This window comes from Pagrus pagrus (assembly GCF_965226575.1).
Source record: "Pagrus pagrus genome assembly, chromosome: 15".
NCBI lineage: Eukaryota > Metazoa > Chordata > Actinopteri > Spariformes > Sparidae > Pagrus > Pagrus pagrus.
Window position 1 is genome coordinate 28,812,269 of NC_140199.1, and position 72,089 is coordinate 28,884,357.

The 72,089-nt window shown below is 40.4% G+C and overlaps 1 protein-coding gene across 1 annotated transcript; it reads left to right on the forward strand.

The window, feature by feature from the left end:
• Positions 1 to 5,891: 5,891 nt before the first annotated feature.
• kcnk18 (potassium channel, subfamily K, member 18) lies at positions 5,892 to 46,775 on the forward strand. The gene is made up of 3 exons (XM_084375906.1): positions 5,892 to 6,171; positions 6,392 to 6,538; positions 45,590 to 46,775. Exons 1-3 carry the CDS (start codon positions 5,943 to 5,945, stop codon positions 46,423 to 46,425), a joined length of 1,212 nt encoding a protein of 403 aa, XP_084232032.1. The 5' UTR covers positions 5,892 to 5,942; the 3' UTR covers positions 46,426 to 46,775.
• Positions 46,776 to 72,089: the final 25,314 nt, after the last annotated feature.

The following is a 72,089-nucleotide window of genomic DNA, read 5'->3' on the forward strand; positions in this document are numbered from 1 at the left end:
ATAAGCCACTTTTAGCCAAAAGGATCTTAAAATTGTGTAGATGTTGTGTTTGCTACTGCAGCTTGCAAGATGTATGATATTTCATCAAGTAAGAAAAGTCAACAGTGATTAAAAGGTGAAATCAAGGAAAATCATGAACGAAGTTAAAACATCTTGGCTATAGCGGGGTAAAAATAGGTGAGACTCTGAATCTGTAGATGATGCACCACTGCAGCCTTGCTTGACATGCACTTGAGCAGCGCTATTCACGCAGCCAGTATGGCTGCTAACCTGTTAACATGGACACCAAAATGAAAAGCAAGACTGCTCATGCAGGCAGTGTGTTCAGCCCGGAAAAGTGAGTGAGGCGAACAGCAGACACAGACTATCGCTCAGCTGCTAAACATAAGGACAAAGCACACAGTCCCTGAGTGTAAAAGAGCTACGGTGGCAGCAGCAGCAGCCTCCTTCAATGGCTAATGTTAGCATTAAGCACGTATGTACAGCAGTAAGGAGTAACTGTTGCACTGGGTTGTCTTTTCCGACTGACAGCTAATTTGCTCAGCGTTTAAATTATTGTGGCATTTTGGCTTTTTTTTTTTTGTATTTATTAAACTAAAAAAGCTATGAGAGCTCGTTGAACGTAGCAAACTAGATGCTAACATCTAGTTGTGTTGCTCCCAGCTGGCCACAGAGAGCAACAGGGCAGTTGGTGTCTGTGTAGTCAGGCCTTGCATGCATAGATGAGAGTCACAACACATCACTTTCCTGTGGCAGGAATGACCATGACCCCTTTTGGCTGAAAAAAAACCGACATGAACGTGTTGGAGCCAATTTAAGAACTACTAACACCATTGCCATTTTACTGCATTATACACATTGAACACAAAAACAACAGTTAAAATTTTCTTCACTTCCCCAAAGAACAAAGGACAGTAAAAGAAAAGATAAGGAAGGAAGATAAACCTTTATATTGTAAAGCATTCAATTTATTTCTTTAGCTGGTGCATTTTGCTCCACAAGTCCTGATTCTGGCTCTAAGTGTTTACGCATGCGCTTTACAGCAGTAAGCTCAGTCTTATTTAATTGTTCTCATTATGATGTCCTGGAAGCTGCTTGTTGGCAGCTCACAGCCTTTATAGTTCAATTATTATGGAATTTATACGTAACATTAAATGAGTTTAACTCACATCTACATGTAGACCAAATATCACCTACCAGTGACTTTGGAGGAATACCTTCGCAGTAATACTGTATCTCTTTCAAACTATTAATGTACAAATTACTAAAAGTAATGATACAAATTTGTGTTTTGTGACACATCTAAATCAGGGCTATAACCAAGATGTTTACTGGATGGGGCGAAAGCAGACTGTACATAGCCTGTCCAATTTCGAGCTAAATCACGGCTACACAAAGACCATGCCAAAGAAATTATTCCTTATATTTGGTTGGATAAGTAAATGAAAATAAACACAAAAACAAAATCTAAACAATTTCAAGATCCTTTTGGCTAGAAGTGGCTAACAGATAGTTGACTAAATCGAGGCTCTATCTAGCCTGAGACATCAAAATGACGTCCATTGCTTGCTGAGTATAGTTTTTACTGTAATAAAAAGTAAAAATATGGCCCTTCAATGACACTGTGTGTCAGGTTAGTCCACTCTAATGGAAACAGACACTCAACAACCCATATTTCTGTGATTATGTCTACGCAATGACACTGAACATAAATTTACAATTGAACATTTCGCTTCTTAACAACTAATGAGTGATAGGTCATTCTTTTTTTAAGTTATTAAATTGGCAAAGACCACCAGTCAATTGGAGTAGCTGGAGGACCACCAGTCAAATACTCGTCTAGCTCTCCTCTTGCTAATTACAATAGTGATTTGCAGTGCTCTATTGGTTTCACCAGCACAACATATTTTCGTGTCCTGCCGTCTGTAGCTGAGGGGATAGATGGACTGCTACCACTGGAACATTTCAGAACCTTCTTATTTTTCTTAGGACTCAAACTGAGTAACTAGCCAGTGATTTTATCTAGCGCTGACACAATAGACAAACTCTCTATAGACTAAGATTCTGAAATATTCCCAAAGCCCTGGTCCGTCCATCCCCTCAGCTGGTAGGACTTGAAAATATGTTGCGCTGGTTAAACCATGATGGCACTGAAAATCCGTATTGAAATTGGCAAGAGGAGAACTAGTCAGCTGTTTGAAGCCAGTGAGCAGCTGCGATGAGACCTGTGGTGTCTTTGGCTCAGGGCGCTAATTACAAATGGAGCAAATAGCTTACAGCAGAGCTAAACACACAGCTGGACTGAGTTTTCTTTTCAGAGGAACATAAAATGTTAAAACAGTGAGCTGCAGTTTAATGTGAGAACACAACAAGTGAACACAAGTAAATAAATGTATGTGTAAGTATGTAAGTATGTTTACTAAATGTCACCATCAGCCACACAACATGTATTGTGACAACAGAATAAAGTCCTGGTTCTTGCTGGCAAGAATTGACTTTTTTGGAGCACCTCTGTTGTGGTGACTGAATATGCAGCAATTTTCTTTTCGGGGTTTGTGTGTTTTGACTTTGTATTGTGTTTTGGGCTGTTGCAGCATGTTTGCGTATTTGGTTGTGTTGTGTGTATTCGCGGCGCGTTTCCTAAATACTGTGCCTGTGTTGTCAAATTGATGACGATGTTTTCCTAATTCACGTGTTTTTTCAAGATGCAGTGTGCCCTTAATTGTCGGCCACCATAGTCTTTTTGGCAGACCTATCTCTGAAGCACTGTGTCAGTGCTGATGAATACAAATACACTTATTAAAGAAATGCTCTGACCTGCCTGCACACCTATATGACTTTCATGAGTCCACCTGAAACTTCCAAACTGCAAGTATGTCTGTTTCACACTGCCATTGTTTTTTTGTCAGTTTGAAACAAAAAGGGACCCAAAAGCAAGACACATGAAAAAGGGAGCCTTTAGTTTAAAGCTATGGTCTACGATTTGAAAGAGTGATCATTATTATTAACATTATTTAGATGGTGGTTATGGCCCAATAGTACGACCTACACAATGTGAAGAGTAAAAGAAACCAAATAAATAAATCCATTCTCTCTAGCGCCTGCAAAACTGCAAAGAAATTGACCATTAGGAGCCATCCTGTCCGCATGGCTGCTATTGGTCAGTTTTTCCATCCATTCCCCTCACTCACTCCCCTGCTCCTGGTCACGCCTCGTCCCAACCCACTTCCGCATTTGAAACTACAAACGGGCAAGAGGTTTGTTTGGCCCTGAGCAGGTAATCTTTCGTCTTTATTGTGGATGTTGTGACACAGATAACTTTTATGCCGATGCTGGCTTATGACTGTGAAAGCTGCCGTTAGAAATTGTTTCGACGCCGTCTAATAACACAGAAAAAAACTGTCTCTGCAGTATTGTCAACACTTGTTTACTTGTTTGACGGAGGCATCTATGTTAGCATTGTAAGCTAAAATTGCTATCATGTTTACACCAAATCGGCCTATTTATTTGCTCGTGGCAGCTAAATGAAGCAGCAAGTAATGCAAGTAAGATGAATGAATGGATGAATGAAACCCTCTGCTTCCTGTTGGGGTTTCATTCATCCTGTCCGGATTTATTTCTCCATAACAACCTCTCGACCGGTCACTACTCAACTGTTTTTTGCTTTTTTCACATTTTTCTCAGATCATAGACAATAGCTTTAATTAAATAAAGCTGAAAAACAAAGTCCAAAATACAACGTGCAAGCACAAAAACTGGCAACAAAAGTGGAAGGAGCAGGCAGGGCAAAACCACAAAGGACTATAAAAAAACAAAAACTAAATAAAAGTACAAACGAAAGAAGCTCTTGAAATGCAGGCAGGAACACGAAGGACATCGTACGGAGACGCATGACTAAAACAGAACTGATGAACTAACTAAGAGTGTTAGAGTGTGGTGAATAGTGCTGCTCAAGTGCATGTCAAGCAAGGCTGCAGTGGTGCATCATCTACAGATTCAGAGTCTCACCTATTTTTACCCCGCTATAGCCAAGATGTTTTAACTACGTTCATGATTTTCCTTGATTTCACCTTTTAATCACTGTTGACTTTTCTTACTTGATGAAAGTGTTTTTTTATTTTCAAGTGAACTTGGAGAAGCCATTGCTACATGTTAGGTGTTTGGTCAGAGGCTCCAGAGCCGACCGTGAGTCCAGATCTGGTGACGTTTTCTCATTAGTATGCAGATTAGTAAATCACACAAACTCACACTTTCCATGCCAAAAGAGGGATAGAAAGTAGAAGCTGGAAACAGACACTGAAAAAAAACCCATCTGTTAGCAATGAATAATAACTTTCATTGAAAAAAACAGACTCAACTATCAGAAAATCAGAGCATCTTCAATCTTCAATCTAAAGCATTACCAAAGAAGCAATTACATTGCGTAACCTTGTGACACAAAAGACGAAAGATAGCCCAGTAGAGCTTCTCTTCTGGATGCAACCAGTACATGGCAAACCATGAAAAGTATCAATATTCCAGAGCACACCAGGATACAATTGACACTATTTTCTCAACAATTACATTACATCATCAACATTACATGTTGCTTCATCAGATTAGCTCCCTCTGTCGAAATGCTTAGTTCGCCCCTTTAATGTAATTGTTAAGAAAATAGTGTCAATCTTTTTCTGGCACCTGGGTATATTTTACACAATAGAATATTTTTTTATCTAATAAATATTTAAGGGAAGGAATGTAGAACTATCTCTCAGAATGATTGATGAAATGTATTATATTTAATATTCTTATTTTGATTCCTGCAAATCTACCTCTTCAGATACATTTATGAGAGGATCTATTAGCATGTTGTTCTCCTTCAGGGCTAATTTCCTGCTTTCCTTTAGTGTGTTCCTTAATTGATCTTTGATTGATTGCAGTTAGTTATTCATTATACACCAAGCTTTACAGAGTCAATTACAATTTTAAAGTAGTGTCATCCCAAATATATAATGCCTTGGGATGTTTAATTATCTCAAGATATTTATAGAAAGGGGCCTTAGTTGTTCTCTGACTCTGACCCACAATTGGCCATCACATGGTTCACTAAATATAGAAACCATACAGCACCTGTTGCCCCTGGTGCTTGAAAGAGGACAAGGCCATTTGTATTTAAATTAAAGGGGCATAACTACTTTTACACGAAGTGAGACAAGAGTGAAGTGGAGCGAGCCGATCTAATGAACCCCTCCAATGAAAATCAAGTTTCTAACCGTGTTAACCTGTCAAAATGGTGTTTTTTATATTATACAAGACATATCATGAGCAAAATAACCAGTCAATGCCATGTCTGAGCATTTCTGCTTTGGACCTGCAGTGTACTAAGGACAGTCTCAAAAAACTGTCCGGAGAGGAATTTTAAGGCGTTCAACAGTGGTGCGAAGTACATTTACTCAGTTACTGTAGTTAAGTAAGGTTTTCAGGTACTTGTATTTAAATTAAGTATTTCAATTTCATGCTAGTTTATATTTCTACTATTTCAGAGGAAAATATTAGCCTCAATGATTTAACAGCTGTATTCACTTTTCAGATTAAGATGCTACATAAAATAAATACATATTATCAGTTTGTATCACCATGTTGACCTGTAGTTTCATTCTCCTGGCTACAGCTTTATTTCAGTTGAGGATTAAACACCCTCTGCTGTGTAAATGTTTGTGAATCCTGTCAAAGCCGCTGTCGGGCTCCCCCAGACGTCAGAGAGGGAGTAGCCTACAGCTTGAACACCGTATGTCCCCGGAGGTCATCACTGTTTGTTATGCGTGTATGATGATGTGGTTCGTTCAGTGCCTCAGCAGCCTCCGCACGCATTGCTGGAGCATAAAGCCAAGCTGACAGACCCACAGCCGCTCTCCAGAGGGAAGCCACAGGAGGAGCTGCGGCGGAAGAAGGAGCCAAAGATCATGTCAGTGGCAGTGAAGAGAGGGATTAGCGCTAAAGCAGAGTCCAGAAAATGCGCTGCGCGTTTCTGGAGGCTCTTTCCTCACCTTTTGCTGTGTCTGTCTCTGGTGGCGTACGCAGCGCTGGGTGCGCTCATGTTCCAGTACATTGAAGGAGGGAGCACCTCCTCTACCTCGCAGGATTACCATGAGTTCCTGGGTCAGATTGTCGGGACCGTACAGAACTTCACCGGTGAGTTACCACTAACAGGTGGTGCTATCAGATATGCAAACACTGAAAACTTATTTCTATCGACATTTATGGACTGATAAATCTATGGCGAATTTTGTTTTCCTTTAATTCAGTAAGAATTGTCATTTCTTTTAGGCGTACACTAGGCTATTCACATATAAGTGACTTACTGCCAGTGCTAATGCATGCTCTACATTAAACAGTTTCTCTTTATTTTCAGATAACGCCTCCTACACACATAAAGAGATAGTGAGGGAAGTGGAGACAAAGATGCAGTTTGGGTTCAAGTCCATATGGCTCCAGAGACCGGATAGATGGACATTTTTTGGCTCAATGTTCTTCTGCTGCACTGTATTCACAACAGTTGGTGAGTTAAAAGGATGATTAGAGCTATCTATATCATGGTGAGGAGCCCAAAGAGAAATACCCCGTTCAGCTGTTCAGGCTGTTTTAGGCCTAATTGCTCGCGACTTTACAGTTTTGGTTTGTCTCAGAGCTCTCAACAACAAGCAGCAGAGGCAGCTGTTTTCACTGTTCACAAGCTGGTGGACATAGTGGAGCGCTAAGCTTCGACAGAGACAGATGTTGTTCTTGGGAGTTGGGAGAGACCAAGACACTAAAGACAGTCAATACTGGACTCCTAAATGATAATTTGCTCTGTGTCAGCTGCATGTGCAAAGTAGACGACTGCTAAAAAAGCCATATTAACTTTGTAAGTTGATTATATAACACTGTTGTGATACACCCAATCAATGAAACTCTTCTACTTCTTAAGTATAATTTGGCATACACATAAAGATCAGTTCACTCACCAAGAAGCAAAACTAAGCCTGTGAAAACAGTTCTTTAGTACTGTATGCCATTTATAATATATGATAATATCTTTGGTACTTTCTACAGTCTAAGAAAAAAATCCTGATAATAGCTTCAGGGATATCTTGGATTGGGTTTGAGATTTAAGATTATCAACAGAAAACCTGTGTTAAAAACTGGTGTCCTTGAATTTGAAAGATGTGGGCATTTATCAGGCAGAGAGGTACTACGGGAATATTAATAACCTTATGGGAAATGTAGGATCTGTCTTATTCTCGTAAACATGATATCTCAGGAACACCTACAGCAAATTTTTTCAAATGTAAGACAAATTCACGAATAAGAATTTCATAAGCAAACTGGGACATTGACAATGACATTGTGATGATGTAATGACATTTTATATCCAAAATGTCAAAGGTCAACTTGCACAAATTTAGAATTGGAATTTGCATTTGAATATTGTCCACTTTGGAGCAAGAGCCTGAGGACATGAAGATCTAAATACACTGGAGGTGTTTTGCTGATTTTATTTGAATATCGTCCACTGTAGGGCAGGTTAACCCCCAAATTCCACCAGATCTGTGTTCGGTCCATCTCCGATCCACCATGGCAGCAGAGCATGAAGTTTGGTTCAGTAATGAATTTATTATAGGTCTTCTGAAAACGTGACTAAATCTGCTGGCTCAAAAAAATACAAACAGTAATTCTAATATTTGGTTCAATATCTTTTGGCCATTTTTACCTCATTTATGTGCTTTTGGATAGCAACCAACAAGCTTATGGTAGTCCTCTGGCTGAATTTTTAACCACTCCTCTTGACTGAATCGGTGAAGTTCAACTAAATTTATTGGCTTCCTGACACAGACTTGTTTCTTCAACACAGTCCACATGTCTTCAAGGGGTTCAAGTCAGAGGCCATGCTACAAAGAACATTTGATTCACACAACTTTCTATAATCACCAAAATTGATAATTGAAGTTACTGTATGTATATTTTTTGATCCAGCAGATTTGGTCACATTTTCAGATGAACTATAATAAATTAATTATTGAACCAAACTTCATGAATGTGTTTGTGATAAGTAGTATGTGTTCCACTCATTCCATTACAGAAAAATGAGAGCTGGAGAAATCATTGGAACTCAAGACTGCCATGATATTCATGTTCTGACCATGACTGTAAGTGAGAAAGTGTGGGGACCAGTCCACAGGTGGGCATAGATTTTTCAGTTCTGCAAAGGCATGCAAAGGATAAACCAACTAGCCATGGCTATACTCAGAATGTGGAGTTAGGGCACGTAACTGAAGTGAAATGCTCTTAATCTTACAGACTGTGGTGAAGAGAAATACTCAATACCTGGAAGAATGTGAATCTCAAAAGAGGATTCAAAGTTTAGTAAGATAAATGTTAAGGATTGTCAATCTTGGGAATAGGCCCACTGATTTGAATCAGTTAGACTAATTAGTTATGCATGTTGTTTTCTTTACAAAAAATCTGTCTGCACGTTACAAACTTGGCCATCTTGCTAGTCTTGCTTTGCGAAACACCTTGAAGTCAGATTACCAAATTGAATAATCAATCTTTCCTGCTCAAGTTGCCCTATAGTCGAGGGGAAGTAGAGCTGATGATAAATTGAACTCCATGGAGGTAAAATAGTGTCAGCAAGTACTATCTGCTGCACCAGTCAATATTGTTCCTTTTCAAAAGACATGTTTAACTGTAGTAAACTCAGCCAACTTGCTAGTCTCGCTTTGTGAAACACCCTGAGGTCAGATGACCAAACTGCACTGACATATATTGTTGGCCTTTTGAAACAAGCCTCTGCAACACTTAGTGATTACTGACTCATCATTCTTCTCTGTTAGATGTCTTTTTTATTGTGGTCTGTGTTACTTGTGGTTTTGTGCACTTTGGCGCTAATGACTGTGTGCTCCACTTGTAGGGACGTTGCCAGACAGTAAAAGTGCTTGCCACATATTACTTGGCTTCTGGAACAAGAAATGAGCCTTGTGTATACATGTCAGGAGATCTGTTTTTGCTCAAAATAATACTGTAATTTACACATGACAACTGTTGGAACTTTTGTTTTTATTTCAAACCAGTAACCTTTTGATTAGAGGAGGGTGAGGAGGTGAAACATCTTCAAGAAACTGAAACAAGTCCAGTTGCCTTGGATACAGCATTTAGAATTACCATGACCTGGATGACTGAGAACCTTCATCAACACACAGAGAATTATCATTATCTGTGCAGTTCCCCTCAGCTCCATGACCTGCAACTCTACAGTTTGGTTCACTTTCACCACTGTTAACCTCTACTGGTTTAAGTCAAAAATAAGGAGCAATGGGGGAAGTCAGTTGGCAGTATAAGGTGTTAGTGTCAAGAGTGACAAGGTCCACATAGAAAGCAGGTTGTAGTGGATCGATGACTTAGCTTTTACCCAGGAGATTTATGTCCTGTGTGAAACCAAAAATTGACGGTGACTTATTTTAACATACTTACATATCATACATGTTACATATCATTCACTGACAGGGAAGCAGAGCATTGTACTGTCAAACAGCACTGACAGGAAGACATATTTTAGCCACCAAAAAGAAGGCCCACCTAAAATATGTATCTGTCTAAGTGTACATTTTATTTAAGTATCTAACATTTGTGGTGCTTTACATTGCCATCAGACAGACACTCAAAAGCAGACCCAAACACCTGTTCTGCGGCATAATACAGTGTGGGGCAGGCACAGCTAACTTGTGCATAGGAATACGGACGTTGTACACTTGATGGAATGTAGTGCCAAAGGAGAGGGCTGCATAAACTACAGACCGATCACAATCAGGTATGTTTGCAACCAATAGGGATATCAGTCTCTATCTCATTATCCTAAAATTGCTGTTAAACAAGTGTTACTAATATATTTTATGCGAATAGTGCACAAACCGTGATCTTTTCCTAAACCTAAATAAATAGTTTTGGTTCCTAAACCTATCACCGAATCAAATATTGTTATTGTAACCAGGATGAAACCACACCAATTTCAAAATCTTAATCATGTTTTTGTCCAGTATGCCTGTTGCTGGAACCTCCTATGTTCATATACATGTAAATCGTTATTGAGAAGGGTCATATACGTTGTTATGGGATTCATTGATCTTATTTGTTGTAGGTATGAGGACATATTGTTTGAACACAACCAATTATAACAATTTTTTGCAAGGATGTTAAGATAATGTTTTCTGTTTCATCAACTGTCCTATGGATTCTACATAGCTCAGTAAACTGAAACTTAACTGATCTGATGCATTTCAGTATGATCTTGTGAATAATTGGAAATCTTAATGATTAAGTTTGAAGCATCTTCTGTGCAAATTTCCAATTTGGCCTGAGGGTGCTGCTGGAGTAAATGTCACCAAAAACATTACAAAAACATTCATCATAAAGGAGCCATAAACATTTTTGCAGAAATACGCAAGTAGGCAAGCAAAAAGAAATGTTTTCTCTCTAAATTCTAAAGGACGATAGCATTGGGGCACACCTGGCACACAAACATGATTTGGTTGGATGTCCCAGCAACATTAAGGGCTAAAAGCAGTTTCAACAGTTTTTGTGGACACAGGGAATAAACAGGCGGCCTGTTCTAGATGACCTGAGGGGTCTTGCTGGTTTATAACTCACAATCATGTCGGAGAAATTTTGGGGTGACAGACCATTTAGGATCTTAAAGGCCCGCTCTTTAGAATTCAGTGTCACACTCTTTAACTGTAGTAACATAATGGTGCAACATAGTGGACTGCGTTGAAGAGGACCCAAAGTTTTGGGTCTTTGCCTAAGCACAGTTGGGACAGGCAGCCTCGAATAACTTTTGCTTGACAGTACCCGAAAGTGGCGACGACACTGGCTAGGCAGGATGGTGTCAGGCTCGGAGGGTTCACCCACCTTGACAAACTGGGTTTGAAAAGGCATCTGGTGTTCAAAGTAACTCATTTTAAATTTGTTTAATCTGGGCTTTTGGAAAAAGTGACAGAGAGTAGACCCTACCCTTAGGCGGAGACAATCCGGGCACCTGACCTGCTGAACACAGGTTTGAGGTCCAAGTATTTGGCTGGCACTGCGACAGGTCCACACACCCCTCCAGCGGCTCTGCAGCAAGGCTGAAGACACTTAGACAAACAGAAAGTGAGCCGACCCAAAATGGTGTTACTAGCTCAGTGAATTTGGGGGTTATGTTTGACTAGCATGGATACCCCAATATTATGGGAACCTGATGAGTGTTTATTAGGTGCTAGAGAGTAACAGGTTCAGTTACATATTTTACCGTAGCAAGAGGCTTGCCATTGTACTCGAATCTCAATTCATTTACACACATTTCGGGGGCACCACCCCTGAAGAGGAAATGAATCAAATCAATGATTTATCAAATTATCCATCAGATATCCAAAGATGTGACTTCTCGATTAAATTGATCTCCATTCTCCACTCCAAAGGAATACACAGGACTGAAAATATTTATTAATGAACTAAATACTAATCCAAAGACTGAAATGAAATGATTCGTCATTAAACATGAACATTTAATTTGCAAAAACAATCAGTGTGATGATAACTAATTTAAATAATGAATGGGAAATGGTGGAAGAAATAATCTGTTCAATACGGACACAAATAACTAATGTTGAATGAGGATGACACATTTAGACATTGAATTACTCTCAATATTAGTATTATAATTATTATTTTGACATCAACCCAGTCATGAGCAGTTATAGACGATTGGTTCATGCCTACTTTGCTCATGCAGGAGATGAGCTCGGTCTGAATCCACAGCATTGGTTGCATTGGTTGGTTGGTCAAAGACTTGACGTTGGCCGAATGACACAAACTTCAAAGTCTTCAACAAAAAGCTGTGGTGTATAAAACTTGTAATGAAGTTGTAGTAGGATCAGTTTGGGCATTAAACTTGGCTACAAAAATAGAATAGCTCACACGTAAAATCAGGCCAAAAGCAAAATACCCCAAAAAGCACAAAAGGTCACGAAGAACGGGAGAATAAAAGGGCAAAACCCACATTTCCAGTCAGAATGTGCATTGTGTGTATGTTGACGGTCTTTCAACCAATCAGGACTCTGTCCTCTCCTTTCTTTGTTTGAGAGGGTAGAGAGGCCAGTAACTTTCCGAAAATTTAAATTGTCAAAATATGGGTTGAGCAATTTATCAAACTATGCAAATTAACTGTATGCAAATAACTGTTAAACTAAAAGAGTAAATAATTTCTAACCCGACTACTAAATGTATGGAGATTCTGCAACATTTTCTCTACTAATTGTAATAGGATATATTCTTGTTGCTTAGTCTAAATAGTGCTTCTATTGAAACAATCAACCATATATGATCAGTAGAATGCAGTATTCTCACATGTGAGAAATGCTTGAATGAATAACTCATGCTTAGGAAGTGTTAGAACTGTGGATTTTCTTTACATTGGATTAGAATTTTGACTGAATGTAAAGAACACAATGGCAAATGAATAAAACAGTTACTCTATAATGATTTGTATCAGATAGATGCATTAATATCCTAACCAAATCAAAAGATCAAAGACTGACCTTCCCCTTTTGTGTGCCTGCATCAAAAGCCTTGCTGCCTTTCTGCCACTGGCAGACCTCCAATTGTAAGTGCTGTATCCTAGTCAACTGGACTTCAGTTTCTCCAAGAGGCTTCACTTCACTTCTAACTAACTGGAGGGGAGTTGCAGGCTTTAAACCCTGTGTCGGAGTGTCCTTACAAAGTTGTTAGGGCCTCCCAACCGGCCTTCATGTGGGTTGTTAGGGCTAGGTGAGCCCAGATATGAGTGGGTGCTCTGGCTGTGCTCTCACCCCAGCATGCCTGACCAGACACACACCCACATAGGCAGAAAGCCTCTCACAGAGTGGCAGCAGGTTAGACCAGGCTCACTCTCCATTATTTTAAAAATCCTAGCCGATTTTGAAATCAGGTTGCATCATGCTTGAAGGAGGAGAATCTTCAGAGATTTTCTTCTCTCTTATCTCAAACCTGCACACACTACAAGACTTGGAAATAATTGCACATCACACACTACAGGATGTTATCAATATTAGAGTACTAGAGGGAACAATGCACCACCTCATGTGATGTCTCACACATGATCTAATTAGGATGCAGGTGTAAACATAACGGAAACTGTGGTGCAACAACTCACTGTGGTAACTTTAATAATTTGCAGTGAGTGAAAACAAAAGCAGAAGAAACAAGTCTGGATTATAAAATGTTTGGGGAGACATGGTTAACATGGCTGTCTACTCTTCAACAAGTCAACAGTAGCATGCTAGCTAATGTTAGCCACAAGGACTAGAATATTTACTGTTGTTTAGCAACAGTATCTCTCTCATTGGTTGTTGTGAAAGTACTAACGTAATAACAGTCACAGTCGTCCAGATTTTAAATCCTATGTCTGATGTCAAACATGTTTGATATTCTTTTGAGATTGGATCTCTCCACCCCTCTTATTATCATAATCCAGGCTGTGCTAAGGGACGACCAAGATCCTGGTCCAGATATTCCTTTAAATTAGCCCAGCACTTCTGTAGAGTGATCCTGGCCTTTGAGGAACACAGAATCATGACAAGAGTAACTCATAACAGTCGATCATGATTTTTAGTGTCCTCCTCAGATAAAAAAAAAAGTCTCATCTTCACAGTGTTTCTTAAATGATAAAATCTGGTTTTAACGATGCAGTTAAGAGTGAGGCCTGCCTCCAAGATGACACCGAAGTTTCTCACCTGTCAATCGGACTTCAAATTGTCACAACCTGACAATTGTGACAATTTGAAAGATACTTCCTGTCTCTTAGCTTTTGCCCTGATAACAAGGAATTCAGTCTTGTCACTGTTTAACATTAAAAATGACTAGACATCCAGTCATCAATATCCTTGATATATTATGTGTTGGGACCGTCCACATGGTTCTGACATCAGATTGGCCTGCGTGTAGCTCAATGCTTAAATGCGGCCTCCTTGCACTAACGAAGCCTGGTAAACAAAGGAAAGTGCACCGACCCTAATGCCCAGTAGGTGGCGCCTGCTTGTCACAGTCCCCCCAGGTTTGAAACTCCCATCTCCCTTTGTCTGTCAGCAGACCTGAACGCATCAGTTCCGCCGCCACCGGAGGAGATAACTACAGCTGCAGACTCATTTCATTGCTAGTCCCAGAGTTAAGTGTTGCTGGAAGCATCAGCTTTCGCCTACACAACTATTACTCAAAGGGAGCATATAGACGTCTGGATTTTACCCACCTAGGCCACAGTCTTTGATCTCGCTGGACGGGCCAAAACTGCCCTGTGTTCACCAAACACGCTCCAGATCCAGAAAAGACGCTATGCAACCAGCCTCTTTCACTGCCTGCAGAAGGAGGATTTTTCCTCAGAAAATGCCTGCTTCGCTTGTTTTCTTATTGCCCACGTCAACTACGCTTTCTTAACAGCCAACACAGGACACTGCAACCGCCTTTAATCCACGCCGAGGAAGCGAGCTGGATTAAGGAAGACAGGACTACAAGTGAGGCTTAATTAGTGTCTGGGCAGATACTAGAAGTTAGCGTGTATTGTATGCTTGTAAACTACATTGTTTGTTTGTGAATTTGTGGACCGTCGAGTCCTTTTTTATTTGCTGTTAGTTTTACGTTGTAAAACATCATTGTTGCTCGCCATGACCGCCATCTTGGCTCCTCTTTCTTTGTCTCTCCGACACACACACACACACACACACACACACACACACACACACACACACACACACACACAAATCCATATCTCATGCTTGTTTGTTATTTGTGTTTGAGTTTGTCTTAGTTTTAGTTTCATAGTTTAGCTGCTTTAGTTGAGTGATCGATTTTTGTTTACTGAAAGTATTATTGATTTGATCAATTTGCTAACAATAATAAAGTCTATTATATTGTACATAGCCGTTTTCTGTGATTATTTTGTGCATATGTTTTGTGGTATTTACTGGTTGTGATGGTCAGTGCTCAGATTCATTTCCTTCACTGTTCCTTTAATTGTAAATATTTTACAAATACTTACATTTAAAGTGGACCCTTCTTTTGAGACTATTTCTGGTCTGGTTATTGGTCCCCGATTCCAGGGTGGTGCCCCGTTTTAACAATTTGAAAATTATTTTTTATTATTATCAATAATTATTAATTTCTAATAACCACACCTGCCCTACCATCAATTCCCAACATCTGATAGTGTGTCAAGTATTCCCAAGACAAAGACTAAAATATTGTCTAAGGGTGGTCCAGTGCTGACCCAGATAGGTCAACTAAATATGCTCAATAATGTCAAAGGCAGCACTTAGATCCAATTGTACTAAAATAGAAACCATACAACTTTACAAACTTGTTACTTTTTAAATCTTCTTTTGACCAGGGCTGTTTCTATACTGTGGTTGGGGCACAAGGCTGATTTGTAGAGATCCTGAACTTTGTTGGAAGATGTTTGATTAACTGCTTGTGGACAGCTTTATTAGTACTTTTGCTTAGAACAGGGGTGAAGTATTGGTCTGTAGGTACTAATAATAGATGGATCTAGAATAGGCTTCTTTAAAATGGGTTTAAAACTTAAGATTTTATTGAGCTAGAAAATAGAAGATTGTGAAGAGGTGTTTAAAGTCAAGGAAAGCTAATGTCCAGCCGAGGCAGTAGCTGATCCAGTGGGTTGCCAGGTTAAACACACGAGTCAACACCTTAGTCGGTTGAATAGTCTGCTTCTCCTTTCCCACAACCGACCTCTCAGTCACCAGCACCGGCTTATCATTGGCCAAATCAGTAGCTGGCATGGGCAAGGATATAGCCTCTTCCAGCTTCTCAGTAGTATTATTTTGTCCGTTATTCTGTTCCATAGTGATGAAGGTTAGCCTCCCCACAGACATACAAGTTCGCCGACAGTGAAAGCATGAAGAGTGACCTGTCAGCTTTAAAGATATGAGCTTGGAAATTTTAAATTATGTTTTTATTATTATTATTAATTAACATTAGAGGCATACTATGAAGGAACTGCAAGTTGTTGTTGCCGACTCCCCACCTCAGCAAGTGAGACAGAGCAGCAATGGTCAAGTGAGCTATAGAATGAAGAGAGAGAGAGAGAGCAGAGAAACCCTGAGCAAAGCAGTGAATCAGAAAAATGAAATACAGGAATAAAATCTTATACGGAAAGGCTTTGGCTTTTTTTTGGATTTAATTTTTGGATTTGACTACATAAGGAACACTACTGAGTTAACCCAGGTTTACATCTCGTAAGTGGCAATTATCTACAGACAGCCCTGCTCACACAGCATGGGTCTCAGGTACTTTTGCATTCCATTCCATTTTGTCTTATTGCAATTGCAAGCTATGTCAATTAATCACTTAAGGCCAGAGGCCTTATGGTCAAGGTGGTTGCGTAAAGTCCACTTAGTTCTTTTTGGAGGGAGGGAAATTCCACTTATTCAGGCAAGACCCCACTAATTTCTAGGAAGAAACGTCCACACCAATGACTCGGATAAATCGCTGTCTTGCACTTGTGCACTTCACCTGATTGAGTACATGTGAATATTTCTGCTCTGCTCTGATGGAGGTCTGCTAAGTAAATATGTGTGAATGTGTGAGTTTTTAATACATGTCTTGTTACATTTCTTTTTTGGACTGCTGATGGCTGCTATTATGTGCGTATATTTTGGGCTGTTCATAATGCTCAAAAGCCTTACAACAAGTAAAGTTTACTATTGGCTGGATCTGAAAGTTAGACCTTCCTGAGAAACCATAACTTCTCTCTTAAAACCAAACTACTGAATTTGTATTTGGTGGGTTTGCAGTTCTTTAAGGCAGGACCGGGCATATTTCACTGCAGGGTGACGATTCATTGGTTGATTGAAGTAAAATCATAACCTCACCTAGAAGGGGACATTTACATAGGGATTTCTTTAATGATGTTGTCCAACAAGTACAGGGCATATCGCCATGAAATGTAATTTACAGTTTGTGATTTAGTTCGAGTTAGTTCGACGATAGCATGTTCAAATGTCAAATTGCACAAAACAAATCAATAAAAAATTGCTAAGCACATCACATATCTCAACTATTTCTTTTTAAGTTTTAATGTTTCTTTTCTCATGTAGTCAACTGTTCAATTATATATTTTTTAACTGTTTCCCATTATGAGGGTCTAAATACAAAACTCCATATTTATTTATTTGTGTTTGCGTAAAAGAAGTTGAATTTAAATATCCTTCATTAGCTCTAACACAAAGAATACTTCAGCCTATATTAGTCTACAAAGTGCCAACCACGTGCAAATTGGTCGTACAATGTAACTCCCTCTCATCTGTAAAACCTGTAAAGTTCAAACAAACTAACCAAGGACAAGTCCTTAATTTTAACGAGATGGGACAACCCTTTGAATTTTCTATGTCCTGATGGTGTTCTCTCCGGCCAAGTTCTGGAAGCTTTGGTTGATTGGTCAGGCTGTCACGTTTAATACTGAAATCTCTTCAGTATTTGATGGTTTGTCATCAAACTTTGTACAGACAGAAATGTCACCCTTGAATGAATTGTAATGCTTACTTCAGCATATTAGCAACACACTTGCTAAAAATATGTAATAAGATGTCCAGTTGTTTGACTTTTCACTTATTAGTGTTTTTTCCCCTAATGTTTTATATCATTTGTTAATTAAAGTATTCTAATTCTAGTATCTTGAGCTTGCTCTTTTTCATGACATGATTTGATGTGTAAGAACCTTGTGAAGATCCATTAGTAAGTCTGTTACTTTCAGATACACACAGATAAGTGGTTAAAGGAAGCCAGCTAATGGCTAATTGCTCAGCAGCAACAGGAAGCCCACCACTCACTCAGGAGACGGCACTCCCAGAGGAGAATGCTTTTTGCTTAACCACATAAAGTGTATTAGAGATTGTTAGAGGTTAGAGGCACAGTCTGTGTTGTCTTGTTGTGAAGTTGTGAACCACTGTTGTCTGCCATTGTATCACTGTGTGACTGCACATGACTTGAAAAAGCAGCATTTACTTTAGGACCTGCAATACATGCATTGCCTTTGTGCATGCTTGTATTTAATTTAATTTATTTTATTGACAGTTATCAATACACAGTGAAATGTGGCCAAAGTTGGATGAGCAATAGAAGCCCAGTATTCATGTTAAGTGTTGTTCAATCTATGGTCCTGCAGTGGGTATCAGGCTGAACCCTACAAACTACTGCAACACCACTAGGTATTGCTTGTCAAGACAAATCAGTCTTGACAAGCAACAGTTTATGGTAAGTTACTTCTAAAATGCAGTGTTTTACTGTCTGTGCAGAGTAATGCGTTACACTACTTTTGTGTTACTTTCAACAAAATAACTGCAGAAGAATGGCTGGGCATTATAAAATGGAAGAGGGCAATATTGTTGGGCTTCTATAACCTTGTATATATCTTTCCCTTTTTCATAAAAGCATGAAATTTGGTACACTTGTATAGTTTTGTACTTTATAGTGTAGCACTAGTAAATTTTCAGAGATGAAGTGATCATACAGATCTCATGCTTTAATTGAGCCCCCCCCCTCTCTGCATTTGCCCGTCTTACAGCATTTCTCTGATCTTCCCTGCTCGAGAAAACTCTTACACCGCCGTGCCACTTGATCTTCCCTGCTCGGCAAAACTCTGTCCAGCGGCGCGCTTAGATCTCAGAGGCCGGGAAAAACCGAGCTGGCTTATGTCCATGTTTGACCTTGGCTTCTCTGTGTAGCGACTATGGGCACAATTACATGTTCTCCTGCCCTACTGACTGCATCTCTTTTAACAACAATAATAAAAGTGTGGTATATTTAGTCACATAATTTCACTCTTTCATTTGTGGTTATATTTCACTCTAACTTAAGTTTAATCATCAATTCAATCAATAGGTGCATGTTCAATCAACTAGTGCAGAGCAATACATGTTTTAACCATTCATTTATGATTCATTCACATTTTGATTAGATTCTTTAATATCTCAGTACTTGTTACCAGTTGTCATTAACCACTAACTACTTATTTATGGTTATATAGTTATATTACACTGCAGGAGCCATTGCAAAAATGCCATGTGCCAGCCATTTTACTTTACCCCATAACTAAACTATGTACTTTGCATCATATCTCCTGAACCAAACATGATCACACAGAAAAGGGGATGTCTACCCCTATGTCTTGATGGTCATGGATTACAATGATAACATCTACTACATCATGAATTGTTCAGGTAAAGAGGAAATGGTGAATTCTGGTCTAGAGACCATCTTGCAATGGGAACACACCTGCCATGATGTCTGTTAACATGTTGAACCATGAGTGCTCAGTATTACATTATTACATGAGTTCTTAGTAACCATGGTTCAGACCACACCCATCTTCAAAGTCACCCTTCATTTTGATCTCAACTACACACCTGTAAAGTTTCATGACTGTATCTTGCACAGAATCCCACTGGTTGCATGTGTGTTGCGGAATGGATCCGCTGCGGTTTTGCTCTGTGCTGCCTCGCCCTTCAACTGGCTGCATTTTGAGTGCAGCGAAGTGCAGCACTGCTGGACAGCTGGAGTGGCAAAACCGAGGAGATCACGCGGTAATTACAGAATTTGTGCTGGCGTCAGCACGGAGTGTTTAATTCTGAAAATTAACTAGAGGTTTTAATGTTGTGTCGGCGTCTGACTTCCTGTGTGCTCTGTGCTGAATTCAGCTGAATTGATGTGCCGTGTTCCAGCATCCGGCAAAAATAGAAGCCTTGTGTATCTGCTGTGGAGCTGCAACGGAGTAGATTTACTTTAATTGATATTGTTAATACTGTTTTCAGTTTTTAAACACAGCTGTTTGCAGAATGCATTGCAATGAGGTAATATATCTATTTGTGGCTATGAAAGACTAATGTATGCAAAATATGATATGGGTTATCGAAACCGGTTTAGGTACTACAGTTGAGCCATCTATGAGCCTCTGGCATCACTCTCTCCTTTTCCTCCCTTCAGGTACCTCCCTCTAAACTAGGGGTGGCTCGATATGATACTCAGGATTGGTATCGGTCCGATATTGGTCAAAATTTCAGGATCGACCATCGAAAAAAACAACTATAGCCCGTCCGATCCAATACCTAAGCCCAAATGCTCAACTTCATTTTCCGTGACATGCCGTAAGACACTATCGCCTCAGCAACAGCAGTTGCGCGACGTGCGATGTGCTGTTGCGCTGCGTGCCGTAAACAGAGATGCATCCGCTGCAGCATGTGTAAACAGAACGTCGTGAGTGACAGCCTAGCGATTTTATCATGTCAGCTGTGTGGAATTACTTTGCGCACGAGCAGGGTTTCCCCCAGTGTATTATAAGCCTGGCGGGCCGCCTGGTCTCACTTACCCCCCGCCAGGCTAAGCATTGTTTATTTTTTTTTTTTAAATCAGTTTTTGCACTCCATCAACACGTGATCAGGTGTCTTTTTCGTCACCTGACAACGTCACAACTTCGTCGCGCATAACAGGACATGTCACGGACATCATGCTCATCAGACCGCTGCTTCACCAGCTGACCGAGAGGAACGCACCAGGTCGACGTCGACCTTGTAGCGGTTAACGTGAGCCGAGCCACGGCTCTAGAGGCTCAGCCAGCTGCTGCAGCGGCTAGTAGCTGTTAGCTGTTAGCACGTCGTCCCCTGCAGCGTCAGAGCTCCGGACTTCTGTGAGCAGAGGTGCTTTCACCAGATGTGAAAATGACCCAGTGTTTCATTTTTCAGCTCGTACGGTTCGTGTTTACACACGTTTGTTTTCTCTGGTCCAAACAGTAGATTACAGAGTATCTTTGGTAGATCCGTGATTGTCACGTTTCCATGACGACTGACCCGAAAAAGACGCGTGGTCATGTTGACGTGACTCCAGATTGTAAAAATCTCTGAGGAAAAAAATAAAAATCTCTGGAGACACCAGGCTGTTGTAGGAGATACACTAGTAATAATTGTAATTTATTAATCACTGGTCGATTAGTAAAACACTCGTTAATGGGGCACCACCTCCGATGTTTTGTCTATTTGAATAATCCGGAGGTAATTAATCAAATCCGACTAAACAAGGTTAACTTGTATCAATTCTAATCAATTTCAGATCAATTTTTTTCAATCTCATAAATGAAGTAGTGAATTCTACACAGTTTCAATCGGTACTCCACATTAAAACAAACCTGCACAGACAACGACATACTGTTAAATAGGTTTATTGACTAAATAATTGAGATTAAATAAATGAAATGGCAATTTAAATGAATAAAAACAGGTAACAGGACATGTGAATAACTAAGTAATGGGTTATTAGTGGAATATGGGCTGATGGTGAGATCACGAGTTAGGTTGAAGCATTTAAATATTACGAGAGTAATACTAGTAATTTTAATTTAAAATCCTAACTGAATTTCTCTTAAACTAAAAGATCAGAACCATAAGACACCACTCATTAATCATGTGTGAATCCAGCTGTTATGGGTGATGGAGAGCCTACTTTCTTAGCAGAGTGGCGGAGTCAGCGGCGGAGGGTTTCTCTCCGGTGGTTTGCGACTCTAGCCGGAAGTCCCGGTCCAATGGCCGAGTGTCAGCTCGTCCGGTATCATCTGGTTGGGGATCACGGTCCGATGTCTTAGGAAGAGTGTGGCTGGTCCAGTACCGAGCCGGTGACGATCCTGGTTCAATGCCCACCGGGGTGGTACCGCTTGAGAGCGTGGTGGGTCAGAGCCGTTCTGGCTTGTCAAAGTCTGTCTTTCGTTGGAAACCACTTGCACGGTTTCGGACACAGCAAGTTGCCATAATGTCGTGATGATGATTTTAATAAAGATGTTCTTCTTCGTTGCTTCGAGTGGTGGTTCTCAGGCTCTGACTTTGTAAACTAAATTTAACTTCTTGGATAAAATAACGGAGGATGATACGTTGATCAGGCGGATCTTCCGTTGTTACTTAATACAAGATAATCTAAATTAAGTTCACTTCCTCTAAATCAGGTTACGATACTTAACTGTATAACAAAATTAAAACAGAACTTCGTTCTGGTACAAACTTAATAAAAAGAAGCTAATCAATACTGCGAAAAATATAAAAATGAGAAAAATCAATGCGTGAGCACTTCTGCTGATATCGCTGTCTTGAAGCGTGTTTCAAAATAAAAGTAAAGAGCGGAAAAATTGAAGACGAGAGTTTCAAAGATAAGAGTGAGACTAAGAATAACTAACACAAAACAAAAACTTAAAGACTGTAAAACTTAAAACAACTGAGGAGAGAAGTGATGTCTCTCTGTTTTGTTGTCTCCAAAAGGCGGGCGTGTCTGGGGGCAGGACTGCCAGCTTTTTGTCTCCAAGTAGATAGTGGAAAGTGTGAAGATTCACAGGAACTCACTAAAACTAAACTATAGTTTTAAACATTTCAAAACCGTGCTTCACCTTTCACAGAATCTCACCATGGCTCAATAGATGGACTTTGTCTATCATGAAAAAGGATTATGTTATGATTAAAAATCACTGATCAATTAAAGGAAATTAAAACTGGATCAAAATAAAAACACACTTGAATATACCGTAGAACTAGTAGAATTGATCACTTATACTTATTTCTCCTAGTTCTAGCTTAATACTTGTTAAAACAAAACATATCAGAAACATTTACTGGTAATCAAGAAAAACTTATTAAACAAAAGATCTCCGGAAGGTCCGTCCCAATTGTACCAGGGCTTATCATCAGGAGGTGCTGTGGTTTCACCGAACACAGGACACATTAAACATTAAAACTTGATTTCAGTCAAATTTCATCACAGAGAAACGGGGAAAAGTTCAGTTTTATGAACTTCTTTTGCTGTTTTTCTAATCTGTTAAAATTAAGAGGATGAGTTCCTGGTTTAATGGTAATTAAAATTTGCTTGAAATCTGGATGAGGGCAGAAACCATTATAGGTTGGAATGTCTGATAAGAGAAGCATAGTCGTAAACCATTTGGGCAGGAGGGCTAGGAAAACAGAGAAGAGGCCCAGAGTGCTTTTACCCTGGAGAGTGTATTTCATAATTCTTATCACAAGAAGACAAGAAGACACAGAACATCAGAGTCGTTACCTAATTTACAATTGCAAAGACAAGTTATAACACATTCTGATCACCAAAATAGTTCCTGTCCCTTCTGATGTGTGGAGAGCAGATGTCTCCATGCTGGACTCAGAGTGACCTGTAGGAGAAGAATTATCTGTTTGGAGGGGAAAGAAAGTTCAAAATGGGAGTTTGAGTCCATAAATTAATCAGAGATGTTCTCAACTGAGGGCTTTATGGCAAAAGAAAACACTGCCCTTTTCTGCCAGGAGATAAGGTGGCAGACAATAAGGCGCCTTGTTCCCATGAAAGTCTTCTTGCATATGGAAAGAGTTAACAAGGATAAACAGGCCTCAACACCAAGAGTCAGAGGCGATAGGCATGTGTTCCTACACAGTTGTTATTTATATATTTTTGTGGTTGGTTGAACAGCATTTCAAGAGTGCAATCTGTAAGACCTGGTGTTACATAAATGTCTTATAATAACACATGATAATGATAATATTTTCAAATTTCCAGTCAACTTTTAACATTGATCTTAAAGCCTTATGGAATCACTCCTTCTAAATTCTACTACTCCATTAATGAATCTGTTACCTATAGGGCCCTGCCATCAGTCAAACATCAGGGTCAGGCCTCTGACAAAAAAACACGCTTGGGCACCGATGGGCCGCTGGTGGGCCACCCTACCACCAGGCTTAACAAGTTTTCTGGGGGAAACCCTGGAATTTATTTCTTCCTTTAGGGGAGCAGAATATTTGTTGCACAGTTTGAACATGGTGTTTTTAGATGTCCATATTAAGCAAAGTACGTCTATACAAATTTTATGTATTATTAACATGAACAGGAGAAAAGACGGTATTGGATTGATATCGGTATCGGCAGATACTCTAAGTTGCAATATCGGTATCGGTATCGGACATGAAAAAGTTGTATCCAGCCATCCCTACTCTAAACTGGGGCTGTGTTGGATGGCTTCAGCAGGTTTTTAAATAAGGACCTCCTCTCTCAGTGTCTCATTGATTTAGGACCATGACATCTTCGGGGGGCTCAACAGTAGAACCAGCGCCCTGGTACTACCCCCACTGTCCTCCACTCAATGGTGTTTTAATATGACTATAGTAAAACATATTTTAACTTACTGTTCATATTTGTGACATATAAGCCTACAGCTACAGTAACAGATTGGGTTGCACAGTAATAGTTATTTTGTTGAGAAAGCTGAAGTAATCAACATTCCTGATCACATACTTATCCAGGAGGAAGAGGGCCGGTTCAGGAGAGGTTTAGAATCCTTTCAAATCCTGCAACTCTTTGACAAAAAAAATAGAGACCATCTTGTGACGGTGTCACAGCAGAACAAGGAATGTACAACATTACACATGGTATAGTTCACCTGTTTCACCAAACTCACTTCCCTGATGTCATCTGTTCCACTGCACTATTCACGTCACAGCAGGTGTGATCCCATTGAAAGATGGTCTCCAGTTTTACTTAACCTCGTTTTTATCTCAACCACACACCCACGAACCGGCAGCACTTGCCCCTCCCTCATTACCACCACTGAGCTGCCCTTGAGCAAGGCCCTTAACCCTGACTGCTCCAGTGTCCGGCAGACAGACTGTGGTTGTACTGAGCAGCTTCTAGGTGTGAAAGGGTAACTGTGTGAATGTGAATGTGATCAGGGCGTTCCTGAAAAAGAGAGCATTGCTCTCAGTGAAACTCCGCTAAATAAATTAAAGTTAAAAAATATACAGCATATATTAAATATTGTTCTACTCCTTACAGTCACTGTGTTAACAGGGGTAATGAATCAAAGTATTAAGCTTTTAAAACTCTTCACAACATGCATGCAACTGACAAGAGTAATTATTAAGTCTCAGCTAGCTTCTCATAATGTCACTGAATTCAGCATTAACTGTTCACCTGTTGACCGATAGACTTTTCTGTGTGATCATGTTTGGTTCAGGAGATATGATGCAAAATACATACTTCAGGTATGGTGGAAAGTAAAATGGCTGCCATTGCCACCACCTGGCAATTTTGCGATGGCTCCATCTCTTGAACTGTTCAGGGCCCCAAACTGTAAAAGTGTACCAAGTTTCATGCTTTTATGAAAAAGCAACAGTTCGCCTCAAATTTGTCGAATATCATCAATATCATATTGTACATCATCATTTTTCCTGTGCTCTGCGTCCAGCTGCATTTAGAAAATAACTGAAAAAGTCATCTTTCTCTGCAGAAACTGCTCTGTCTGATTGGCCTTCCAAACTGGTTGAGCTACGAACCTTCCGATTACTAGAAGATCTGCTCTAGCTCCGGAGCTTTTTTTCTGAATATTGTAGTGCGTTACCCCCAACACTGGTCATTAAATCCTACACTCAAGCAAAGGTTTCTTATGAACACCATCTGTCTGTGATGAAACCATAGTATAATCAATAAGTAATACTCCCTCATTGCACAGGAAAGGTGTGTCCTCACAAGTACAGTGGGCACAAGGGGTCCTCTTCCACATTCTTCATGTTTCTACAGTAGCTTATGTCTGGTCAACGTAGCCTGCTTTAGTGGTATACGTGTGGTGGAACATTTTGCTTTTCAGATCAGCACCCATGTAAACAGCAGCATGTCTCATGCGAGGCTGCATCGGTACATCATCTTAAGATTCTCACTACAGTTTCACTGTCTATATCTGTAGAATATCTCACAGAAATAAACACAACAGGTGAAGTGCAGATTTTACGGCTCTCTTTCGCTCTTTCAAATAGGGGATATGAAAATCACTCTATTATCTTCATCACATTGATGATTATCAAAGGCAAACTCCATGTAAAAAGATAGGAGTGGCAGTTGAACTGCAGCAGCAAGATTGTAACTGTGGACACCACTGCATGAAAAGTGGGATTTTCGGCCCCGTAAACGCCCGGAAATCTCCCTAATTTTCGGCAGTTAACGACAATTTACAGGCTGTGAACATGCTGCTGTTTACATGGGTGCTGTTCGTCTGTGCCGAAAATTGTCGGAAACAAACCATGACGTATGTGGAGCTTGCGGAGGTGCTAACGGCTCTAATTAGCATATGAATAGCAGCGAAACCACGCCTGGCCAGAGAATGTGTGGCCTGGCTTGAATTTCCTCACTCAGGATTGGATGAAACCATTACTTTTAAACACGAAAAATCACTCGTGATTGGTTGGCAGATCTGTCACTATTGGTCACTCTGGGTCATTATAAATGTAAACCCCACCCCTATATATATTTATTTTTTTATTTTTTTATTTATTCATTCATTCATTCATTCATTCAATCATATGATATGCTATAGACTACACTATTATTACCATCAAGGACATGAATGAATTTATTGAGGAAAGGAACATTTCAAAGACAGAGCTTTATTAGCAGAAACACAAACACACAACTATGTACAATTCTGCCCACACAACAAACGGGAAGCTCAGGAGAAGGCCTGTCCTACAGCACCGTGAAGTGTCTAGATAGATAGAAAGATAGGTACTTTACAAGTGTCCAGTAGCATACAAAATACAAGACACACATTACAAATTAACAGTAGCTAGAGCAAACAGTAAACAGTGCATACGGAGTGGAGTGGAAGTGAAACAGTGCAGTCTGCCGCCTCGGAGCTGTAGGTAACTGGCGGCATTCTGTCTGAATTTGGTCCATTTTGCAGACGTCTGTGGTGCGTTCACGTTGCCCTGTACTTGGGAATTGCCTCTTATCTTGACTGCAGCGAGGCACAGAGTCGGTCTTACTGTCTTACAGGCAGCTGGAAAACAATTAAAGGAGAGTGGTATTAACAAAAAAACGTTAGTCACAGTAAAATTAAACAAGGAAGGAACAGGAACAAAACAGTAAAAGTTACTTACACACAATGGCGTCACTATCAGCGTCATGTAAATCTGAACTTGCGGACATAGCTCCGAGCAAATAGGAGCTATCCGGCCCCATCAGGGTCTTTGTGTTTGCCGTCGGTCTCGCAGCTCCACAGGCTTTACTCATCAGGTTAGCTTATCGCTAGCTTGTTAGCAAAGTCCATGCAAAAGCACTGCTAGCCGCTAGGTCAGAAGCTAACTTCTCTCTGTTGTATTGTGCTGAGTAGTCCACTCAAACAGACAGAACCCATCACCAATAACGTTTTTCTAAGAGTCCTGGTTGAACACTTTCACTCAAACTGGCGTAGATATTAATTAAAAAGTTTGTGTTTCCACTTTACAGTAGACAACCTGCATCTGTCGTCTTCATCCACTCTTCACACTCACGCATCTCCACCCACTTCCCCTTCACCTCAGTTCCTCCACCCCGTCCTTTGACCTCGAAGGTGATTGGTCCAGGAATCAGAAAGGTCCCCCCCTTTTGTAACAAAGTCACAAAAGGTCCAAGGATAACAAAACCACAAAACATTTGTGCAACTCTCTTTCCTATCCTTACAGGCATTTAACAAATATTATTACACAACCAATAATTAACATTTTAAATGCTGCATTCAGTAAACCTTTGTGGCAAAGCCTGATTAAAACTAATTGTTGAAACAAATTGTTTGTGTATCTTTTTTACAGAACATTGGCCATTGCTAATGACATACACAGTAATTAATCTACAATACTTTCATTAAATAAATCAATTCTGGTATTCATACCAGAGATTTTCTAATGAAGTTAACACCTTTTAGAAAAATGTCACCTGGAGTAAAACTCCCCCTGCTACCCTGATTTGCATGTGTATAGCTCACAGCATTTTCATTTACATGTTAAAGCCTCCCCTAGAATTAGGGGGAGGGGGGTCATGGGGGGACAACTGCCAAGCAAGGCCCGCGTCAATTTCTGACAATTCACGGCAGTTTTCGTTGTTGCCTGTTAATTGCCGTGTGCAGCTGTAAACCTGAAATTCCACGTCAATTTACTGACGAAAATCCCACTTTTCATGCAGTGCACAGGCATGTTTGAGCCGCCGGCAGTTCAGAGACGGAGCTGTTACACGTTGCTCATGCAAGCAAGAGGATTTGGAGAATCGTGACACCCCTAGTCTGCACCATGTGTTCACTTACCCTTTGATTCCACTTGGCTCATCTCTGTTACCTGGCATGTGCTATGCAGTTTTGTTCCATCCTCCACGCAACTTCATATCCTGCTCTGAGCTTTCAGAAGCAGAACGTCATGCCTGTCTGATGTCGTTGAATTGCTCAGTTTATTTCATAATTTCTTGTTGGATTTTGTGGTTCTACTGTGGCTGAGTAGGCTACACAGTTCAATTGTTTCATTATTTGTCTGTTTTAAGTGTGTTTATTGTTAATATTTCCAACTTTGTGGTGCTGTAGAGTCGGCACCAGGTGTTTTATTTTTGAAAATTGACCGGATGCACTATATCATTGAGCTATCTGACATCCTGTCTGGCTTGATCTGTTCTGTGTAGATTGACGTGGCTCGATTCACCTCCATCAAATTCTTCACACACAAATCTGAACTGCAGGAGAGATAGGTAAAAGGGTAGTGGGTCAGTTTAAATGGTGTCTCATCAACAATCCACATTTCAGCAACATATTTCTATCTGCTTATTCTCCCACCCTAAACTCTATTGAGAAGTGTTTTTTCTGCATCTCAGTGGAAGGTCTTTGAGCAAGACCCCTACATCCGTGTTCACCTTCTCCAGGCCATGGAAAAGGCTTGTTTAGATATCAAGTGAGTGTCAGGGGTGGATAAGGCATGCAAGGGTTTTTTCCCCGCTGCCTGGCTTAGTCTAATATTGCTGTGATGTAGATGAGAATCTCAGGTGTGACCCAGACCAGAGACTGGGTGCTGATGAGGAATAGATGGGATTTCTTTCTTTATGAAAGAACTGGCAAACTGTGTTTTCCATTGGGTTACATTGTAGCCCAGGGGTCTCAAACCGCCAGCCTCTGGGCCACTTCTGGCCCCCTTCATCCAGTCCACGACCCGATGTGATAAATATAATATAATCTGGCCCACAATTTTTTTTCTTATTTAATTCCTTTTTTTCAGTTTGTCACACAAATTTAAATTAACCTTTATATGCAATTGAAATAAAAACACAATTCCATTTAAAACAATGCGTGTTGGCTTTTATTTTGAAGTAGACTAGTCACTGGAAATGCAATGTCTTCAGTTCATCAAAAATGCATCTACAGAGCACTGCCCCCGCTTACAAATAATGTAATCAGTGTGAGCCTGGCCACCGTGTTACACTGGGATCACCGACTAATGCTGCAAGCCCAGTGCAAGGTTTAAATAAGTAACGTATAGCCTATGTAAGGCAAAAAGATTTGCAATGGTAAAAACTAATTTGCATGCAGATCTTTACTTCTGTTTGCATTTTTAAATGTGAGCAGAAGTGCTGCCAAGTATATATTTATATCATTTTTATTTCAGTGCAAGGTTTCAATAAGTAATTTAACAGAAAGGACAAAAAGATTTGCACTAACTGTTAAAAACAAATTACATAAAAATGTAATCAAGCTGGTGTTTGCATTTTTGTATTACAGTTTTTGCCGAATGCTTACACACATGTTGCAGGCTTTGGCTCACTGTGTCATAACTTAACACACAGGCCAAGTAAGACACAGCACATGAAGATAAACTCCTAACTTATACGGCAAAATGAAACTCTTGAAACAAAACCCAACAATCCCATTTCAAAACTGTTTTTAGCATCAAAATGTTAAACACATGCACCTTTGAATTACTCTTTCCTAGCAACAACACACAGATGTGCTTTATGCAGAACACAGCTGTATTGTATGTATATATGGTTTTTGACTTTAAAAGCCTTTTTTTTGTGAAAACATTGATCCACTACAGTTGATCTAGACACATGAAAACAAAATGGAAACGCTTCAGAATGTTTTTTTATTTTTCAGGTTTTTGCAAAAGTTAAAAAAAAACAAAACACAAAGACATGGTAGAATGTTCTACAAAACAAAGTGTTGTAAGGGAATGATTATGGATCCTGTCTCCTGTTGGCATTTGGCCACATCACCTCATCCACATCACAGGCAATGTCCTCCCTTGCCAAGCAACGGGGGAAATATCGCCTTGCATGCCGTATCCAACCCTGTATGGACCTCACCTCAATGTCACCGCATGCCTCTTCCATGACTTGTAGAAGAGGAATGCGGGCATGTGTCTGACGGTCATAAACTTTCCAGCGCCATGCTGAAAAGAACTCCTCAATTGGATTCAGAAATGGGCTGTATGGTGGCAAGTTGAGTGAAATAAATCTATTGTGGTTGGTGAACCAGTCCCGGACCAGAGCTGCCCAATGGAAACTGACATTATCCCAGATGACAACAAACTGGGGCTGCTCTGGCCCGTCCTGGACTACTGTGTGATAAAGTGTGACGAGAAAGCGAATAATGAGGGCTGTGTTGTAGAGACCAAGGATGGAGTGGTGATGCAGGACTCCCTGTACACTGATGGCGGCACACAAGGTGATATTTCCCCCGCGCTGACCAGGGACATGTACTATGGCCCTTTGCCCAATAATGTTTCGGCCCCGACTTCTGGTTTTTGCCAGGTTGAACCCAGCCTCATCCATGAAAATGAACTCGTGTTGCTGTGGAGCAGCATCAAGTTCCAGGAATCTCTAAAACAGAAAAATGGAGATAATGTACAGTGAATATAGTGTAATTACAGTTTTTGCCTAATGCTTACAGTTTTTCTCAATTGTTTACACACAATTACTGGTACTTGAGACACAATGACCTCAACATGAAACTTGTGCACCAACCCCCTGAACCAATTCTGCTAAACTACAAGCACAATTCCTGCTTTACACTCAAATTGCAGTTCTAAAACACACTTTTTCAGAACACTACGCACAATTCTCTGCATTTGGCACAATTTCCATGGGGAAAATCTCTTGTTTTCACAAGGAACACACTGTTATTCAAAATTCTAAAGTTAATTGCCCCACTATTCACACTGACTCATCACATGGGCAAACACCTGTCACACAGTTTTACAATTAGCAATCAGAGCTTTAGCATAAAAGGGCAACATGATGATGCAATGTGGATGAGGTGCTGTGTCCCGACCGAAACAGAAGAGAGGATGCAGCATAGTTTTTTTTTTTTTTTTACTGTAACTGCAAATTCTTCTGTTGTTTTGTATGTCGACCACTGTATGTGCAACTTTGTGTTGGTTGGGATGTACACCGTGTACATTGTTTTTGTGGGAAAAATAAAATATATTTGTGACTGTGTATTTGTGTGTTCTGAGTATAAAAACAATATTCTAAAATATTTTACAACACACTTATGTATGCACTGTCTGTAGTAAGTGTAACACTGAACAAAAAAGGTGAATGATGAATGGAGAAGAAGTGTTTTCCATTCATCATAGTGTTTTACATTGAGCGCATCAGAGTTCAACTGGTTCTTAGTAATGTCTATTCAGATGATGGTTTGTGTGTGTCATTTGAAAACAAAATATCATTTTGAGAAGAAATAACATTGTTTTGAATGTAAAGTTTCATTTTGCAGGAGAAGTGAGGGGTTTTGCCCATTGTGTGTGTTTTTTGATTTGTGTGTAGAGTTCTGAGAGTATGAGGCATGCTTTCAGAAAATGTGTGTAAACAATCAAGAAAAACTGTAAACACTAAAAGTGGTTGCTATGCCCAAAGCATCACAACCTCTAACTTTGGTGACCATGCCCTAAACAAAAGCACCAACCCTGCAAACACAATATATGCTTTGCACTGTGTTTGAAATTCTCCAACACACTTCTTGCAAAACACTACACACTGTTTTTTACATAAGACACATTGTTCAAAAAGGAAATCTCATGCAATCATTGGGAAAACACATCTATTTAAAATACAAAACACAACTTAAATTTGAAAAGCACACAGATTCCCACACATGAAAACATTTAAAATCTCATTGTAGACCAATCAGTCTAAGCCATAGCACTACAAATACACCTGATGTGAGCTCAGCTCCTTTGTGCCAACTTTGGAAACATGGAGGCAGAAAGAGGAAGAGGGAGAGTGAGAGCAGTAGCAGGACAAGGAAGAGGACGAAGAAGGGGAGCCGGCAACAGAAGGAGACAAATATCTGATCATGACATGAGGGCCACTTTGGTAGACCATGTAATAAATCATGGCCTTACAATGAGGGAGGCTGGGCAGAGAGTCCAGGCAAACCTAAGTCGCTACTCAGTTGCCCCAATTATTAGAGGGTTAGGGTTATTTCAGACTGGAAAACAGGTATGTTTTGAAGTTTCCACACTAAACTGTACCAAAGAAATGACAGTATTGCACATTGTTCAAACGCACAGTACAATACATTGCGTTATTACTGTAGGTCTATGGGTCTAAAGTACAAAATGTATGATGTTTAATTTTCTACAGAACTGCCAGACAACCTGCACAGGGTGGAAGGCAGATTATGTTCAGTGATGAACAGGAGGTGGCCATAGTTACAGTTTTTTTCAATTGCTAAGACGCATTGGTCAAAACTGAAGCGACATGTTCAAAACTCTTAACACAGTCTGCAAAACAGAAATGCATGTGGGCTAAACTGTGTCTCACTTTTCATTGCTTTCAGACAAAGTGATTCAGTGACCACAGTCACCGAAATGGATGAAGTCTTTTCTCATTCACTAGTTCACACCTGCAAAACACTATGCTTTAACAGCACATTTTTCAAATGCTAACACACTTTGTTCAAAACAGTTAAAAACACATTCAAAACAGAATGGTAGGGGAAAAAAACATGGGGAATTTCTGCTGCAGCCACATTGTAACCTATTGAAAATTATATCAAAATATTGACAATAAAAATAAATAAATTCCAAACAGCTGATGGTAGTTTTCAGCTGAAAACTGATTCAGGTGATCTGCGTTTGGCCTCAATAGAAAGCATATACAAAAGGAGGCTTCTGATTCTTTTTCCTGTGCAAGTATGGATCAAAGAGCAGCGGGTGAAGTTGGTAGAGAGAGAAGAGCAGCCAGGAGAGGAAGGAGTTTAGTTTTATCTCTTACTGTAATTTGTATTCTACCCCTGGAATTCTGAGATTCTGCATTATTCTGTTTACGTAATCTTTATTTTCTGTATGGTCCTGAAGTACTTATGCAAAAGCACAAATGTTCTTGAATAAATCTCTGCATTCCTGATTCAGTGTTGGTGCAATATATTACATCATATGCAATAATTTGGAACCATTAAAGTGCAAAAGATCCTATATAAAATACTGTTTTACCTGACAAAAATCATTTAAACTTGAAATATAAGATGTATTTGATGTAATGTTCTTTGTTGTTAGTATTTTGTCGTTCCGTTTGTTAAGAGTGATTGTGTGTGTTTCCAAAGTGAGACAATGTGCTCGTGTTTTGTTGAATGAGCTTCTTTTGAGACAAGTATGAAGTGTTTTGTTGGTGAGACACACTTTTGGGCATGAGATTAACTGTTGAGCTGAGCTGCATGATGGAAATGCAGACTGTGTTAAGAGTTTTGAACATGTCGCTTCAGTTTCGACCAATGCGTCTGTAAAGTCAAAAACCATCCAAAGTACTGAATACAGCTGTGTTCTGCATAAAGCACATCTGTGTGTTGTTGCTGCTAGGAAAGAGTAATTCAAAGGTGCATGTGTTTAACGTTTTGATGCTAAAAACAGTTTTGAAATGGGATTGTTAGGTTTTGTTTCAAGAGTTTCATTTTGCCGTATAAGTTAGGAGTTTATCTTCATGTGCTGTGTCTTACTTGGCCTGTGTGTTAAGTTATGACACAGTGAGCCAAAGCCTGCAACATGTGTGTAAGCATTCGGCAAAAACTGTAAAAACACAGGACTATCACATATACATTTACCAACAATACTGTAATGAGTATGTGTGTGTGTGTGTGTGTGTGTGTGGGGGGGGGGGGGGGCTTACTTGCACATAGTCATGATGGAGGTCTTTGACTCTAGCACTGTTCCTCTCGAATGGAACTCTGTGCAGCTGCTTCAGTGAAATGTTGTGCTTTTTGAGGATGCGGGAGAGTGTAGATATGCTGACAGTGTTGATGTCAGCAAAGGTTATTTGATCTGCGATGATCTGCTCTCTCAATTCCCGAAGCCAGATTTCGTTATTTGCTAAAACAATGTTAATTATGGCCACCTCCTGTTCATCACTGAACATAATCTGCCTTCCACCTCGTGCAGGTCGTCTGGCAGTTCTGTAGAAAATGAAACATCATACATTTTGTACTTTACACCCATAGACCTACAGTAATACAGCAATGTATTGTACTGTGAGTTTGAACAATGTGCAATACTGTAATTTCTTTGGTACAGTTTAGTGTGGAAACTTCAAAACATACCTGTTTTCCAGTCTGAAAGTTCTTATAATTGAGGCAGCTGAGTAGCGACTTAGGTTTGCCTGGACTCTCTGCCCAGCCTCCCTCATTGTAAGGCCATGATTTATGACATGGTCCACCAAAGTGGCCCTGATGTTATCAGATATGTGTCTCCTTCTGTTGCCTGCTCCCCTTCTTCGTCCTCGTCCTCGTCCTCTTCCTCGTCCTGCTACTGCTCTTCCTCTTTCTTCCTCCATGTTTCCAAAGTTGGCACAAAGGAGCTGAGCTCACATCAGGTGTATTTGTAGTGCTACGGCTTAGACTGATTGGTCTACAATTAGATGTTAAATGTTTTCATGTGTGTGAGTCTGTGTGCTTTTTCAATTTTAGTTGTGTTTTGTATTTTAAATAGATGTGTTTTCCCAATGATTGCATGAGATTTCCATTTTGAACAATGTGTCTTATGTAAAAAACAGTGTGTAGTGTTTTGCAAGAAGTGTGTTGGAGAATTTCAAACACAGTGCAAAGCATATATTGTGTTTGCAGGGTTGGTGCTTTTGTTTAGGGCATGGTCACCAAAGTTAGAGGTTGTGATGCTTTGGGCATAGCAACCACTTTTAGTGTTTAAGCATTAAGCAAAAACGGTATTATGTTAATTATCAAAATCTTCAGAAATATTGCGCTTTCTTGTAGTACTTGAATGCTGAAGTGGCCCTTTGAGATGACAACACCAACAGTGGCCTCAAGCTAATTTGAGTTGGAGATCCCTGTTGTGGCCAGTACATTGAAATGATTTTTCTTTATCAGCATCAGATCATCATTTTTACAGTACGTTTAGCTTTTCACTCAATGTCAGTTTATTTTACTACAGTACATTGAAAAAAAATGAAAATATGTGTCTTCATGTGTGTTCATCATGTAGCCTAAAGAGGTTGTTCTGGGTGAAAACTACAAGTGCCATCATTAATTGCAGTAACAGGTTGTTACGGTAGTGTTTTGAGTTGATCTCAACACTGTGTTGTGGTTAATTTGTAGTTTTTGTCTATTTGATGGCTTTTGTGTGATGTTTGAAGGCAACATTTGTTTTATGTAAGATTACATGGTTTTGAGTGGAGAATGAAGTTTTGTCATGTAAGTTTGAAGTTTGTGAAGATGACTGCATTATGCAATTGTGTTTAGAGTTTGGGAAATGAATTCATCAAATGTGTCTTAACAATTGAGAAAAAATTCGAACCTGCAGGGGCAAAAATCTAATACCAACTTTGGAGGGGACAAATACATGAAATCTTTTCAAAAGCATTTTCTGAGGGGGGCACCAAAAGCAGTGCTTTGACTCTGCTTAGGGACCTTGCCAGCTCAGGCAAACTAGGCCTGCGTTGCTGCTGGAAACACTGCTAGTTGTGTTTAAAATGATACATTTGGAAGGAAAATCATCATTTTTCCCAGGATTGGGGGTCATGCTCTGTCAGCTGTCTTTGATTGTGCCCTTGCGCACAGTAAGGCCTCCAGGATGAAGAAGTCTATTGATGTGGATCACTTGTTTTTGTATTAACCCATTTAGGCCTATGGCCGCCTGGAAAAAAAAAACCCTAAAACCTATGGCATTTATATAAATGACTCCCTAAAACCTGAAGGTTTTCAGAAAAAATTTGAAAAAGTGCCAACGTTTACAAAAAATGTAATTTCTCAGGCTCTGTAACAGATAGAAAGATGAAATAAAAAACATTTGAAAGCTTACACCACTGGCTATCATCTATAAATACATCCATTGGCCCTTATGGTAATAAAAAAATAAAATTTACTATTAAACTCTGAAATAAATAAAATAATTTGCAACGCCTAATAAAAAATGCATTTCTCAGTCTGTGTAACAGATAGAAACCTGAAATAAAAACAATGTGATAGCTTAAACTTCATTTTATTTAGTATTACATTCAACTTACAAATTTCATGCGATTTTAACTTAAAAATGTAATGTCAATGTAGTGTATGAAAAAAGCAAAAATAATTCAAAGAGTTTTCTTTATTTTCATGACTATGAAAATTGTAGATTCACACTGAAGGCATCAAAACTATGAATTAACACATGTGGAATTATATACTTAACAAAAAAGTGTGAAACAACTGAAAATATGTCTTATATTCTAGGTTCTTCAAAGTAGCCACCTTTTGCTTTGATTACTGCTTCGCACACTCTTGGCATTCTCTTGATGAGCTTCAAGAGGTAGTCACCTGAAATGGTCTTCCAACAGGCTTGAAGGAGTTCCCAGAGATGCTTAGCACTTGTTGGCCCTTTTGCCTTCACTCTGCGGTCCAGCTCACCCCAAACCATCTCGATTGGGTTCAGGTCCAGTGACTGTGGAGGCCAGGTCATCTGGCGCAGCACCCCATCACTCTCCTTCTTGGTCAAATAGCCCTTACACAGCCTGGAGGTGTGTTTGGGGTCATTGTCCTGTTGAAAAATAAATGATGGTCCAACTAAACGCAAACCGGATGGAATAGCATGCCGCTGCAAGATGCTGTGGTAGCCATGCTGGTTCAGTATGCCTTCAATTTTGAATAAATCCCCAACAGTGTCACCAGCAAAGCACCCCCACACCATCACACCTCCTCCTCCATGCTTCACGGTGGGAACCAGGCATGTAGAGTCCATCCGTTCACCTTTTCTGCGTCGCACAAAGACACGGTGGTTGGAACCAAAGATCTCAAATTTGGACTCATCAGACCAAAGCACAGATTTCCACTGGTCTAATGTCCATTCCTTGTGTTCTTTAGCCCAAACAAGTCTCTTCTGCTTGTTGCCTGTCCTTAGTAGTGGTTTCCTAGCAGCTATTCTACCGTGAAGGCCTGATTCACACAGTCTCCTCTTAACAGTTGTTCTAGAGATGTGTCTGCTGCTAGAACTCTGTGTGGCATTGACCTGGTCTCTAATCTGAGCTGCTGTTAACCTGCGATTTCTGAGGCTGGTGACTCGGATGAACTTATCCTCCGCAGCAGAGGTGACTCTTGGTCTTCCTTTCCTGGGGCGGTCCTCATGTGAGCCAGTTTCTTTGTAGCGCTTGATGGTTTTTGCGACTGCACTTGGGGACACTTTCAAAGTTTTCCCAATTTTTCGGACTGACTGACCTTCATTTCTTAAAGTAATGATGGCCACTCGTTTTTCTTTACTTAGCTGCTTTTTTCTTGCCATAATACAAATTCTAACAGTCTATTCAGTAGGACTAGGGATGCACCGATATGAAAATTTTGGCCGATACCGATATCCGATATGAATTTTTCTGCTATGGCCGATAACCGATATTTACCGATATCGATATGTGTTTGTTTTTTTTAAGTTTCTGAGATGATAAAATTTTGTAAATTTTGTAAATCATGCAAACTGAATTTTTGAATGTCTTCCTTTATTTTCAGAATGTATTTTACTTCCAAATAACAAGGTTACAGGCTACCATAAAACATAAGTAACCAACTTTTACCACTTATCAAACATGCCAGTATTCATGGCAACGTGTTTTCAGCTCTGTGCACTAGACAGGCTAAATCAAAAATATCAAAAACATGTCCTGACTGTGAGTGCACATTTTTTCAACTTGCACTGAAAATTTCAAGTAAATGTCCAAACATTGAAACAATGTTTCTACCAAGCAAACATAAAAAAAACAAGTCAATTTCAAGACCCATCTATAAAAATGTTCAATCAAAATATGAGAACTGTGACATAACTGTAATTCAACAGACATGGTGGTCTTTGTACATTTTCCAACTTAAAGCAGCCACAATGTACTCAAAGTAAATGTCCCAAACACTGAAACAGTGTTCCGCCTAACACTGTACAGTAAGTTATAGTCCAGGTCTACTTCTTCAGCAAAGGCAGGTTTTTTTTGCTAAATCAAAATATCCAAAACATGTCCTGAGTGTTAGTGCACATTTTTTCAACTTGCACTGTAATTTTCAAGTAAATGTCCAAACACTGAAACAATGTTTCTACCAAGCAAACATAAAAAAACAAGTCAATTTCAAGACCCATCTCTAAAAATGTTCAATCAAAATATGAGAACTGTGACATAACTGTAATTCAACAGACATGGTGGTCTTTGTACATTTTCCAACCTAAAGCAGCCACAATGTACTCAAAGTAAATGTCCCAAACACTGTAACTGTTTCCACCTAACACTGTACAGTAAGGTATAGTCCAGGCCTACTACATCAGCAAAGGCAGGTTTTTTTTGACAAAGAGAAGCATTTCTGCTTTCTCACACTGGATTCTGTTTCTCTTTTCATCAACAATATGTGATGCAGCAGAGAAGAGACGCTCGCTGTCCACACTTGTACATGGAGCCGAAAGGTACTTGCATGCTGCTTTGGCCAGGGCAGGAAAGCGAGACATATTGCTTTTCCAATACTGCAGTGGGCTCTCATTACTGGGGATGAGGGGCTCACTCAAATAGCCATGCACCTACAGGAATGTAGACAAGTGTATAACTATGCATGTCTGATAAATTACCAGCAGTACTCTAGACATTACAACATTGTCCTCCTCCCCTTAAGAGCTTTGATGAACTTTGCTCTGAGGAGATGACCAGTGCTTAAGGTCAACCTCAAGGGGGCAGAGAAGCATTACTAAATATTTTTTATAACAATTAGCATTTTCATTTAAGTAAATCTATTATTTTAGTAACTCTATAGAATTCACAGCACATTAATTTTAAAAAAATTCACTACACAAAGGACTTCGTTATTTTTTATAAAAGACTGGGTCTGATAATATTATACCTGCACACTTGTGTGGCTTGTCAGGCCTGCCTGCTGTTCCATGGTCAAGTTTTCCTCCAGAATTTCGTCATGCATGTCAAGCAGCGACTTTCCACCCTCGTCACTTATTCTTATCTTCTTCTCTTGCGGTTCCTCTGTGTCCGGTGTCTCCGTAGCGCTGTCGCCGTGCGTCATTTTGTCCACTTGCTTCTGGAGCATATTTACCGCCGCTTGCTTGGTGACTGTGTCAAAATAACGGTCTTTGTACCGGGGGTCAAGGATCGTTGCCAAGTAGTACAGCGGCTCAGAGAAAGCGCTTCCAAATCGCGCGTTCACAGCTTCCAGTAGAGTGTGCTTTGCTGTGCGGACCCCACTGTCTGTGTCAGCTGCCTTGCTCAGCAAACGTTTCAGTGCCACAACAGACGGAATCACGTCCGCAGTAGTAGCCAGATGTGAGCTGATATCCCTCGTTAATTGTTCAAATGGAGTGAGAAGCGTTGTCATGTTTTCAACGAGGCCCCACTGATGTGCACTTAAAGACGCAGGCAGCTCATGATCGGCCCCATACACACCAAGTGCGCGCTTCTGATCCAGTAGACTTTTCATCATATAAAAAGTACTGTTCCATCTGGTGGCAACATCTTGTTGTAGCATCATGGTTTTCATGCCTAACTCTTGCTGTACGTCTCTCAGCCGAGAGGTAGCGAGTTGAGAATGGCGAAAATGTCCGACTATTTTCCTCCCGATCGCCACACAGTCAGAAATGCTCCGCTGGCTTAACACTCCATCATGCACTGCTAGCTGCAGCGTGTGAGCCATGCAGCCCAGGCTTTTGACGCCACACTCCTCCATTGCCTTCTGCATATTCCGCGCATTGTCGCGGAGCACAACATGCACATTGTCTTTTTTAATTTTCCACTTAGCAAACATGCAGTCAAATGCGCCGGCGATGGCGACTCCCGTGTGCGATCCTGCAAACTCTTGCGCATGTAAAACAGCTCTCTTCATTTCAAATTTGTCATTAATCCGCTGAGCAGTAAGGCTCAACATACTCATCTGACTTACGTCCGAGCTCCATATATCCGTAGTGAAGCTAATGTCAGTCACATTGTCCAACAATTTGTGGATATGCGTGGCCACGACTTCATACAAACCAGGGAGGGAGACGTCGGAAAAGTAGCGCCGACTTGGTAGGGTGTAGCGGGGTTCAATATGCTCTATCAACCGCCGAAATCCTCGGTCCTCCACAATGGAAAATGGTTGGTCGTCAAGAGCAATCATTTCCATTACCTTGTCGGTTATTGTCCTGGCTTTTGCGCTGTCCTTGCCAAATTTCTTCGTCTGGTCAAGTACCTGCTGTATTGGACTCCGAGCTTCAGCTGCTTTCGTTTTAGCCTGCTGGCTAATGTTAGCAGCATTTTTTTCCTGCAGTTGTTTGTGTAGCTCTGGGTGGCGGTTTTTCAAATGGCATATTAAATTTGTGGTGTTGAATGACTTGACGAGTTTTCCTCCTCGCATTACCTCGACTTTGCAGGTGTTGCATACTGCTTTTCGAGTGTCTTCGTTTGACACAGTGAAAAACGCCCACACCGCTGACATTTTTTCTCCTCTTCCGTTTAACATCCCACAATCCCGCGCTGCCTTTGCGTCACTGACGTGCCCAAACAAATACACATGGCCAAATCCCCCTCCCCCTCCTTCTCCCGACACAGCAACGGATATACATCGGTTGTGCATATCGGCCCAATTTTACTCATCGGACCGATGCCGATAAGTTAAAAAATGACGAACATCGACCGATACCGATATTAATGCCGATATATCGTGCATCCCTAAGTAGGACTATCAGCTGTGTATCCACCTGACTTCTGCACAACACAACTGATGGTCCCAACCCCATTTATAAGGCAAGAAATCCCACTTATTAAACCTGACAGGGCACACCTGTGAAGTGAAAACCATTTCAGGTGACTACCTCTTGAAGCTCATCAAGAGAATGCAGAGTGTGTGCAAAGCAGTAATCAGAGCAAAAGGTGGCTACTTTGAAGAAACTAGAATATAAGGCGTATTTTCAGTTGTTTTACACTTTTTTGTTAAGTACATATTTCCACATGTGTTAATTCATAGTTTTGATGCCTTCAGTGTGAATCTACAATGTCAATAGTCATGAAAAGAAAGGAAACTCATTGAATGAGAAGGTGTGTCCAAACTTTTGGTCTGTACTGTACATAGTCAACAATAATTTCAATAAAAGAACTAAAATGTCAGTGAAACTGTTTAGTCACTTGTGTGACAGTGTGTGTGTGTGTGTGTGAGTGTGAGAGAGAGAGGTCCTCATATTTTATGTTGACCGAAGTGCTTGCCGAAGAACTCAATGTGGATGGCCTCCTTGCACTGCGTACAGCCATCAGCCTCAGGCTTGTTGTATAGTAATACAGTAATACAGAAGTAATACAGAGCTACAGGACACTGGTAAAATACGTGTCACTGTACTGCAAACAAAGTGCTGTCTTCAACAGTAGCACTGGAAGAACAGTGAACAAGTGCAATACATACAAAGTCAACAATAATTTCAATAAAAGAACTAAAATGTCAGTGAAACTGTTTAGTCACTGTGTGACGGTGTGTGTGTGTGTGTTTGTGTGAGTGTGAGAGAGAGATCCTCATATTTTGTCGACGGACGTGCTTGCCGAAGCACTCAATGTGGATGGCCTCCTTGCACTGCGTACAGCCGTACACAATAGCGCCAACAGGACCCTCAGTGCCACACTTTTCCACTGCACATTCCCTGCAAGATTTTCTCTTCTGGAAGATTTTATCAAAGTCATGCACCGCATTAGCACCCTCAGGTGCTGAAGAGCAGTGAGGTGCACTCCTTGATGTCACTGGCGTGATCAGTTCTCCAGCTAGGTCCTCCAGCCACTCTTTGTAATGGTTTTTGTATATGGCTTTGAATGCATTTCCTCCTGCACACCGAGCAGCAATGTATGCATTTTAGCATGCTACAGACAAAGAAAAAGAAAATTCTCCTCCACCACTTCTTGGAGCGATGCTGGAACTGGTAGTATCCAGCCATCTGATCTAGCAGATCAACGCCCTTCATGTGTTTCTGATAATCTGCAAGGCATGATGGTACCGAAACCTCACTTTGACATGATGGCTCCACCCTTCTTCTCACAGACCCTCTCTCTGTTGGGTCATGGTAGTTTGACAGTACCATTACTGCCTTTGTATCCTGCCACAGACAGAATGTCAGATCGTCCTTTTGAGCCACTCTGAACTCGTGTTTCCCTAATGAAGCTTTCCTGGTGAGCATTTCATTTTTTGGAAGAGCCTTTCGGTTGGCACGGATGGTACCACAAGCATCAAGACCATGACTTTTCATGTCAAGGAAGAGGTCAACTCCTGAATAAAAATTGTCCATGAAAATGGAGAGGTGAGTGCCGAAGTAGGGTGCTGCTAGGTCCATAACAACACGGTGTGCCAGACCTTTTTCCTGTGTTTCCTCACGCCCTGTGTATACTTGAAAGTATGTGACATAGCCTGTCGTGCTCTCAGACATCACCCAAACCTTCACGCCCCATTTTGTGGGTTTGAGAGGAAGATATTGTCTGAAGGCAAGTCTTCCTTTGAACTTTACCATGCTCTCGTCTATGGTGACAAAGCCGTTAACCTCGTAGAGTGCCTGGAACTGATTGGTGAGGTAATTCAGAAACCTCCTCGTCTTCCACAACCTGTCGGAACGATCCACATCACCACATTCGTTGTCCTGGAGATGGAGGTATCTGAGAATGAGAATGCATAGTCAGTTATTTTGGATATAAACAAATATATGTGTAATATATGTAAATATAATGTGTATATATGTATCATGTGTGTATATATATCATGTGTATATTATGTGTATATATGTGTATATAATATGTATATGTGTGGGTGTGTGTATATATATGTATATATTTATTTATATTTACATTTATGCACTGTACATGTAGCTTATGTTGATATATTGATAGATTATGATACTAAACTATCATCATTAGCATCATCATCAACAACAATTATTATGATCATTGCAATTACAGTATTTTAACAATACAGTAAATAGCAGACGGTAACAACAAGAACGACTCTAACTGTAATTACTATAAGAAGAAGAAGAAGAAGAAGTTACCTCCAAATCATGTCAAATCTATCCCTTGACATTGCTCGGGGAAGATTGGTCTGGAACAGCCATCTCTTCTGTCGCCAGTAATCCCTTCTCACCGGCAGCTTCATGATCCCCATTGCAATACACATCCCAATAAATGTTTTCATTTCGGTGAGTGTCACAGGTGTCTGATGATTTTGTCCGACCCCCGGGTGGCTCGTCACCGCGGCACTGTTGCGCATATCTGTTCGTCTCAGTCACAAGATGCATGAAAAGCTCCTCAGTAAATAGTTTTGAAAACACCTGAAACGGTGTTGCATCCTCAGGCAAGTCGATTTTCACTCCTGCCTCGCGTGTAAAATCTTTTTTTCTGCCACTTCAGTGGTACCGCGAGGATTTCCACGTTTCCTGAAATCCAGGGAAATCTCCCCCCGCCAAGTCGTCGTCATCGTCGTCGTCATCTTGGAACATAAAATACATCCATTGTGCCTTGAGTAGTGGCTCTGGTGGCGGCTCATAGTTCGGGTCAGTCAGGTCATTTTCCTCTTCAAAGCTGTAATCAGCATCGTCAATGTCACTACCGTCACTGAAATCTCCCATCTCGTCTCTTTCGTCTTTTCTTCTCTCTCGTCTCTTGTCACTCCTCTCTCTCGCATGGAAAAGTTGTTTAAAGTTTGTGCGCACACCAGACTACAACACCCACAATGCATTTCGACATGCCCATGTGTCTATTCTAGCGAATTGCGATGAAGGAATTGGGTCACATGTCCCTGAAAAAAAGCCCCAAACCCAGGAAACACCAGAGTGACGTCTACGTCACTCCCGGCGTCAAAGGGAGAAACACACACGCGCCCCTGCCGGCGGAAAGGGGGTATTTACTCCCACGTCCCTCCCGTTGCAAATGGGTTAACATGGATCTTCCAAATGTTGTTTACCTCACAGATATGTGTTTCCTCGTGTGTTTCTATAAAATGATTGCGTTTGCGGTAGGGCTGGCAACGAATATTCTAAATTCGGATATATAGTCGAATATTAAAAAAAAACGGAGATTCGATTGTGAAAATTAATATTCCACTGTGGAAAAAAAACACATCAGCGGCTGCTTTGCGAGTGGGCGCACTGCATGACGGGTCAGGGACAGGTCCACTTGCACAGCATCACTCGCTGCTGAAAGTGAGACGCGACAAAAACCGTGGCAGATGCAGATGGCAGAGAGAAAAACTAATCGGCAGAAAGTTCAGAGCCCAACTCGGCAGCAGAGAGAGTGGTTTGGACTCCAAGCAACCTAAAAAGAGCCGTTTGGAAATACTTCGGATTTTGGTCAGTAGACAGCAAAAATGCGGAGCCTTGAGATAAAGTTGTGTGCTAGCTGTGTAAGCTACAGTTAGCTTACCATTCCACCACTAGCAACATGAGGGGAGTTTGCGCATAGAGAGAGAGGGGGGCGAGCGAGAGAGAGGTCTACGGTCCTAAAAGTTTTACGGTATAGGCCATTAGTTCATTTACTTATTTTGTAATGTGTAGGTATGTTTTCAAAGACATGTTAAAACTAAAAAAAAAATACCTATACAAGTAGTTATGTCTCGTTGTATTAGTTTGTCCTCCTGTTATTGACATAATGCACAAATCTAGATATTACGAATGGTTCGAACCTATGTGTTTTTTTTAGATCGAATATTCGAACGTCATTTTGGAGCAATTTTGACAGCCCTAGTTTGCTGTAACATTTCTGTGCAATGCTCATGTACAGTTTGTACAGTTTTTTCCCCCCTACTGTTAGAATGATAATCATGAATCTGTGATCAGCCTTGCTTGCTTCAGTGTGGACATATACCTGCTTGCTGTTATAATCATTGTGCTGACTTAATCAGGTAAGCGCAAAGTACCTCGTTCATGCTTAATGTTTTACGGGTGTGTGAATAAGCCACATAAGATTCACTCCACACTCCTCCTCTCCTCCCCTCTCCTCCTCTTCTGTCTTCTCTCCTCTTCTCATGGAAAAAGATATAATAAATAAATAACAAAATATCAGCAGTGTTAGTCATTTTTCAGCAGCGTAGGTGGCTGCTATGCGTACAGGGGAACCAATGTATTTCCAGGTCCATTAAACTTTATCTCTAGTGCGATTGCTGTGGTTAGAAGTCAAGTAAGTGTTTGTGTCCTTGATTGTCTTTGCACTACAAGTAATGAGCTAAGCCACAGATGTCTTTATATCCTACTGTAGCTCCTGCTTCTCAGTACTAAAGTGTCCATTTTCTCCATTGTCGTTGCAGGGTATGGGGAGATCTACCCAGTTACCCTGCCTGGTAAGGTGGCATGTGTCTTGTATGCCATGGTTGGCATCCCTCTTATGCTTCTGGTCATCCTCGATGTGGGAGACTTCCTTGCTATGCTGATGTCCAGAGCCTATGTACGAATTCACACCTTCTGCAAAAGTTTCCACTCCCACACTTGGTCACCATGGAAGACTAGGAAGAGGGCAGAGGACTCCAGCCATCGGGCCTTGGAGGATGGTTCCTTTGTTTTCAGCCATGATGTTGTGGTCCGTGAACCCCTCGACATTCGGCAGGTGATGCACAGCCAGGAGGATGTACGGCACAAGTCTGTGCAGCTCCAAAACAACAAAGAGATCTTCGAGAAGATTCTCGCCAAGGAGAACTTACTGAGAAAGGGCCCGCTGCTCAGGACCCTCTCCTGCCCAGAGCTAGATCAGCTGCCACCACCACCCAAAGGATATGCTATATGGGACTTCACAGGAATAGGGGATGGAATGGAAATGCTGGATGTACCGTTCGTACTGATTCTTTTGATCGTGTTTGCCTACATTTTCTTTGGCGGTTTGATTCTCCCATTGTGGGAAACTGAATTTAAGGGTTTTGACCCCTACTACTTCTGTTTTATTACACTCACTACCATCGGTTTTGGCGACATTGTACCCAATCACCCAAAGTATTTCATGCTAACCTCACTCTTCATCATTGTTGGCATGGCCATCATGTCCATGGCTTTCAAGCTGGGCCAAGCACGAATTGTAACCTTCTACCGCCAGTTCATTAAGTTCATCAACAAAGGAAATGTGAAGAATTTTAAAAATGAAGAGAATGACTAAATCACCAGGAGAATTTCTGCCTCATGTCCAAGAGTTTTACAAGTTCACAGCCCTGGTTTTGGCCCAAAACATGAGCCTGTTAGGACTTGTCCAGTGCGTTCTTTGTGCTGGCTGTTCTAAGCATGAGCAAAATTAAGAAGTGTGCATGTGCCAAAAGCTTTTGCCCAGTGAAGGAGGGTGGTATTACAAATGGTTCTTGTCAAGAAGAACGTCAAATTCTGCATATCTAGATACTTTATATTGCCAAGGAATGACTATTAGTTGTACTGTAGTACTATGTGGTACTTTCGCAATTGTACTGCCTGACAGCACTATAGAGGGTCAACACAATAGTGTTGCATTTGATTATAAGTCAGAACTCTCAATGTCTTACTCCCTTCTAGGAAAATTAAATAAAATGCTTTTTAAATTAAGTTTTGCTTATTATTTTAAACTTCACTTAATGACATGATGTCAAATAAACATGGTTACCCTAACACTCAGCAAAAACAAATACTACATTTTCCAGACTTTAGTATTAAAGGTATAGTCATTGATTCTGTGAAAAGACTGTTCATATTTGACTTTGCGGCCAAACAAACATCCCATCAGTGCTCATTCAGAAACTCCATTCAGAAACTCATGGACATGCATTCTCATGACAACGACACCAGAACAAAAAAATACAACATGCAGAAAGGACGGGATTATTTCCCATTACCTTTACTCACAACACCAATGCTAGTACAGCCAACATCGCAACAGACAAAACAATACTGGTCTATAGGTTCTGTGAAACATAGCAACACTAAAATTACCCAGCAATCAAACACAGCAACCCCAACCCTTGGAGGTCTCTCCACCTTTGAAAAGCCCCACTGATGTTGACACAGGTCTTCGCCCTCTCTCATCCTAAGTTCTGTTTTCCATTTACAGAGCCAGGGGTGACTATGAAGCAAAGCAAGCTTGTTAATTATGTTGCAGATCCAAACAAATGTGCACGGAACAACAAACAGGAGCGCTTACAAGTTTATGCTCTAATGGACAAACTAGACAATTTGGAATCGAGGTTGAGATGGAATAACTTACGGATTTATGGTATACAAGAGGAGGCAGAGTCAAAGAGTGACTCGGTTGCATCGTTTATGGATAAATGGCTCTGTGAAGAATTTTCTATAAATGCTGACCTCCAGATTCAACGCGCGCATCGAGCCGTAGTCTCAAAGCCAAAAACTGGCCAGCCTCCGAGATTGATTGTCCTCAACTTCCAGCAGTTTACTGTGAAGGCGATATTGAAGAAAGCGTGGGAGAAGAAAACAATCAATATTTCGACCACGACTACTCAGAGAGGACGCTACAACAACGCAAAGCATACTCTAACATCAAGAAGATCTGAAAGAGAGAAGGCATCTGCTTTCAGACACCTCTCAATAAGATGCACATCCATTGGGCCAGCGGAGTGAAAATCTGTGTAGAAGAGGTGACCAGCAACCTGCAGGAGAGACGATACGATGTGGATAACGCAGGGATCAACACTGGAGGAACCACACTTACTGAAAGGCTCCAGTCGACCGGGACTGTGACGTGGAAACAGACCGGGAGTGGTCGCACTGGGGAGGTCAGTGGATGCTTTATATGAGGCTTTCCCCCTCAAAACAAAAAGAGAGTCAGCGTAAGAGGAGGAATCTCTTTATGGAGGTCACTTTCTTTGTTTACAGTTAAAATAAGCAATAAACTGGTTCTGAAAATATTATTTGTTCCTGAACGTTCAACTGAAAGCCTGTGGGGGAATCATCACAAAGTTAACAGAACTAATATTGTTTATGGATACCAAACAAGAAGAAATTAAATTCCTTTCTTTGAATGTCAATGGCTTAGGAAACCCAGTCAAAAGAGCTTAAATAATGACCAAACTTAAAAAGGAAAATACACAGATAAACTTCCTACAAGAAACTCATTTATTGATAGCAGAACTAAGAAATCAAAGAGATTTGGTTTCAAAAACACCTTCTATAACTCACAACTCACAAAGAGAAGTAGCAATACTGATGTCTAATGTAATCAAATTTGAGTGCCAAAAAGAAATAAAAGACAAAGAGGGAACATATATTATTGTAAAAGGGATGATTGGCCAGACAATGATAATGGTGGTGAACATATATGCCACACCTGAGAGTAATAAGGAATTCTTTAAATCTCTATTTGATACTATCACAATGGAAGCAGAGGGCATATGTATTTGTAGGGGAGACCTTAAAGCTGGAGTTTGTAGAATATGTGAAAAACACATGAGACTGGGATGGAAACAACTGCGGTCCCCCCTCCCCTCCCTGTTTTGACTCCGTAGCTCCACCCCGTCTTTTGCCTGAATTCTCATGGACGTGCGCGACTGTGGCGCTTGAAATATTCTCGTCGGAACTTTTCTGTCATACACTAGCCATGGCCAAATTACAGGTAAGAAAGTACTTTACCTGTCTCTCATGATAGAGACAGACAACAATTATTTCTTGCTAACGTCTCAGCATGACATAGCCTACATGTCTGGCACGAATAAAGCCACGATATTTGTCATACTGACGTGATCCACATACAGCATAATCTAATGACAACAGTACGGTGGCCGACAAGGGCAAACGCGCAGCAACGGCCAAACGCTGCAAATACATAAATGATGCAGAACCAAAGACACACAAAACACATGCTACAACAAAATGCTGCAACGGAAAAATGCTGCAAACAAAGAAACGATGCAGAACCAAAGACACACAAATGCAACAACAAAATGCTGCAAATACAGAAAAGATGCAAAACCAAAACGACACAAACCCCCAAAACACATGCAATAGAGAAATGTGTGTCCACACAACGGAAGTGTCCACACAACGGAAAAGCGCCAGGCCACTAGGGGGTCCCGACTTCCCGGATCATTAACTCATAAGCGAAACATTGTTAAAACACAAACCACAACTCTTAACTACCGTAGTAAGGTAGACAACGAGCTACAACCGTATTTTCATCAAAACGAGCGGTCCTCCGGGCTGGACAAATAACATTCGTCTCTATGGCCAGCCGTCTGTGAGACAAGGGCACAGGGACTGTCTACAAAGTGCAACACGTAGTGTTACAAGAGTAAGAGATAGGCTACTACAAAAAATATTGAATAACTTGACTCTTATTCAGTGTAGTGTCACCAAAATCACTCCATACATCAATGGTCTCCTGTTGGTTATACTACAACTGTTAGTTTGGACAAATGTGGTAAATTCAGATGCAATTTTGAATGGTCCTCTACGCACAATCTCTACACGGTCAGAGTCTGAAATATGTGATGGCCAAAGAGCAGGATCAGTTGCAGAGGGCACACTAGTCTCTACATCATCATCTGCTGATAGACTCTCAATGATGGGACTTGTTGCTGTGCTTGCAGAGGTGGTGGTTGCATGTTGTGTACCTGAATTGCTGGGTGATGGTAGTTGATCAGAGCTGGAGTCTACAGACCTGCTGGTCAGCTGGGGTTCATGATGGGTTAGCTGGGGCTGTTGATGGGCTGGCTGGGGCTGTTGATCGATCAGCTGGGGTTGATTGTTGAATGAAGTACTAGTGGTTGGTTGTTCGTCATCTGGTTCTTCCTCTTGGCCATGTGCTCCTCCTTGCACATATTTCAGCATTGACCCTGCATATTTTTATTAGAAATACAAAGGAAAGGGATTAGCATAGGAGGAGACAAAATACTCAAACATTAAGAATTTTTAATATTAAATACATTAAAACTGGAGTCATGTAGCACTCCAACCCTTTTTACACCACAGCACTTCTGATCTTTCTACATGAACTTCTTCTGAAAGCACTACATGCTACTGTTTAAATGGAAAGCTGCATTTTGTTGTAGTGGAAGGTTTGAGCAGGAATACAGTTGAGTCTTATCTATTTAGATTTTACTTAATCTAATGTAAATCATAATATAATTAGCACAATTACTGCTTTGGGATACATACTGTATTCCATCATAACACCATTCTAAATCTATTCTGAAATGATATGAGTCAGCCTAAGCAAAGATTACATATCTGAGTCTTAAAAAATATTTACCAATGAATGTTTAATAGAAACCTAATGCTAACAAGTTGCCCTCAGCAGAACCTTGCCACAGCATCCGCAGAGCGATAGTGAACATTACATCTCTCAGTTCGTCATATCACGTTTATTAACATGCAAGGGAGTAGGTTTGATTGTGAGATTGGTGGGGACACAAAAGTGCTCCAAGGCAGCACTCCTGAAAGTTGACGTTTTTTTGCATTAGCAATCATAATTTCACATCATGCAGATGTTATAGGTTAAATAAGGAACATATGAGGAATAAACCACAATATACATTTGACAACTGTATAGCAACTACTGTAAACACATACACACTAGTAATACATGATGAGGCCTCTTAGAACACCAGACTTGATATAAAGCTCTGATTTTAAAGCCACATGGGTGAAGCATTGCTATTCAGATCATCATCACACTAACATTTGTCACAGTGCTGAATCTCATGACTAACATATCCATCATTATTTAACCTCACCTGTGAATTTCCAGCCTCTCTTTCAGCTTCTCCTCCTCCATCTCCTCCAGCTTCTCCTCCTCCATCTCCTCCAGCCTCTCCTTCTCTACCTCCTCCTGCCTCTCTTCCTCTACCTTCTCTGGCCTCTCCTCCTCCATGTCCTCCAGCCTCTCTGCTGTCTGTCACCTTACAAAAATATGTTGATGCATGACATGAACAGATACATTAGGGATACAATGATCATAGAGCTTGATGGTACAGTTATTGCCTGAGCAAAAAAGGCTTTTACTAAATATTAAGATTACTTAATATTAATTAATCATATTTTATCATTATAAAATCACATGATCATCTAGAATCTGAGGTTTTATTGTATTTCCACCACAAATTTTCTTTATTTGTATTTTAAAACCATTGCTCTCTTCTACACAAATACATGAGAATAAGAATTAAAAATAACTTTAACAAAGTGCATCTCTTTGGCATTAAATATTCTCTTTTATTCAATAGCTGTATTGTTGAGCCTCTACCTATACACCCTTGAAGTAACTTACACTTTGACTCCTAAAGAAGTTTCTTATATCCAGTTTTCTTTTCTTTGACATCATTCAAATCCTATACAGCACACACACGCACACACGTACACGCATGCAAACAGACACAAACACAAATGTAAATGACACCACTGATATTAAAATCCATCTTGCTGACGTGACCCAGGAAGAACAAATGCCGAACATGCTGACAACTTACACTCGCAGATAACATGCACTGCCTCTCGTCCGGTCCAACTAGCACTTTGCCGATAGTTTTGACAAGCAGAAAGAGTGACAGTGGGGACAGCCAATCACATGTAAGTTAGCGAGAAACCGGCAGCCGATCAGGGAGCGGTATTTAGGTTAGAGGCAGGACTTCTAGCAGACACTGACATTTAACCCTTTGTGTGCCATAATCATTGACTAAACACTACAGACAGCGGTTGTATTGATAGTGACTACACAGCAGTGGCCAAATATTGGTGGGGACGTGTCCCTAGCGTCCCTAACCAATTCTACGCAACTGTTAACATGTAGCCTTCACACTGCGTTGTCGAAAGTTCACAAAATATGCTCTCAAATAACAACCACTGTGCAAGGTAAACTTTGCTCAATTAATGCCTGGTGAAACACTAATGGCTTTGTCCTTGCAAGGAGCCTATGTTCGGTCTGAAGCAGCAGAGGGAACAGCTATCTTTGTGAACGGACTGTTAACTACTGACAACGTGTTGTCCAGTAGTAGGTTATGTGAGATAAACCATAACATATATTGCCCCAAATCTATAATAACAACTAGCTAGCGTCCGTTACTTTAAAGATAGACAATGCTTTATAATGTCTCGACGAAGCTTGCAACTGAGCTACAAAGTCTTTATGTGAACATTAGCTAGCACCACTGTCAACTGGTTAGCTAGCTGCTAGATATCACTGGTCTTTGTATGTCAATTATAGCACATTTCCCTGTAATTTTTAAGTTATACATGACCTACCTGCAAGCGACACACGGGCGTCATAGCGAAGTTTCTTCTTTTCTCCGACTCTTGCTTTTTCGTTGCCATTTCGGAAAAAAACACAGCTTGCTGTCAAGACTGCAGTCAAACGTGAGTTGTGAGGCGCAATCGACCAGACCAGACCACTGCCATGGAGAAGGGGGCACCACGGAGGCGAGGTGGGGTAGCCTATAATAATTCATTATTCGAGCAAATAGTCCTGATTGTAGAGTGAAATTGTGTCTATAACATACACAATACTTAATTTCACATTAAAATCTCGATTATAATTACCATGGTTTTGATTATTTTTTTCATCTATGTATTTTGGTGCCGCAAACCCCCCTGCGTCTGATGCCATATACATGTTGCGTATTGTGCGTAATGGTAGCGGCAGCGCTGGTGATATTAAGACTTCTTTTTTAGAAAACCCAGTGAATTCATTTAAGCAGCTTACACATATTCTTGGAAAATTTGGTTTGTACTCAGGCTATAAAGTAAATATACTCAAAACTCAAATTCTCATGTTTAAGCTCGCCAAATCAGGAACTTAAGGAATGGAAAATAAACTGGGAAGCAAAATCAATGAAATATTTGGGCATAAACATAACTAAAGACCTTTCCAAATTATATAGAAGTAACTATGTACATATTGACAAAAACATAAGGGAAGATATTGACAGATGGTTCACTTATCCACTGAGATTAAATGACAGGATAAATGTGGTAAAAATTAATATCTTGCCAAGTCTGTTATATGTGTTACATCTCTGCCTGTAGATATATCAAAAGACGATTTTTTTTAATGGGATAAGTGCATATCAAGATTTGTGTGGGGAGGTTAACGACCTAGAATACGTTTTACCACTTTAGATACTACAACTATCTAAAGACAAAGGGGGAATGGCACTTCCAAATCTAAAAGAATATTTTCATGCAGCGCAACTGCACCAATTAATTTACTGGTGTAATGAAGGTTATGTAGCTCGATGGAAAGATATTGAAGTTTCCACATTAAAATACCCAATTCAAACAAGTATTGGGTAAACAGAGACCCCCACTTACAGAAGTGGGGGTATGATGATGACAGAGTATGATGATACATATTGATGAAGATGATGATGATGAACCCAGTGATATCCTATACTTTAGATATATGGTATTCCACAGTGAAACAGCTAAAATTAGGAAAGGAATTAGGACTACTAAAATGGATTGTTTTTGATGACAAATTCATACCAAGAAAATTCGATAATAGATTTAAACACTGGGCAGAAAAAGGAATTACAGCCATATGCACAACTATTAAAAAGGGTGAAATGAAAAGCTTTCAAGAACTAAAAAACACATATGATCTAACTTATCAGGACTTACTTAGATATCTACAAATGAGGGACTATTTCATCAAAAATATTAAAACGAACGAGGATAAAATACATCCTATCATAAAGGTACTTGTACAAGCTTACAGCAGTGCTATCCTGAAAGCTGTGTCAGTTTTATATTGTTGTTAACTCTAGAATAGATTCAACATTATATGGTAAAGCTAAATGGGAAAGGGAGCTGGGTGAGGAGATTCCAGAGGAAAAACAAACAAACCGAACTACAACACAATCACTGAGATGGAGAGAATTTAATTGGAAAAATCTAATTAATTATTTCATCACACCTAAAATTAAAAGTAAACAGATGAATGCTCAACAGCCATGCTGGAGACTTTGTAACAACATAGATCCAGATCACACACATATTTTTGGGAAATGCACAAATATACAGCCCTTCTGGAGGGATGTTCATTCAGCTCTCTGTGGTGTATTGGGATATGTAATTCCTAAATCTTGTCTTGTTCTATACCTCGGACATTTGGAAGGAACTGTACATGTAGGAGACCAATATTTGGTCAAGATCCTCCTGGCAGCTGGAAAGAAAGCCATTACTAAGAACTGACTTAAGACCGACGCTCCAAGTTACAAACAATGGTTGTTTATTATTGATGAGATACTTGTGATGGAGCATCTTACATACAAGCTGAAAATGAAAGAAGATCTCTTTATAAAAGGCTGGGGGAAATAGTTTACATATATAGAAAGACATGGTCAATAAGGTGGCCTGAACACATACTGACACAACTACACACACTCTGTTCTTTTTGTTTGTTTGTTTTTTGTTGTTATTGTTTTTCTTTTCCACTCCTTATCTCTGAGGAAATAGTTTTGTTCTGTATTGTCGTTATTGATAACTAAATAAAAATGTTCAAATGGGTCACAAAATATACCTAGGCAGACTGCCCAAGTAAAGTCTGTGTGTGTGTACTCTCCACTCAAAACCATGTAATCTTACATATAAACTAAACTTTGCCTTCAGACATCATACAAAAGCCATCAAAGACACATTACAAAATGGCCATAACACAGTGGTGAGATCAATTCAAATCACGACCATAAAAACCTGTTAGTGCAATAAAAAATGACACGTACATATTTTCAAAATCTTTCTAATTCTGTTACGTACTCTGATTGAAAATGAGCAATCAAGCAATAGCAACCGATAAAAGATTAGGAATGCAGTCATCATTTACATGCATTTACTCTAATATAAAGCAATGAAAAAAAACAATTACACAACAGACAAATCATATTATTCTCCCTTAGCATCCTGTCTCAGGTGTGCGTCAGGGCAGAGATTCTCGTCAACATTGCTGGCAATATTAGTGCTAGCCAGGTAGTGGGGGAAAAAACCTTTTGTACAAGACACTGCTAAATCTGGGAACCAGTCATGAACGAGAGCAGCCCTGTGGAGACTGACATTGTCCAAAATAACAACACAGCATAACTGCTGTGGTTGTGCTGGCTCCCTCTGGTATGATATGGCAGACCAGGGGTCTCAAACTCAAATGAGCTTGGGGCCACTGCTGTTATTGTCATCTTGTAGGATGGCCAACTCAGTGTTCAAGCATTTCCATTATTAACATAATAGTACAAAGCTGCAAACAGCAGTTTTTATATATTTGTATTAGTAGTTTTTAATAGTTAGTGCAAATCTTTTATCCTACTCGTAAATAACTGACACCTCGCAGCACTTCTTCTGCTTATTATTTCTTCTGATGTAACAAAAAAATGCAAGCATCTGTGTGCAAATTAGTTATTAACAGTGCATATCCCACCACCATATTACTTTTTAAAAAATAGTGTCAATAGTAGTCATACATAATAGTGTCAACGACAGATGCTATGTTTTGATGGTCCAGGATTACAATGATGCCACATACTACATCATGAATTGTTCAGATTAACAGTTAATGGTGAATTCTGGTACGTTGTGAGATGAAACTAGATAAGGTGATATGTCAAAAATATTTAACTTTTTCATAGAAGCGTGAAATTTGGTACAGTTGTATGTTTTTGGACCCTGAACATTTTCATATGGAGCTATTGCAAAAATGTCATATGGTGGCGATGGCGGCCATTTTACTTTCTGCCATAACTCAATTATGGGTCATTCCTTGCCAAAATCCAGAACTTTTCCCAGATCATGTCATGGATTTTCTTGAAAAAATGTTGAAACTCTATTAAGTTCATGGCACCGTGCAAAGTCCTATAGCTGTACTCCAAATATTTTTTAAGTTATGAATTTTTAAAGTTTGGCCCTCCGAGCTGAATTTCAGCATTTTTGTGATTCATTGTATGTGTATTCTGAACTTCAGCATTCACGCTTATTTTTCACTTGATTGAGTTGAAATTTGTCCTGAAAATCCAACAGACCCTGAAGAAACTTGCCAACATGTATTAATTAAATAGTTGTAGCTAAATGGTTACAGTAATAAAATTAATAACAGGAAATCATCTTCATCAGAATGAAGAATCTGTCATTTTCAAAAATTCATATCTCCACTAGTTTTCACTTTCTTGTGTTGTGCTCACATCACACGAGGCACCATTATGTAGTGCTTCATGCAACAGTAATAGGGAGTTTTGGGTTAAATTTGGCTATCCATAATAATTAATGACTATCAGGGATAATTATTAATTATGATTAATAATAAGATCCAATTTACATTAGATCACCTCAGGGCACCACCCTTGAAGAAAGGAAAAGATAACCAATTCACCAAATCAGAAAAGTACAGAAAAAGTACTAAACTGTTTGTAACTCTGATTAATAATTAACTTAATAACTACAACCAATATTACCATAACAGCTAGTAATGGTTGAAGGATTTTGGAGTTCTTGACAGAGTAGAGGTTGGCAACATTCACTCTTGTACAATATTAAATAGGCAGCTTGAAGGTTCAAAAGTCTTTTATTTACACAAAGATGAAAATACACTAATTAACATGTACTATATACAGATGTGTGTGTATGTTTGTGTGTGTGTGTGTGTGTGTGTGTGTGTGTGTGTGTGTGTGTGTGCGTCTGGCAGAACAAAGAAACAATGGTGGTCACTGATATCACATGTGGGTGTGATATGCTCCGGGCTCAAGGAATGTGTGTGTGTGTGTGTGTGTGTGTGACGTGATGCCAGGTTATAGAAGATGGTTAGTTGCATGCAAAGACCCTGAGTCTGTGTGAAGCATCATTCGACTAACGTCGAATTAGCCGTCTAGGAAAGCAAACTACCAATAACCTGACCTGAGATCACAATAACACTCAAACGGTGGACACATAAATTGAACACATGTGCATTACATCAACCAGAGTTTAAAGTCCTGTGCTTAGCCGTGCTATGTTATGCTATCTAAGCCCAGTTCAACGTTACCAGTCTTTGAAGAAAAGGTGCTGGTGGTTGCAGGAGAACGTTGGGATTCCAATGTTGAATGCTGTTCTTGCTGTGCAAGGACTGCTTGGTGTTCCTCAGATTGTGAAGTTAGCTGGCAGGCTTTGTGTTGCAGCTGCTGGTGCTAACTGATCAGGAATACTGGCAGGACCTCGTGTCGCTGCAGTGAGGAGAAGTGGGCCTGCTGCAAATGCAGCTTGCAGCTCTCCGCAGCTGTTAGGCCCAGAAGAAGTTCAAGTTCAAGAGTCTTTATTATCCCCTAGAGGCAATTTGTTTCACAGCAAGTTGCAAACATGCAACAAACACATCCAAAAAAACATTCAACATAGGCCATTTAAAAGCCTGATCACTGCAGGGACAAATGAATCTCTCCATCTATTGGTCTTACATCTCGGAAGCAGGTATCTGCATCTGGAAGGAAGCAACCTGAACTCTCTGTGCAAGGGGTGATCTGGGTCTGCCAGGATCAGTCTGGCTTTGGTCACTGACCTCTCTTTGTGCAGCTCGGAGAGGTCATTTAGGGCTGTGCCCGCAATTTTTCTGCACACCCTGACGATTCCCAAAATGTTATTCTTATTTTTACATGTTAAAAGACCAAACCAACAGATGAAGATAAAAGTTAATAAAGATTCGATAAAACAAGCATGAAACATTCTCATAAAAGTAGTATCCACATTAAAACCACGGAGCTTTCGATAAAAATATATCCGCTGATGACCCTTCTTACAGAGTGAATCAACGTGGGCTTCAAAGGTCAGCCTATCATCAAGTATGGTTCCCAAATATTTGTACTGGCTCACAACCTCCACATTTTCCCCAAAGATCACTGCAGGTGTGGTAACCGTACTGTTTTTTTCTAAAATCGATGAACATTTCCTTCGTCTTCGAGACATTTATACTTAAAAAGGAGGACTCACACCAGTCAGTGAAGTCCCTGACCACTGGCCCATGATCAGGGCAAGGCCTGAAGTCGTTCAATGACTGAGCGGCCTTGTTTTTGGGGAACAATGACAGAGTTTTTCCAAAGCTGAGGGACCCTGTGAGTCTGGAGAGACATATTAAAAAGAAAACAAAAATGTGCACTGCTACATCTGAGGACAAATTTTTATAACCAGAGAGCTCCTCCGTAAAATCATGGGTATTAAAACGATTAAAAAAATGGTTAAGATCTTCAGACAGTTCATAATCAGACATGGAATTAAAAGCAGTTTGAGTCTTTTTGGTCGGCATCCTCATCATGGACCTAACCCCCTCCCAAGCCGGCTGAGAGTTATTGGACCTGAACATGTTCTCCACCGGGAGCATAAAAGGGGCGCAGAGACACAGACAGGAGTTCAATGTCGGGAGTACACAATGTTTCTCTGATAATGATTGTGTTACACCACTTTTTATTCACATAAAGACATAAGCCTCCACCAAGTGATTTGCTTGTCACCGTGGAGTACCTGTCAAAACTAATGGGCTCTCCAAAGCCCTCGATCTCCAAGTTAGACTGCAGATCATGGTCCTTCAGCCATGTCTCAGTCAGTGCAAGGACACAAGCGCTTTTATACTCCGCCAGATGCGTGACATTAGCTTGAAGCTCATCGATTTTGCTGCGGAGTGACTGGACATTTCCCAACATGACAGTGGGAAGCAGCATCCGACGGTGGCCCTGCCGCTTCAGCCTCTGGCATACACCACCGCGTCTCCCCCGCTTCCTCGAACCCGGCTGCTTGTGGCCCCAGCACCGATTCTCCATGGAGGTCCCTGTCTGGAGGAGGAGGAATTCCCGACCATACTGCAGAAGCGCACGGTACTCACAGAGTCTGCCCAAAAAGGGCCAGAAAAGTGTCAAAAAGACCAAAAAGTATGCCACAAGAGAGCGAGGCATAGTTGTTGCTTCCTACCATACACACACAGGTCGGTAAGGTGGTTGATAGTGACAGTAAAACAGTTTTAAGGACAGAAGCACAGAGCACACACACACACACCACTACTGCTGCCTGTCGCCATTACAGCGCCAAGAAGAGATCTTGAGGGCAGGCAGCCCGTGGGGGGGAGATGGAGAGGAGCCCTTGAGGATAAGAAGTCGAAGGAGTGGAGGGCGTTAGAGTAAAAGAGGCTTGAAGAGAAGAGAAGAGAAGACAAGACAAGACAAGACAAGACAAGAGAGAGAACAAAGGAAGGCGCCGGAGTTTTGACTTTCTGATCAGAGGGGCGTCTGTCACCCTGACCAATAGTAGCTCAAAGCTGGTTTAAAGTGTTGATTTTTTTTAAATTAGCAATTTTTTTGTACTTTTCACTGGCTGTTATGTTACATTCAGTGGTTTTATTTCATCAGTAGATCTCTGTACTGTGTTGATTGATTGAAGATTTTCTATCTGCTCTAGTTAAGGAGTTACCTGAAGGGAGGAAAAGGAGAGAGTGATGCCACAGGATGGCTCAGCTTGAGTACCTGTAAAGGTTAACCGGTTTCGATAACCCATATCATATTTTGCATACATATATATTAGTCTTTCATTGCCACAAATAGATACATTACCTCATTGCTATGCATTCTGCAAACAGCTGTGTTTAAAAACTAAAAGCAGTATTAACAATATCAATTAAAGATCTGAACGACATGAGGAGGAGGTGCTCAAACAATCCACAGGGGGCAGAATAAACAAAAATAAAAGTTGTTTGTAGTTGCTTTCAGCAAAGTTGCCAAGTTCATATTAAATATTTAATGTATGGTCACTGTATTGTAATGTTCTACACTACATGCATGCAGACATGATAGTATCTGAGAACCTTGGGCAGACTTTATAATACTGTGATTACATGACAACATGGCTGCTTATGTTTTCACTTAGGGTGTGTGTGTGTGTGTGTGTGTGTCATCATGGTAATATGTGGTCCTGGACACCTACTGTAGAGGGAACCAGCCACAGAAACTGTTTTGAGTACTTTGCCAGGTGATATGTCTGTCTGTGAACACATTTTGTCAATGTGATAGCACCATAATTGTGCAAGATGCAGTCATGAAACTTTACAGGTGTGTAGTTGAGATCAAAATGAAGGGTGAGTTTGAAGATGGGTGTGGTCTGACCCTCGGTTACTGAGAACTCATGTAATAATGTAGTAGTAATGACTAATGAGTACTCATGGGTCAACATGTTAATGGATATCGTGACTGGTGTGTTCCTGCTGCAAGATGGTCTCCAGTTTACTTCTCACAGTGTAACAGAATTCACCATTACCTCTTTACCAGAGCAATTCATGATGTAGTAGATGGTATCATTGTAATCCTTGACCATCAAAACATAGGGGTAGACATCACCTTTTCTGCGTGATCATGTTTGGTTCAGGAGATATGATGCAAAATACATAATTCAGTTGTGGCGGAAAGTAAAATGGCATTTTTGTGATGGCTCTATCTCTGAAAATGTTCAGGGCCCAAAACTGTACAACTGTACCAAGTTTCATGCTTTTATGAAAAAGTGAACGATTTTTTTCGCAATCCTAAAAAGGATTGCCTGATGGAGAAGTTGGAGGTGTGCAGCCTGTCGCCTGCATCTCTTCATCTAACAGCTCCTCCTTTTTCATTACTCCCACAGACTGAATAAAACTGCTCCCAGACAGATTCAAAATCTATCTGTTGTCTACAAACGTTTTGCTCTGGAGACGCATTTTTAATGACAAAATAACAGTGGTGGTAACTGAACACAGTGCATTTCCTGAGACTAGTCTACTTCAAAATAAAAGTAAATTTTTTCAAATAGAATTGTGCCTCTATTTCATTTGCATATGAAGGTGTACTTCAAATTTGTGTGGGACAACAAAAAAACAATTATTAAACAACCATTATATTTTTGACAGCAGCTCATGGGCCAGATGTAGGGGAAGGGGGTGCCGGAAGTGGCCCGGGGGCCTGCAGTATTAGACCCCTGTCGCAGACCATCAAGGAAAACCAGGAGATGCATAGTGTTGTATGGACTGATGGAGGCATGGCGGTGGAGGACCCCTCATTGGCTGATGGCGGCCCAGATGGTCACATTCCCTCCTCACTGGCCAGGAACATTCACAATACCCTGATCTGCAATTATGTTCGTCCCTCTTTGCCTCCTTTTGGAAAGACTGAATTGTGCTTCATCAACAAAGATGAGTTCATGAGGAGTCTCTCTGTTAACAATATCAAAGATTCTCTCTAAAAAAAAGAAACAATTCAGAAATACACTGCTATCATATTGCCTGTACTTGACTATAAATTGCTGTGCTAAGTGTGCTCAAATACTATAATATAATATATAATATAATATATTACATAGTATATATAAAAAAATTTAAAAGACATACTTTGACTCTCTTGGAGTTCCTATGGAAAGGAACATGATAGGTCTGTTTCATCCTCAGCTGAGTTCTGTTCACGGTCAATGGTTGAGATGCTAACTGCGTCAATGCCTTGGAAAATTCCTTAATCCTCAAAACACATAAACTAATGACATTGTTGGCTCTGATGATGGCCAGGTAGTCCGTTCTGCAAAAAGAGAAATTACAGTAAACCATCCATTTTTACAAAAGAACATACATTTACTCCAAATGACAGTAACAGTATATGACAGAGGTCACTAATAGACGGACCGTGTTCCAGACCCAGACACTGTCCTATTCGGACCTAGACCAATAACCAATAAATTATTGAAAATTAAAACATTTTGACTGTGTGTTTCTATATTAACTGGCATAGCTTTCCAGCCATTATGGTATGGGTTAAGTGGTCCCCGGACACCAACAGACCAGTGGCAATCATAATAATCTCACCTGATGCTACTCAGCCAATAAAATCTTTGCATTGAGACAAGTGGGGCAACTCGAGAGAAATAATTCACGCACGAAAAAGAAATGTCGGAGGAAGCGCAACTCAGAGAAGAGGCATTTCACATGTCGTGCTCTAAAAAGAGAAAAGTGGACAATGAAACAAAGCTTTTAATCAAGAATAGACTCTTGACATGTTGATTCTTCCCATGGGCAGTTAAAACCAGTACCAAAACCAATATATTCTGATACTGTGCCGATTATTAAAAGCAGCAATCTGAAGTGCCACTATGAGACCAAGCGCAAGTCATTTAAGCAAACATACCCACTGAATCTGTAATAAGGGCAATATAGGCAGCTTTCTCAACTGTGAACATTATTTACACAGAATTTCTTTGCAGGCTCACAATGACCACCTACACACGTGTATGAGGATGGTCCTGACTCCATTACAAGAGAAAGTGTGGCAGTGGGACATGAAACAGAAAGAGACTTTTATTTTTTATTAAGTTGGTTGAGAAATTTTAGAGGTGCATTTTGCAAGATCTGGACATAATTTAAGTTTAAAACATAAAAAAAATGACCTAACCCTATCAACAGAGTAATAACAGTTCTGTCCAAGATGTATTGTATTGCAGAGATATCCACTGCTAAGCAGCCAAGGACGAGCCATCCTTTCTTATAATATCACCACCTGGCCTGAGAGGCGATAATGAGTCACTAGTGTAGCCTCTTGTACTCTGCCGCAGGAAAAGGATGAAAAAGTCAAGGGAATGACTACCACATGGAAGTTAACAGCCTCAGTGAGTTATTCAGTAAAAAGTTGCAGAGGCTCCAGAAAAACAACTTTTATCATCATCTGCTGCTGACTGCTGTTGGAGTAAAAAGATGAACTTGGGGCGCTGATTAGCTCAGTTGGTAGAGGGGGTGTCCCATATACAGAGGCTTTGTCCTCGCTGCAGTGGCCCTGGGTTTGAGTCCCAGCCTGGGGCCCTTTGCTGGGTGTCACTCCCCTTCTCTCTCATCCTGTTTCCTGTCATCTCTCAAGCTGTACTGTCTAATAAATAATTTTAAAAAAGATGAACTCACAATGTTTCTTTAGACCAGTAAGTAACTTTAGGGTAACTAATGACAACACAAACTGTAACAGTTAGGGTGATGTGACTGTTTTGTTGTTACTGTGGCATTGCTTGACCTGAGCTAAGTAAGCTATAATGTAAACTCATACAAGTGAAGATCATAAGATAGCAGTCTCAATTTGACTGGCTGTATTCTTGCTCTGCTGTCGTTGCCTTTAATTATGACAGATGTCTGTAAAATGCAATTGTATGGACCCAGCAGTAGACAGACTGAAGTCATATTGTTCAGTTCATCATATTGAACATTAAGATTTGAGTTTAGGAAACTTCGCTTGACATTTTTGAGGACATTACAAGGTTTATTATACATGTCTCACTGTAGCAATGACCCTGTTAGATATTGTGTACAGTCAGTAAATCATGAAATTAAAAAGGAGCAGCTCCGGCTTGTGACAGCCAGGCTGTCCACGCCCTCATGTCCGCCCCCTCGGTGCGCTGTGCGGCGCCGATTCGCCCTGGCATTGATGCCGCCAGTTTTTTAAATCTCCACCTCTGCCGCTGTGCTGGGGGGGTTTTGACAGAGAGTGATATGCTGTTGGTTGCGTCGGAGCTCCTATGCTCAGTAGTGAACAGTGAGCCGTAAATCCTCACCACATTAGCTGGCAATAGCGATCCGCACGGATCCCTCCTCCACCGTCAACACCCACATCATCTGCTGTCTCCCTGCATCTCCTCCCGTTAACAGTGAGCCGTAAATCCTCACCGCATTATCTGGTGATAGCGATCCGCACGGATCCCTCCTCCACCATCAACACCCGCATCATCTGCTGTCTCCTGGAACCCCGCATCCCCTCCCAGAGCAGATTCCCCCCCCCCCCCCCGGACAGATACACAGACAGACAGACCTGAGTGACTGATCTCCCAGGTACCGAGCCGTTTTTTTCTCCCTCTTCTTATCGGCCTGTGGTTTTTTGTTGTTCCGAAAAGGGTTTTTTCTTTCTTGAAGAGTTTTTTTTCTTCTTCCTTCTTTTTTTCTCTTCAAAATAAAATGACTGAACGTTGATTATTAACGAACTGATTTTTCACTGGACACTGATTATTGAATTGCTGTGTGTGTTTTTGTGGTTTATGTTGATTAAGTGCTGGTTTCTTTTTTGGTTGATTAATGAGCTGTAGTACACTGTGATGTGTATTGCTTTTGTGGGGTTTGGCTGTGTGTGGTTTAAAATTGTGTTTGGGTTCTAAAAAAATCAAATAATAAATATCTTATGTGTCTGGAGAGAGACCTGACTGGCACCCCAGAAAAAAAAAACCCAAACGCTCCCTCACATTAGAACTGTCACAGGCTTCTACCCCCATGAAGAAATTACCAGGGCCTGCAGAGCTGGAAGATCCTGCTGTATCATGCATTGGACTGAGTGACAGTTACAAGTCAGTCTAAAGTGGCTGAAGATCTCACTTATTGTACTGTGTAAACCTTGTGCCCTGTGAAAACCATGTGGCTGTCTGATGAACATGTTTTTTCTCTGCAGTCCATGTTTCAACTATGTGACACTATAAAATCATTAGTTTTATACAAAACTTTTCCTTACTTTCTTCCTGAAAGAGGGCAGATGACACTGTGAAGTATGTATTATGAGTACTGACATGATCTGAGTGAAATAATGAATAAATCCTGGCTGATGTACGATCTTACTAATAATATCTTACATCTACAGAGAGCTTTACAGAAAACATTCAAAACAGACAATTCAGATTGTATCTGAGCCCTGATCACATCACTGTTCGCACTGTATATATCTGAACCTGGTCACATCACTGTTCACACTGTATATATCTGAACCCGGTCACATCACTGTTCACACTGTATATATCTGAGCCTGATCACATCACTGTTCACACTGTATATATCTGAACCTGGTCACATCACTGTTCAGACTGTATATATCTGAGCCTGATCACATCACTGTTCACACTGTATATATCTGAGCCCTGATCACATCACTGTTCATACTGTATATTTATCTGAGCCTGATCACATCACTGTTCACACTGTATATATCTGAGCCCTGATCACACCACTGTTCACACTGTATATATTGAGCCTGGTCACATCACTGTCCAGACTGTATGTATTGAGCCTGGTCACATCACTGTCCAGACTGTATGTATCTGAGCCTGGTCACATCACTGTCCAGACTATATATCTAAGCCTGGTCACATCACTGTCCAGACTGTATATATTGAGCCTGGTCACATCACTGTCCAGACTGTATATATCTGAGCCTGGTCACATCACTGTTCAGACTGTTTATATCTGAGCCCTGATCACACCACTGTTCATACTGTTTATTTATCTGAGCCTGATCACATCACTGTTCAGACTGTATATATCTGAGCCTGATCACATCACTGTTCACACTGTATATATCTGAGCCCTGATCACACCACTGTTCACACTGTATATATCTGAGCCCTGATCACACCACTGTTCACACTGTATATATTGAGCCTGGTCACATCACTGTCCAGACTGTATGTATTGAGCCTGGTCACATCACTGTCCAGACTATATATCTAAGCCTGGTCACATCACTGTCCAGACTGTATGTATCTGAGCCTGGTCACATCACTGTCCAGACTATATATCTAAGCCTGGTCACATCACTGTCCAGACTGTATGTATCTGAGCCTGGTCACATCACTGTCCAGACTATATATCTAAGCCTGGTCACATCACTGTCCAGACTGTATATATCTGAGCCTGGTCACATCACTGTTCAGACTGTATATATCTGAGCCTGATCACATCACTGTTCACACTGTATAAAAAACACAGTCTTAACATGCTCTAATAAAAACAATGTATCTGAACTAAACTAATTGCCCTGCCAATGCCGCAGTTTTGCGCAGCGGTGTGGGAGTGTCACTCCATGGTCCATGTGTGTGATGCGACAGGAACCCCTCGAGCAGTTTGCCGAAAGGAGAAGCTGTTATGTTGTTATGCTACTAGCATGCTGGTCCTACTAGTGAGTGTTTGTCCTCATCAATGGATTAAGAATAACATCAAACAACCAGGATGCAATGCAGATCATTACAGTCTGCTTCAAACTGGGGCACAAAACCAAACCGAGTGATCACAAGTGAACCATTGCGCTACAGAGAGAAATGTTTGTTGTGTTCCCTCTGTAGCATTTAGCCATGCTAAATATCACGCCCTTCTACTGACCCGTTCTGCTCTGCCTCTGATCTGCTACAGTGATTGGCAGCATACGAAGATTTTTGTACAGCATAAGTGTTTTAAACTGGTGTATGCCAAACTGAGTGATTACACATGACACACTATGTTACAATCCACTGTGGTTTCAATGACAGAATATTGGCGTGTAGATGTATGCAGGCCAGGACTCTTATCAAACTTGTGAAGTTTAAAGCAGATTAGACAATGTATGTTTGGTTACAACAACTTCCTGTTGTGGAAAACCCTTGAAATTTGCTGTGCCGCCATAGGCACACAGTGCAACGTAAAACAAAAAAGTTTAAAAACATTTTATTGGTAAGATGTTTACTGTTTGTTGACCCAATGAGAAGTCAATCTGATTAATTCTCTGGGAGGAGTTTGTTAAAGCACAGCTGTGGTATAAAAATGAACAGCACAAAGTCTTCATGAGCAGTGTGTATTGCAACTGCAAGCTCTCAGGTCTCCAGCTCAAGAGTATTTTCTTTTTTTTGACTTTCACAAAAAAATATAAACATTTTCACATAACAATGCCATTACAGTCTTTTGCCAACATTTTAGTATAAACCAAACATGTTGTGACGTGTAGTGGTTGTATCATGTATGATTTTCAATAGAGCACCCAGTAACAAGAGCTTTTTCCCTTTTACATTCATAATAGAAATCCGAAAACATTATAATAAACATTTTATCCACAATCAATAGGTGGACCTCCATTTTATGTCTTATATTTTGCAACATTTGGAAACTGTTGTACAAAAACCTCATATCAACATTTTAGGAACTAAGAAAGTTAAGCTTCTCTGTTACTGTTGACCATATGCTTCCAAAACTCCACAATGGGCTATAAATGGAATATTGAATATTATCAGCCCATGAAACACAATAAAAGTATTCATTTCACATTAAATACGAAAAATCATCAAGATAGAATTTAAAGTTTTAATACACTGAGAATATGTAGACACGCGCATTTAACATTTACATAACTGCATGGCTCGCTAGCTAGCACTAGCTCAACATGTAAACAAATGTAAAACTTACATTACGTACAAAATACCGACTTCAAATTCTTTTCCAAAAGATCCTTTCCTCCCTTAAAGTAGACAACTCAGACAAAGTCAGAAGTAAATGGGAGGCTGATCTGGGTACCATTGATGTTGAGGCATGGAATGAGCTGATTGGCTGGCCCACTAGGGTTTTAGTATCTAACTCTACCTGGGAGAGACAATTTAAAATTTTACATAGGCTATTTATTAGCCTTGAGGCCCAACACAGAATGTACCCAACCTTGTCTGATTTGCGTACTAAATGTCAAACTGCTACTGGCTCTTTTTTTCACTGCTTGTGGAGCTGTCCTCTTATCCTGCAGTTCTTGAATACAATTATACAGCAGCTCAACCTCATCTTTAAATGCCATTTGCATCTTGGTCCAAGGACTTGTTTGTTGGGACTCAATGATGAACTTCCTGCTGATTTACATACAGTTTTTTTTGATTGCTAAGATGCATTGGTCGAAACTGAAGCGACATGTTCAAAACTCTTAACACAGTCTGCATTTCCATCATGCAGCTCAGCTCAACAGTTAATCTCATGCCCAAAAGTGTGTCTCACCAACAAAACACTTCATACTTGTCTCAAAAGAAGCTCATTCAACAAAACACGAGCACATTGTCTCACTTTGGAATCACACACAATCACTCTTAACAAACGGAACGACAAAATACTAACAACAAAGAACATTACATCAAATATATCTTATATTTCAAGTTTGAATGATTTTTGTCAGGTAAATCAGTATTTTATATAGGATCTTTTGTACTTTAATGGTTCTAAATTATTGTATATGCTGTAATATATTGCAACAATAGGAATGCAGAGATTTATTCAAGAACATTTGTGCTTTTGCATAAGTACTTCAGGACCATACAAAAAATAAAGATTACGTAAACAGAATAATGCAGAATCTCAGAATTCCAGGGGTAGAATACAAATTACAGTAAGAGATAAAACTAAACTCCTTCCTCTCCTGGCTGCTCTTCTCTCTCTACCAACTTCACCCGCTGCTCTTTGATCCATACTTGCACAGGAAAAAGAATCAGAAGCCTCCTTTTGTATATGCTTTCTAATGAGGCCAAACGCAGATCACCTGAATCAGTTTTCAGCTGAAAACTACCATCAGCTGTTTGGAATTTATTTATTTTTATTGTCAATATTTTGATATAATTTTCAATAGGTTTCAATGTGGCTGCAGCAGAAATTCCCCATGTTTTTTTCCCCTACCATTCTGTTTTGAATGTGTTTTTAACTGTTTTGAACAAAGTGTGTTAGCATTTGAAAAATGTGCTGTTAAAGCATAGTGTTTTGCAGGTGTGAACTAGTGAATGAGAAAAGACTTCATCCATTTCGGTGACTGTGGTCACTGAATCACACAGTTTAGCCCACATGCATTTCTGTTTTGCAGACTGTGTTAAGAGTTTTGAACATGTCGCTTCAGTTTCGACCAATGCGTCTTAGCAATCGAAAAAAACTGTAATAGAGACCTCCTTCACATTCTGCTGCATTGCACCAGGAAATCTATCCTGGTCCTGTGGATCTCCGATAAAGCCCCATCCCTTAATCAGTGGTTAAAAATTGTGTCCAGTATCATTCCATTTGAAGCTTTCTCTACGGTATTAAAAGACAAACCTTTTCTATTTTTCCGAACTTGGGACCCATACTTTGATTACTTAGGCTTTAATGCCTCTCAAAGGATGCGATCTGGGCTCAATGACCTAGCCTGGGTACAAACACTGGCCCGCTATCATCAACCTAGTGGTAAACAGGTGATAGAATCACACTTGGATGCCGCCCGCATCATCACCAGGATCCCATCCATCAATCACACCACACCTGTTCTGCAACAGCTTCACTGGCTTCCGGTCAAATTCCGCATGGACTTCAAAATTCTGCTCCACACCTTCAAGGTCATCCATAACCTCTCTCCCCCATACCTCTCTGACCTCCTCCACATCAACACCCCTTCCCGGACACTTCGATCCGCCTCATCTATCAGCCTCATTGTGCCTCCTGCCCGTCTGTCCACCATGGGGGCCAGAGCCTTCAGCCGCTCTGCCCCCCCCCCGTCTCTGGAACTCCCTCGCCCCAAGCATCAGGAACATTGACTCATTCTCCACCTTCAAATCCCATCTGAAAACCCATCTTTTTAAACAGGCCTACTCCCTCTAACTCTCTTTGCCCCCCCCCCCGCATCTCTCATTATTGAAGATTGCAGATTTGTTTTTAGTGATTTAGTATTTTTATTTTGTTGTTATTTGTTTTGTAAGGTGACCTTGAGTGCCATGAAAGACGCCTCCAAATAAAATGTATTATTTTTATTAAAGTTACTATTTCTGCACGTAAATGTTTGTAACTTTCAGATTACACTGTAGTCGTGCTTACAGACAAAATGCATGTCATTGATAAATGCAAGAACTTTAAAGGATTAGACAGAGAAAGGGATTGCAACATTGCTCGCATGCAAATCTGAATAAAGTATTTGTTAGTTCTTATTTTTTCTGTTAAAATAACTCAACTAAATTATGGAGAATGTAACAGATCTAACCAGATACAGCAAATCCATATTAATGTAAGGTAAAACATTTATATCGTTACGAGCCACTTTTAACAAGCTTAAATGGGTTGCTGGCGACTGTGTGGCTATGATCTGGATTAAAAAACATGTAGAAACACTTAATTTAAGGTGGTAATGCATTACTGGATAGTAACTATAATAATATTACCCGAATTCTGTTAGAAATGTGTTATACTACTCTGTTACTGCTTAAAGTCATATATTACTATAACACATTACTTTTGTAGCACGTTACCCCCAACACTGCTTGTTTTTTAGTTGGCTTCAAGTGAGGCTTAACATTCTCCCAGTTTTGCTTGACTGTCTCATATTACAACATCAGTCCAACATGGCCCCAGACTGGAAGTGGCTGCAATTTTGCAAGTCAACATTTGCCACAGTTGAACTCTACTCAAAAGCCAAGATGTGAATTTGCTTTGCAACCTCATGCCACCAGCCTCTATTTTGGGTCTCTGCTTGAAAATTACATGCCCATAATTAACAGCGTGTATCTCTGCAACTACAAGGTCTATTTGAATAATCAAGGTGTCATAATAACGGAAAGAATTTAAATATTTGTTCAGATGTGTAAGTATAAGTATATACGTATGTCACTGGATCTGAGTAAATATCTGCTCGGGCTTAACGGGTTAAAATAGGATCACATCATCTCATGCTCAAGAGGTTTGATGTTCAGTGCTGGTATTGAATCATGTTGCATTACTGTACGCAGGCTACAGGTTTTGTGTATGGGCAGACCTAATTGAGATTGAACCTGAAAATTGGCAAATTTCACTTTATTTAATAAGTTGATTGAGGTTCTCAGTCATCCAGGTCATGGTAATTCGAAGTGCTGCATTGTAGCACTGCATGAAAAGTGGGATTTTCGGCCCCGTAAACGCCCGGAAATCTCCCTAATTTTCGGCAGTTAACGACAATTTACAGGCTGTGAACGTGGCATTCGTCTGTGCTGAAAATTGTCGGAAACAAACCATGATGCATGTGGAGCTCACGGAGGTGTGAACGGCTATAATTAGCATATGAATAGCAGCGAAACCACGCCTGGCCAGAGAATGTGTGGCCTGGCTTGAATTTCCTCACTCAGGATTGGATGAAACCACTACTTTCAAACATGAAAAATCACTCGTGATTGGTTGGCAGATCTGTCACTATTGGTCACCCTGGGTCATTATAAATGTAAACCCCACCTTTATTTATTTATTTATTCATTCATTCAATCATATGATATGCTATAGACTACACTATTATTGCCATCAAGGACATGAATGAATTTATTGAGGAAAGGAACATTTCAAAGACAGAGCTTTATTAGCAGAAACACAAACACACAACTATGTACAATTCTGCTCACACAACAAACGGGAAGCTCAGGAGAAGGCCTATCCTACAGCACCGTGAAGTGTCTAGATAGATAGAAAGATAGGTACTTTACAAGTGTCCAGTAGCATACAAAATACAAGACATACAGTACATTACAAATTAACAGTAGCTACAGCAAACAGTAAACAGTGCAAACGGAGTGGAGTGGAAGTGAAACAGTGCAGTCTGCCGCCTCGGAGCTGTAGGTAACTGCCGGCATTCTGTCCGAATTTGGTCCATTTTGCAGACGTCTGTGGTGCGTTCACGTTGCCCTGTACTTGGGAATTGCCTCTAATCTCGACTGCAGCGAGGCACAGAGCTCAGTCTTACTGTCTTACAGGCAGCTGGAAAACAATTAAAGGAGAGTGGTATTAACAAAAAAACGTAAGTCACAGTAAAATTAAACAAGGAAGGAACAGGAACAAAACAGTAAAAGTTACTTACACACAATGGCGTCACTATCAGCGTCATGTAAATCTGGACTTGCGGACATAGCTCCGAGCAAATAAGAGGTCACAGCCTCGTTATGAGACGAGGTTAGTCTGTGAACACAAAATGAACGGTTAAGATCGGTATCTGTATCCTTATACAGCAGAATGAAAGCATATTCTTTAAATCTTACCCTTGCTCCGGTTCGTAGCGCTGTCCGGGCTGAAGAGAAACTCACGCAGCGCTATCCGGCCCCGTCGGGGTTATTGTGTTTGCCGTCGGTCTCACAGCTCCACAGGCTTTACTCATCAGGTTC

Excerpts from the sequence above, each read along its gene's own strand:
- kcnk18 (XM_084375906.1), top strand. The coding sequence starts at position 5,943 with ATGTCAGTGGCAGTGAAGAGAGGGATTAGCGCTAAAGCAGAGTCCAGA. Across the intron at positions 6,172-6,391 it reads GACCGTACAGAACTTCACCG|ATAACGCCTCCTACACACAT; the intron begins GTGAGTTACCAC and ends CTTTATTTTCAG. Across the intron at positions 6,539-45,589 it reads CACTGTATTCACAACAGTTG|GGTATGGGGAGATCTACCCA; the intron begins GTGAGTTAAAAG and ends TTGTCGTTGCAG.